The sequence below is a fragment of the Arachis hypogaea genome, chromosome 9 (genome assembly GCF_003086295.3).
Source record: "Arachis hypogaea cultivar Tifrunner chromosome 9, arahy.Tifrunner.gnm2.J5K5, whole genome shotgun sequence".
NCBI classification, from domain to species: Eukaryota; Viridiplantae; Streptophyta; class Magnoliopsida; order Fabales; family Fabaceae; genus Arachis; species Arachis hypogaea.
The window spans coordinates 113,846,986-113,915,479 of record NC_092044.1 but is presented as its reverse complement, the minus strand read 5'-3'; the positions used below and the strand labels follow the sequence as shown (position 1 = coordinate 113,915,479).

At 32.5% G+C, this 68,494-nt stretch overlaps 11 protein-coding genes across 23 annotated transcripts; 3 read left to right on the top strand and 8 right to left on the bottom strand.

Annotated features, from left to right (window-relative positions):
• Positions 1 to 4,841: 4,841 nt before the first annotated feature.
• On the bottom strand, positions 4,842 to 5,639 carry LOC112709552 (uncharacterized). The gene has a single exon (XM_025761439.1). It carries the CDS (start codon positions 5,637 to 5,639, stop codon positions 4,842 to 4,844), a length of 798 nt encoding a protein of 265 aa, XP_025617224.1.
• A 2,296-nt stretch (positions 5,640 to 7,935) lies between these two features.
• LOC112712115 (uncharacterized) lies at positions 7,936 to 11,638 on the top strand. 2 transcript variants are annotated; one of them, XM_025764914.3, is made up of 7 exons: positions 7,936 to 8,432; positions 8,813 to 9,276; positions 9,686 to 9,869; positions 9,985 to 10,209; positions 10,299 to 10,415; positions 10,623 to 10,856; positions 11,171 to 11,638. In XM_025764914.3, the coding sequence occupies exons 1-7, from the start codon at positions 8,364 to 8,366 to the stop codon at positions 11,372 to 11,374; spliced, it is 1,497 nt and encodes a 498-aa protein (XP_025620699.1). In that variant the 5' UTR covers positions 7,936 to 8,363; the 3' UTR covers positions 11,375 to 11,638. The 2 variants fall into 2 exon arrangements, with proteins under 2 accessions (XP_025620699.1, XP_025620700.1); XM_025764915.3 differs by lacking the exon at positions 10,623 to 10,856.
• A 5,574-nt stretch (positions 11,639 to 17,212) lies between these two features.
• LOC112712113 (transcription factor TGA2.3) lies at positions 17,213 to 19,946 on the top strand. Its single transcript, XM_025764911.3, has 11 exons — positions 17,213 to 17,390; positions 17,471 to 17,586; positions 17,674 to 17,750; positions 17,826 to 17,993; positions 18,096 to 18,176; positions 18,278 to 18,337; positions 18,431 to 18,508; positions 18,596 to 18,653; positions 18,908 to 19,179; positions 19,265 to 19,510; positions 19,603 to 19,946. Exons 1-11 carry the CDS (start codon positions 17,323 to 17,325, stop codon positions 19,747 to 19,749), a joined length of 1,371 nt encoding a protein of 456 aa, XP_025620696.1. The 5' UTR covers positions 17,213 to 17,322; the 3' UTR covers positions 19,750 to 19,946.
• Positions 19,947 to 20,018: 72 nt separating this feature from the next.
• Positions 20,019 to 21,073, bottom strand: LOC112712114 (uncharacterized). The gene is made up of 2 exons (XM_025764913.3): positions 20,495 to 21,073; positions 20,019 to 20,359 (listed from the first exon to the last, which is right to left on the bottom strand). The coding sequence occupies exons 1-2, from the start codon at positions 20,856 to 20,858 to the stop codon at positions 20,301 to 20,303; spliced, it is 423 nt and encodes a 140-aa protein (XP_025620698.1). The 5' UTR covers positions 20,859 to 21,073; the 3' UTR covers positions 20,019 to 20,300.
• Positions 21,074 to 33,170: 12,097 nt separating this feature from the next.
• LOC112712112 (probable carboxylesterase 17) lies at positions 33,171 to 34,655 on the top strand. The gene has a single exon (XM_025764910.3). It carries the CDS (start codon positions 33,399 to 33,401, stop codon positions 34,443 to 34,445), a length of 1,047 nt encoding a protein of 348 aa, XP_025620695.1. The 5' UTR covers positions 33,171 to 33,398; the 3' UTR covers positions 34,446 to 34,655.
• A 2,137-nt stretch (positions 34,656 to 36,792) lies between these two features.
• On the bottom strand, positions 36,793 to 41,740 carry LOC112712110 (uncharacterized). Of its 2 annotated transcripts, none has more exons than XM_025764909.3 (13): positions 41,599 to 41,740; positions 40,744 to 41,157; positions 40,408 to 40,654; positions 40,113 to 40,225; positions 39,656 to 39,735; positions 39,283 to 39,424; positions 39,069 to 39,149; positions 38,525 to 38,629; positions 38,116 to 38,298; positions 37,926 to 38,018; positions 37,465 to 37,604; positions 37,307 to 37,373; positions 36,793 to 37,215 (listed from the first exon to the last, which is right to left on the bottom strand). In XM_025764909.3, exons 2-13 carry the CDS (start codon positions 41,128 to 41,130, stop codon positions 37,096 to 37,098), a joined length of 1,758 nt encoding a protein of 585 aa, XP_025620694.1. In that variant the 5' UTR covers positions 41,131 to 41,157; positions 41,599 to 41,740; the 3' UTR covers positions 36,793 to 37,095. The 2 variants fall into 2 exon arrangements, with proteins under 2 accessions (XP_025620694.1, XP_025620693.1); XM_025764908.3 differs by having other exon boundaries at positions 41,385 to 41,653.
• Positions 41,741 to 42,459: 719 nt separating this feature from the next.
• On the bottom strand, positions 42,460 to 44,796 carry LOC112712108 (cytochrome P450 CYP73A100). The gene is made up of 2 exons (XM_025764906.2): positions 43,830 to 44,796; positions 42,460 to 43,391 (listed from the first exon to the last, which is right to left on the bottom strand). The coding sequence occupies exons 1-2, from the start codon at positions 44,702 to 44,704 to the stop codon at positions 42,659 to 42,661; spliced, it is 1,608 nt and encodes a 535-aa protein (XP_025620691.1). The 5' UTR covers positions 44,705 to 44,796; the 3' UTR covers positions 42,460 to 42,658.
• A 901-nt stretch (positions 44,797 to 45,697) lies between these two features.
• LOC112712109 (uncharacterized) lies at positions 45,698 to 51,820 on the bottom strand. Its single transcript, XM_025764907.2, has 7 exons — positions 51,634 to 51,820; positions 51,518 to 51,543; positions 47,467 to 47,677; positions 47,280 to 47,383; positions 47,013 to 47,184; positions 46,733 to 46,855; positions 45,698 to 46,602 (listed from the first exon to the last, which is right to left on the bottom strand). The coding sequence occupies exons 3-7, from the start codon at positions 47,650 to 47,652 to the stop codon at positions 46,030 to 46,032; spliced, it is 1,158 nt and encodes a 385-aa protein (XP_025620692.2). The 5' UTR covers positions 47,653 to 47,677; positions 51,518 to 51,543; positions 51,634 to 51,820; the 3' UTR covers positions 45,698 to 46,029.
• A 38-nt stretch (positions 51,821 to 51,858) lies between these two features.
• LOC112712107 (uncharacterized) lies at positions 51,859 to 59,283 on the bottom strand. Of its 8 annotated transcripts, none has more exons than XR_011866215.1 (14): positions 58,671 to 59,283; positions 56,844 to 58,078; positions 56,548 to 56,720; positions 55,678 to 55,850; positions 55,508 to 55,576; positions 54,944 to 55,016; positions 54,440 to 54,596; positions 54,052 to 54,343; positions 53,823 to 53,937; positions 53,546 to 53,709; positions 53,184 to 53,258; positions 52,668 to 53,081; positions 52,197 to 52,261; positions 51,859 to 52,009 (listed from the first exon to the last, which is right to left on the bottom strand). XR_011866215.1 is itself a non-coding variant. In XM_072203918.1 (13 exons), exons 1-13 carry the CDS (start codon positions 59,022 to 59,024, stop codon positions 52,893 to 52,895), a joined length of 2,979 nt encoding a protein of 992 aa, XP_072060019.1. In that variant the 5' UTR covers positions 59,025 to 59,283; the 3' UTR covers positions 52,504 to 52,892. The 8 variants fall into 8 exon arrangements, 3 of the variants coding, with proteins under 3 accessions (XP_072060019.1, XP_072060020.1, XP_025620690.1); XR_011866216.1 differs by having other exon boundaries at positions 51,859 to 52,261; positions 54,052 to 54,154; positions 54,245 to 54,343; XR_011866217.1 differs by having other exon boundaries at positions 51,859 to 52,261; positions 54,052 to 54,188; positions 54,297 to 54,343.
• A 1,253-nt stretch (positions 59,284 to 60,536) lies between these two features.
• On the bottom strand, positions 60,537 to 62,304 carry LOC112712106 (uncharacterized). Of its 4 annotated transcripts, none has more exons than XR_003157680.3 (4): positions 61,696 to 62,102; positions 61,501 to 61,582; positions 60,820 to 61,043; positions 60,537 to 60,691 (listed from the first exon to the last, which is right to left on the bottom strand). XR_003157680.3 is itself a non-coding variant. In XM_025764904.3 (3 exons), exons 1-3 carry the CDS (start codon positions 61,837 to 61,839, stop codon positions 60,871 to 60,873), a joined length of 399 nt encoding a protein of 132 aa, XP_025620689.1. In that variant the 5' UTR covers positions 61,840 to 62,304; the 3' UTR covers positions 60,537 to 60,870. The 4 variants fall into 4 exon arrangements, 2 of the variants coding, with proteins under 2 accessions (XP_025620689.1, XP_025620688.1); XR_003157679.3 differs by having other exon boundaries at positions 60,820 to 61,046; positions 61,696 to 62,082; XM_025764904.3 differs by having other exon boundaries at positions 60,537 to 61,043; positions 61,696 to 62,304.
• A 907-nt stretch (positions 62,305 to 63,211) lies between these two features.
• Positions 63,212 to 67,042, bottom strand: LOC112712104 (uncharacterized). Its single transcript, XM_025764902.3, has 6 exons — positions 66,240 to 67,042; positions 65,570 to 65,619; positions 65,329 to 65,451; positions 64,439 to 65,206; positions 64,131 to 64,347; positions 63,212 to 64,022 (listed from the first exon to the last, which is right to left on the bottom strand). Exons 1-6 carry the CDS (start codon positions 66,502 to 66,504, stop codon positions 63,523 to 63,525), a joined length of 1,923 nt encoding a protein of 640 aa, XP_025620687.1. The 5' UTR covers positions 66,505 to 67,042; the 3' UTR covers positions 63,212 to 63,522.
• Positions 67,043 to 68,494: the final 1,452 nt, after the last annotated feature.

The following is a 68,494-nucleotide window of genomic DNA, read 5'->3' as shown; positions in this document are numbered from 1 at the left end:
GTTCTTACACTTTTTTTTTTATTTAGATCCCTACACCAATTTTTTTAGTTGGGTCTCTATAAAATTAAGCCAATTACTGTCAAGAGGGAGCTAATTAAAAAAAAATTGATGTAGAGATCCAATTAAAAGAAAAAATATAGAGACCTAATTAAAAATTTCACAAAATTATAAAAACCAATAGAATAATTAAAATTTATTTAAATTTATCTGTTTAGATAAATTTTAAGATAAATCTAAAAATTGATTATAACGTGAAATATATAATTAGATGGCTATATAAATTAAGAAGACTTGCCTCGAATATCCATTTTCATGTTCTGTGCTTCTAATAAGATGAACAAAACAGATTATTATTATAGGGTGAATTACATGGTAAAAATGTAAATTTATAAATCTTTTTTTTATGTAATGAAAGAAAAATTGAAAAAGGTAGGATTCACACTTTGAATAATAATAAAATAATATTCTTAAATGAATTTTACAGACTACACAATAATTTAAATAGGAGGCCACTCAAATAAAGACGTTTAAAATGTTTTTTTTTAAAGATGTTTTTATGTTGTGTTTTAATTGTTTCTGTATAATTTATTCAGTATTCCTCATCACATATTATTAAATTTACCAAAAGATTTTCTTTCCAAAAATAATAAAAAGCATTTAATTTGGACTATAACAAAAAAGATAATAGATTAACTATTAGATTTTTTTAAAAAATTATTTACATAAAAAATATATCACATTTATCAAAATATATATATATATATACATATATATATATATATATATATATATATATATATATATATAACAAGCTCTTAAAATTTTTATAAATAAAAAAATAATTAATTTTTATTCGTATAATATATAAAATAATTACTATATTATTATTATATTATAGATTAAAATTTATTAATTTAAGTTTTATTTTTATTTTTAATATAAGTATTAGAAATAAATAATTTTTTTATAACAAGATGTAATGTAACAAATATATATAATATTAATTAATTTTTAAAAAATTATGAAAAGATGGTTTTTTCTAATAAAATGTTATTAAAAAATTAACATTATAAAAACTAATTTCAATTAATATGATATAATAGGTTATTAAATATATTTAATACAAAATACATTGAATATAAATTTTTATTGAGTTTAAATTTTAAATAATTTTTAATTGAATTTCAAATATTTTTATTTTAAAGAGTTAGAATATTTTAACATCATTTTTTCGTATCTTTTTAATTGAGTCTTTAATTTTTTTAATTATAAACTTTATTTATAATTAAGAGTAATGTTTTAACACCACTAATTAGTCATATGTATAAAAATACAAGAACAATTCTATTGTCATAATTATAATCTAACTTTATAAGCAATACAATACAATGAAACTATATATAATTAATATAACTAAATTTTATCTATATCTATAGTCACATTTCATAAATAATATAATTAAATTATATTTATGTTTATATTAGAATATGAATAAAAATACAAAAAATTATCAGGATGGTCGTTCATAATTTTTTTATTATTTTTGTTGTGAAAAGTTTAATTATTTTAATAATTAATTATTTTTTAAAAAAGATAATTGAATAACACAAAACAAGTCTTATTAAGAGTAATTTATTTATATATGATTAAAAAATAATTGAATAATTATATACGGTAAAAAATTAATATTACTAAAAAATAAAATTAAAAAATCATCGTTTTTTATTTTTTTCCAAACTTTATCTACAAGTAATTCTATAAATATTTTATGATGAATAAAAATATTAAACTCGTACTAAAATTTATTCTAATAAAATTTATTTTTATTCTACTAAACGTTAAATAAACTATTGAAAAGAATTTTGTTTCCTCCATTAGAGAAGAATGATAAACTTCCATACTTCTATTATGTTATGACAATAATTTGGCCTGTTATTTAATAATAATAATAATAATAATAATAATAATAATAATAATAATAAACAAGTATATCACAGTAAAAAAGGAAGCACGTAACCAAATAATTTATCATTCGAATTATATATAAATCAAATTGATAATATGAGGGTTAACACTACAAAAATCGATAACAAGGTTAGGGACTTACAAAACTTTTCTTAAGATTATAGAAAAAAATGTTTATATTTGTGTGATATATAAAACAATTATCATATTATTATTATTATTATTATTATTATTATTATTATTATTATTATTATTATTATTATTATTATTATTATTATTATTATTATTATTATTATTATTATTATTATTATTATTATATATATATATATATGAGCAAAAAAAGTATAATTGTTTTAAAGTAAAATTGTCTTTTAATATTTGATTAAATGTTCGTGTGTTTAGTACTTTTTTTTGCAGTTCCTCTTAGTTAAAAATATAATTATTGTAATTTTTTAGTTATTATTGCTAGGGGTATTTATAGATGGGATATGGCTGAAATTTCGATCAAATCTGCACTAAACTCATTAGATCAAATTCGATATTCGCACTTTTTATGTTTGGATCAGATATCAAATATATCCATAAAATAAAAAATATTAAAAAAATTTATTTTTATAAAAAAAGTCAATAAATTTGTTTACTAACTTTTTTAAACATATTTACTTCTATTTGATTATAATGTGGATCCGATTCGATCCAATCCAATTACAGATCAGATCACATCCTCAAATTACAGATCAGATACGGATAAATACTGTAGATTTATATGGATATGATCTAATCTATGAACACCCCTAACTACTGCTATCCATTAAAACAACTTAATTGTCAACAAAGAGATAATACTTGTTGGTCTCTGAAATTATGTTCATATTTCAATCCATAGTTGTAAAAATAAAACTAGATCAGCTGGTTCGACCGAAAAACTAGTGACTCCTTAGACCATTTAAGGAATAAAACCGGTGTGAACCGGTAAGAACTGGTGCAAACCGGTGTAACCGAACTGGTCTACTTGAAAATTTTTTTAAAATGTCTCCACAAAGTCTCGAACCAAGAACCTTGGAGCAAAAGCAATCTCTACTTGCCACTTAGCCATTGCACTTCTAAATATTATATTTGACAAATACTAATTATATAGTATACATAAATATCTAATTTAATTTAATTTTTATTTTTTCTATTTTTAAAATTAATTATATTTTAATTATATACCATTATTAATATAAATATAAATTTCATTAAAAATTTATTAATTTACTTGATCTATTTTATTGCTAGTATTGTGATTAAGGTTATTTGTTTTGATGTTAGTATTAAAATCTATTGATATTATAGTTAGATGATAAGTTTTGTTAATTAATTATTTTTTATTGTGTCAAAATAAGATACTATTGTAGTATTAAAATTTTATGATTTTTTTATATTAGTTATTTTTAGAAGTTGAGACTTGATTCTTCATAAAATGTTAGTGAAGATATGTATTTCAAATTTTAATTTTAAGTTTTTAACTATTTTATATTTTATATTTACGTGAGATCGGTTTTATCGGTCCAACCAGTGATTTATTGATTGAATCAATAAACCAGTAAACCAGTAACTTGACCGGTTCGATCACTGGTTTAGTTCTAACAACTATGTTTCAATCTAATTTCAAAATTTTCGATTTACTCAATTTAGCCTCCCAACTTAATAGTTATGACTCACATTGGTTCCTAATCTTATTTTTATTACTGTCTCACAAAATCGTTAACGACATGCTGAGATGGACTAACGACTGCTACATTATACATTCTAGCGACTATTTGATATGACAATTGAGATTTTTTTACCTTATTTTTTTAACTAAACACTTAAAACCCTAATATGAGTCACGAATACCTAAGTTAAAAAATCAAACTAAGTAAATTGAAATTTTAAAAATCAGATTAAAGTTCGAATATAACTTCAAAATACAACTTTAACTTATGTAGTGATTAATTTAAATGAGAATCAAATAAATCAAAATTTAACATAATTTTTATCAATGTTTTTAAATTCAAAATTTCTATACGAAAATTAACTAGGATTTTTCTTTAAATAAAAAATTTAATGAAATAGTGACTTTAATTATCTTAACCAATGTCCTAATTAATTATTTTTATGTCTTAAAAAAATTGTATATGAGAAAAAAATAATTAATTTGTCTACTTTAATAAATAGTAATTTTACTAAAAGGAAAGAAACTATTTTTTTAGAATTTTTTAAGAATTAATTAATATTTTATATATTTTGTTACACTACATTTAGTTATAAATATTTTATTTATTTCTAATGCTTATATTAAAAATAAAAAAAAAATTAAATTAGTGAATCTTAATCTATAATATAATAATAATATAGTAATTATTTTATATATTATACGAATATAAATTAATTATTTTTTTATTTATAAAAATTTTAAGAGATTTTTTTTTTGACTAAATTTTAAGAGGTTTGAGCTTGTTTTATATATATATATATATATATATATATATATATATATATATATATATATATATTGATGTTAATCTATTACCTTTTTTGTTTTAATCCAAATTAAATATTTTTTATTATTTTTGGAAAGAAAATCTTTTGAAAAATTTAATAATATGTGATGAAGAATACCAAATAAATTATACAGAAACTAATTAAAACACAATATGAAAACATCTTTAAAAAAAGACGTTTTAGGCGTCTTTATTTGAGTGGCTCCATGATAAAAATCTATATCCAAATCTAAATAAGAATTGAAAGGGTAAAAGTTACTATCATTAACAAGGATAGAATCATGATCATATACTACTCTAAAATCTAATCAAAGTATGCATGCATTACTAATTTTAGAAATCAAAGGCACCTCATGAGTTCTTCTTCTTGTTAACCTTCTTCTTGGACCTACTAGAATCTTGACTCTTCTTACCCGCTTCATGTCCATGGATCATACCATGGAGTTCGAAACCAATGAGGTAGCAAAGATAAGTATCAATGGTGATGAACATTGTCTTCTCATCCGTATACACATTGTAATAACAGCACGAACTTTTTTCATCGTACCAGTCCAGCTTCTCTTCCGGCCTCACCACGTCAAAGTGCTTCCCCAGCACTGTCTTCACCAACGTGTCAAGATTGTACCGCCACAGATCCACCTTCTCCCCTACCTCCTTCATCCCTTCCACTGCCATCGCCCTAAGGTCCAACGCCTTCTTCAGCTCGATCCCGTGGTGCTTCTCCAGCTTTGCCTTCACCTTTTCGATCTCCATTCCCACCGCGATAACCGTAGGATTGGCGAAGAAGTCGCAAAGGGGACTAGGATTTTGCTTCGCTTTGTAAGAGTCGGGTTGTTGGAGAAGAAGGTAGAGGAGGCAGTGAGAGCCAACGCAGAGGGAGATGAAGTCGTAGCCGTGGTCCTTGACGCCGCGCTTGGTGTACTTGGTAAATTGGTGCTGGGCGGTTATGCCCACGATGATCGGGGTGTTTTTGAGAGTGGACTTGAAGAGGTTGGTGAGCCACTTGGAGAGCGTTTGGGAAGAGGTGGTGTTGATGCAGAGGACGCGTTGGTCGTCGGCATAAACGGTGTAAGGATAATGGCGGGAAGTGAGGTCGTAAGTCTCGACTTCGGTGATCATGCTGGGTTCAATGCTGATCTCGAGAACCATTGTTGTTAGTGGTTGTAGGATCAGGAACTTGTTCGGATCGTCTTCTTGGAGTGGTCGGAGTAGTGGAATCTGCAAAGATACTCCGCAGTTTAAAAGGTATAAAGTATGAAGAATGAGTTTGTACCTAAGAGCCTTTGGCTTTCCTTTATATAGCTTATGATAGCTATCTTATTTTATCTTATCTTATCTTATCTAATTTATCTTATCTTATTAATCCAGATAATATTATTGATTAATTAAATATTTTAACCATATATATTGACATCTTCTAAAATCAATCAACAAATTTTATATACTAATCTTAGGATGTAAATAAAATATCTTATTAATACTGCAAATATAAATTCCGATAATACTACTAAAAACTGAGAGAATATTATTCTCACTATCAAAATAACAATTCATTGCGTTTGGGAATTGAGTAATACATTTCAAGATAAGTATCAAAACTTTATCTTATAGATTAGGGATCTTAGTAAAATAGCATCTAACAAAGAGAAAATGACAATTCATTGAAATATTTATATTTTGTCTCTGGGAGAATAAAAAATCCGATACGGTTCTGTTAAGTAAAATACTTGCAGAGTTCAGAGTTCCAATTTTGAATTGGCTCCACAGGCACGATGACAACCTTGATTAATAATATGATATTGATAATAAGGGCAATAACATTCATTATTTTGGACAAATCACACACACTGCCAAACTTTCTCATAAATTATTGGTACCAACCTAACGTATCTACTATCGTTTAACCTATAAATTAGTTCATGAGAAGAGATTTTTTATGAAAGAAATTTAGGTGCAATCAACTTCACATGAAGTTGGTAATTAAAAATATTATTAGATAAAAATTGAGTCAAATTAATTAAATTACTTAATATTTTTTAATTATTAATTTTACGTAAAGTTATCTGTATCTAAATTTTCACTAAGATGTACTAATTTTTTTAATTTTGTTTTCTTTTAATACTTTTTATCTCTTTAATTAGGTGAATGTTTCCATCCTCTTAATAAATTACATCTGCCTATGTGTATCACTATTAATGGTTTATATATTTCATTAACGTATTTAAAAATTGATACCATTTAATGTATTTATTTTCACCTATTTTACTGTTAATTGGTCCTGATTTAACACCATTTACTTGACAACATGTTAACATGTGTCCTAGTGTCCTACTAATCCTCCATGGCTCCATCATTAAAAGCGAAATCAAACTCCTCCACATGAACTATCATTTTGGGTTTAACAATATTAGCAATATACAACATTATTCATCAACTTTTACAAATAAGAGTATCAAATTAAAGGAATGTCCTTCTTTACTACTTTTAGATAGCCCTTTTTCATTTTTTTCCTTTACAGTTTTTTTTTTCCATAAGTCAGTATTATGCAATGTTAAAAAATTGTGTTTTCATAGGAAATTATAGTAAAAAATTATTTGTCATCTAATCATCTTTGACTATTAAATCGGCATGCGAGTTTTCACCGTAAAATACCTAATGAGTTAGGATTTGCGGTTTTAAATTTGAAAGAAAAAAAGAAAAAAGAAAACACAGAAATTACGGGAAAAAGGTAAAACGGTGGGTATGATTCACTTTGTATTTGAACCAGGGGTTAGAAACTTAGAATGAGAAACGGTCAAACAATGGAGTTAACTTAGAAAAAGAATTAGCAAAAAATTAAATCGGAGTCAATTTAGAAATACATAATAAAATATCAACATATATGAACTCTAGGACACAAAAGTACATAAAATTCACCGCTTATTTCATAGAAAAATTATAGCATTTACAATTAATTACACGGTGAATACTATAGTGTCTATATTATTGTGTCTATTTTATTAAAAAAAAATATAATAATATAATAAATTTTAAATATTTTATTTTTGTTTTATATATTTTATTTTTTATTTATAAAAATAAGTTAAACAATTTAAATACCATAATAAAAAGCATCATAAAATTCACATAATTATATATTATATTCCTTAGTTGATTAGCAATATTATTTTTTAAATATATAATCAACATTAATATTTATAGACTCAGTATAAAAGACTCTAAAAAAATAATATTTTTATTAAAATAATAAAAATTTAATTTTAATATATTATTAATATAAAATAATTATATATATATAATATTATATAATAAAAATAATTATTTTTTATATTAATAGTATAAATAATCATCTAAAATAATGAATGCTTGATTATATAAAAATGTTGGAAGTCAATGCATGCATGTAGTTGACAATTACAGTTACAGAGGCAAAAACGTGACACTTGAGAAATAGCAACGTTTTGTAGTGTTATAGCAATCTCTACGCTAATGGCGGGTATCTTCACCGCGCGATTGGTCTTCAAAAGCCAAAAGCCAAAGCCACCGAAAATGACTCTTTCTCTCTTTCTCTCTGCTTCCAAACTCGCTTAACTCTTCTTCTTCTTCTTCTTCTTCTTCCTTTCTCTCTTCCTCTTAGCCGTTAAGTTTCAGTTTTCCATTCCCGCAATTTCAATCTTCTTTCCTTAAACAATTACTATTACTATTTATACTGTTTCAAATATTCAATTCAAAACCCTAGAAACTCAACCAACCCACCCCATTGACCTTAATTCTCCCCAAAACTCTGTCGCCTTGGTCTTCACGTTTTCCCACCCGTTTACCAAATTCCCTCTATTTCTTCTAACACGCTGCAATGTTTCTCCATTGCTCCTTATGATGGATTCTCCCTCTTTCTCTTCCTCCTCCTCCTCTGAATTTGCTTCCATCGCCACCGCTGATCAGGTATCATGATCATCCCATACTAACCACTCTCTTTCTCTTCAATAACTAGCTTTTACTATTTATGTACCGCTATCAATTTACTTTATTTGATGACTTTGTTCTTCTATTTTGGCACCAAATTAGTATTTTTTTTCTATTTTAGGGGGTATAAAAGGAAATGCATTTGATAAGTTTTGACTAATTCTGCTTATCTGGCACCAAATTAGTAATTACTCTCATATGGAGAAGACGAAAAGATAAATAAATTCAGTAATGATTTGATATACTTGGGTACATGTAGTGGCAAAAAGTATTATCTTTATCAACTCAATTGGATTGAAGAGTAATTGTTAAAAAAATGAATTCGAAGTATGTGAATTCAGTTGATCTTGTTTTGACAGAATGCCGCCAGAAGTAGGAGAAGCGGTGATGGCAGTGAAGCTGCCAGTTTAGAACAATCACGGAGGCGGTGGCATGATGTTTTCTGGTTAGGAGTATTTGTGGTTCATTTGGTTGCCCTTGGTTTCCTTCTGGGGGTTCTTGGCCTCAATAGGTTCAAGGAAGAGAATAGACTTAACATTGACAAGTATACCTCCCGGTTTTCCGAGAATGAAGCTGGGTTGACCGAGACTTATTGGCCGCTTTATGCTGCTGCTGGTGGAGTTGGGACAGTTCTTGGATGGAGTTGGTTGTTGTTGTTGGGCTCAAGGGCCACTCAGATGATGAAGGTGTCCGTTCACATCCTCACCACTTATCTTGCTGTGGTTAGTGTTCTGTGTTTCTGGGCTGGCCAGATTTTTTGGGGAATCGCCTTTGCTATTGGGGCTGCCCTGCAGTTCTTGTATGTCTTAGCAGTCATAGACAGGTAAAGCGTTGACCTGGGACATTAGTATAGATAATGGTATTAGGTGAATGTTTTGTATAATCATAGATACTCTTTCATTGTTGCAATATATAGAATCTGAAATTTTGAATGACAAGTAGTTCTGAGTATGCTGGTTTATAAATAATGCCAATGGCTTGTACCTGTTAACACAATTTAAGTTTTCACTGGATCATATGGTGAAGCAGTTTTGTTTATCTTCTGCATCAATGACAAAACAGTATGACATATATTCCAGATTGATGAATTCTTGTGCACATTCGTTCCTCTTCCCTTGTCAATCCAATTTTTGCTAGCTCAGTGTAATCACAATAGTTTTATTTATTACTTTTTTTTAATTAATTTTTTTAAGCATAACTAACTGAATCTGTTATGATTGTTTTACTTCCAGACTTCCATTCACAATGTTGGTTCTGCAAAAAGCTGTGAAGATGGTATGGAATCTTCCTGAGGTTATGAGAGTGGCATACTTATTTATGGTGGTTGTGCTTTTATGGATGGCCTTATGGTCATTTGGAGCAGCTGGTGTTGTGGCTTCAAGTATCGGTGATGGTGGACGCTGGTGGCTTCTTGTGGTGAGCTGGCAAGTTTTGCTCTTCATTCTTCTGTTCTTGTTGAGATTGGTTGTGGGAGCAGATTACTTAAGCTTTCCTCATCTCAGTACTGTGATCATGCTATTGATTCATGCAGGTTTTTTCTGTAAGCTTATTTTGGACGGGCGCAGTACTCTGTAATACTGTACATGTTATAGTGTCTGGGATGGTATTTCTTGTTCTTTTCCATGGTGGTAGAGAGGCGGCATCAATTCCCGATGATTCCTTAATGAAATCTCTACAGTATGCTTTAACAACATCTTTTGGCAGTATCTGCTATGGCTCACTATTTACTGCTGCTATTAGGACCTTGAGGTGGAAGGTAACCACTTTTGTTTTCTGGAACTTTCTTTTATTGGTGGTAGCTTATCTTTCCTCTCTTTCTTTTATCCACCTTTTGAATTGTCTCAGATTCGTGGGTTTCGTTCAAAGATTGGCAACAATGAGTGTCTGCTGTGCTGTGTCGATTTCCTTTTCCATCTTGTGGAGACTCTTGTCCGATTTTTCAACAAGTATGCTTATGTTCAGGTAAATTACTGTGTCCACCAACTCAGTCCATGTCGATAACAATTCTGTATTCGACAGAAAATGGCCCGGAATGGTCACTGCAGTTCTGTGCATGTTGAAAAAAAATTGTTTTTGGCAGAAAAAGTTGTCCATTGTAACATTGGTGATTCATTTGTTTTTGTGGGAAATCTTATGCTTGAATGGTTCATGGTCGTGTGCCGTAAACAGATTGCTGTGCATGGTAAAAGCTTTAACCGTTCGGCTAGAGATGCATGGGAGCTGTTCCAATCAACTGGGGTCGAAGCACTTGTGGCCTATGATTGCTCAGGTGCTGTCCTGCTAATGGGCACCGTTTTCGGCGGGCTCATAACCGGAACTTGCTCTGGTGTTTGGGCTTGGTTCAAATGGCAGGACCGAGTTATGATGATTGGGTCCACGTCCATGCTAATGGGAATGGTATTGGTGAGTTTACAATCTCTTGTTGACTTCCAAGGGATCCTTCTTGGTGAAAGCTTAATCATGACCTGAATTGCTCATAGATAATTAGATATATCCTATCTTTTACTTTGACTATGAAACATTCAAATTGTTCATTATATGTACATATAGGACAAATCTTAACGACGGCATGTCATGCATATGATTATTTTATTTTTGTTATATATTGACCGTTAGAAAAGAATCAGTCAAGGTGTACATTGTTGAATATGTGAATGTTTGGTGTATATAACAAACTATTGCATGAAAGTGTAACCTTTTTTTTTTTTTTATCCCAGGTTGGATTGGCAATGGTTGTGGTGGAAAGTGCTGTTACATCGATATATATATGCTATGCAGAAGACCCCTTATTGATACAAAGATGGGACACTGAATTTTTCAACCAGTTATCAGAGACACTGCATCAGAGGCTTCAACATAGAAGTGCTCGAGCTAGGGAAGTTTTAACCCGCTATCGTCTCGATGGAAATGCTTCCATTTGACCAAACACCACATTCTCTTATATATACATACATATCCATACATGCATATATACTCCCAACAGTTTTCTTATTTTAATTCATATATAGTGATTTCATTTTCTTGGTTTCATACAAGGCAATTTCCATGGTTGCTTCCCTTTTGGTCTTTCTATATACAGGGGAATTCATAGTCAACTCTCCTTTTTTTTTAGAGACTTAAAATATTCGTATGTCTGAACCAGTATATAAATTGGAAAATGTACAGCTTTATATTCTTTCCTTTTATTTTTTATTTTTATTCTAGTGCAAAAGCTTTATTTTTGGCATATACGTTACTGTGAAAATATTTTACATCAAAAGAATTTATTAATGATCAACAGTATTAGACTCACGTTTTCATGGAAATAAGATATATAATCCTTCAAAATTAAATCAACAAATACATAGTTTTTGTAAGATCATCTTGACCCCTAACTTTATTGTTATTGGTAGGAGTAATGAACCAATGAAAGGTAAGTAAATGGGTTCCTTATGCAGTGTGAAGATTTTGTTACTACATGGAAGGTTCTTTGACGTGCTCTTGAGATCAAAATTGATTCCATATTCCGTATATCTGTTTCAATCTTTGTACCTTTTAATATTTTGTTGTTTGGCTTTTACCCCAAGATCTGATATCTCACTGTTGCCCCTCCACTCTGCAAATTCTGTGTTTTATAGCACAGATGATAAGATTGATACGATACCTGTCTTCAACATCAATTCAATCACTCCCAACTCCCAATATATATCAAAATCAATCTATAATAATCCAAATATAACACGGAATATTGAGGATAACAAGTTTTAATACGGGGTGAATTTCATGTATATTGCTTTTTTTTTTTCTATAATTTGGGAATTGTTTACCAATAAAAAAATCGGTCTAATTTTTGTTTACTACAATTTTTAATTTTTTGAAAGAAGAAATGTTCGGTCTGATTTCGTATTTTATTTTATTTTTTTACTTTTTAAAATTAAAAATCAATAGTCCGATTTTATCAAATTTAAAAACCGATGAATCCGAATTATTTTCAGCTTCAAATCAATGCGATCAATTTTTTTCTCTAAATTGCCAATACAAGAGTTTTCACCTCCCTCTTTTTAGGTTAAAATACGTGCATAAATTAAATACATATTAATATTACGCAAAAGTCTCAAAACAAAAGACAATATATGTATATTTTTATTTATATATCTATATAAATCGAATTTATTAAATTCGATTTAGGTCTTTTAGTACTAAATTGAATTAAACAAATTTGAATTAGTAGTATTTTATATATTTACATAAATTGAATTAATTGAATTTGAACTAATTATTACTAGATGCAATTTACTACTAGTAAATATATATAAATCTGATCATTATAAAAATTATTTTTCCAAACAGTAATACAAATATGATTAATTTTAAAAATCATAATGCAGGATAGTAATATAGGATTATTTATAAGACATCATAAAAACATAAAAATTAATTTCATTAGTTAATAAATGATAATGTTTATTAAATATAAGTAAAAAAAGAAATTTATTATATTTAAATTAATTAAATATAATATTTAATGAAATGTGTAATATGTAGATAAATTATAAATTTAAATACACATTACACATTTCGGTATTCTGACCAAAATATTATTAACAATACAAATTGGTTATTCAGTATTCAGGATATGCATATTTTTTCTAAACCAAATAAATCGGGTATTATATGAAATTAATTTAAGAGAAAAGAATAAATTTATCTTTGATTTTTTGGTCTATGACATTTAAATTATTGAGAATTTAAAAATATAATTAAATTCTTAATTTCTTAAAAATTTGGCCACATCGATGTTTGGATTTAATTTGTACCATTTTAAAAATTCTTTCACGTGGACATTTGTATCGGTTAGGTCAGTATAATAAGAGTCATGGTTGATTTTTTCTTTGGGTTTGACAAATTCAAATGAACGGTAAGAATTAATGTGTCTAAATTTTGAGAAGATCAGTAATTTAAGTAATTTAAATGTATTTTCAAATTTTCGAAAACTTAAATTCTGCCGACTAAAAAGTCAACGATCTCTTTGTTTTTTTTTCTATTATTTTAAATATAAAAAATTTAGTATAAAAGTTATTAATATAATAAAAATAATACATATTGAATTACGGTGATGGTGTATATCTTATACATAAAAATATTTAAATTTTTTATTTAGATTTAGAAACAATGAATATAAATTATCCGTATATTCGTGGTAATTATTCGCATTTGATCCGAATTTTGCGAATATTATCTGATTCGCATTGTTATTGAATCAGATCGGATCGGATAGGATTGGATTGCGAAATTGGCAGTGATATCCATGGATCCGATTCACAAATTCGCATATCTGCACATCACATATAAATAGCATAGTTTAAGAAAATAAATTTTAATGTGATATGAATTTTAGTGTGTTGTTTTATAAATTTTATGATATTTTATTTTTTATTTTTTATGTCGTACTTCGACTTAGAATAATTAAATTTAAATCTTGTGTTATTATTTTTTTGTTATTCAAAAAATTTTTTATTGATAATATTTTAGAATTAAATATGTTTAAACATGTGAAAAATAATTTTTCTTTCTGTAAAAATAGCTAAATGAAATTTGAAAACATTTTTTTTGAATTATGAAAATATACTCGATATCCAATTGCGAATTGAATCGGATCGGATCCGATTTAAAAAATTATGAATTTTAGACTATATTGAATTTGATCCTATCTGTATACAACCCTACTCATTATGCATAATCCAATTTCTACGCATACCAAAAGAATAAAAATAAAAAAATTCCAATGACGGCTATTTAGATTTTACTTTTAAAACCAATCTTTTATTTGCTTAAAGTCATAAATGATAGCTGGCCATAGAAGTAGGCTACTTTTCACTTCTCTTGAAAATGTTAGTCTTCAGTTTGCTTTCAAAGTTAAAAAGATAAACGTGTATACAAGGAATTAGGAACAATAAAAAATGACATTGTACACTTAAATTTTGCATATAAAATGTTTTGTATTTATATAAAATCTTAAATAAATAAATGAGAATAACAGTCAAATTTATAGATTACTCATTTTTTAAATTGATCTTCTAATTTTTTTTAATTAAATTCATTTCTTAAAAATTTTAAATTAATTTCTTTTTAATTTAAAATTTTTAATATGATACATTGATATCACAACACATACTTAGAAATCGTAATTTATGATAAATTTATAAAATGAGATCAAATTAAAATCTAATTAAAATTAGAATTTTTTAATTTAAAATTAATTTGATCTGATATCGCTAATTTAAACATTTTTAAAGACAAATTTAATTAAAAAAATTTCGAAGACTAATTTAAAGAATAATTAATCTTTTAAAAATTAATTTGACTATTTACTCAACTAAATTATGTATGAATTATTTTATGAATAAGAGCTTGTTTTGGAATATAAAGATTTTGTTATTTTTTAATTTGTTTGGCAAAATTTTAGAAATAAAAATAAAAACACAAAAAATTTTAGAAGTTACCATTTAAATTTTATTAAATATTTTTTATTAAAAAATATTTTTAACATAAAAAATAAATAAATACTATTTTATATTATTATACTTAAACATAATTATTAAAAAAATATTTTTATATAAAATATTTAAATATAAAATTATTTTTATTTTTTAAAAATTAAAAAATAATTATTCTTTTTATAAACTCATCCAAAAAGTCTAAAAAAAAAAGTAATGATAAGAACTAAGAAGTAAACCAACAGGTGAAATAATGCCAAAAATGATTCAAATTAAGTACACAAAGAATCAGCAGAAAAGAGAAAATCCGTATCTCATAATACTAAGCTTTATTTATATAATTATTATTTATTTTTGTGTGTGTGTCTGACACTGTGTCTGGTCCAGTTTGCAGGCTTATAGGTGACAATAGCGTAAAATAGAAATAGAAATGCGAAGTGAATACACTCTTCTGACACATTCTGCTCCTAATTAAAAGACCTCCCCAAAACAACGCACTACTCTTCTTCTCTGCTTATGAGGTTCCTTTCAAGCAAAGCTTTTTTGCTTTAATGAACTCTACCTAGCTTAGCTACCCTCTTTCTTCAACACTATATAGCTAGAGAATTTTAATTATCATGTTCAAAATGTTAATTAATGTGTAATTTGATCGATCTCAATTAAATTAAGCTAAACTTTCAATCGCATCAACATCCCATCCTAGAACAAGAACAACTGAATCCATATATGATAAATAAAAAGTTTATAGCCAGCTATTTTTGTCATCATCACCGATTTTATGAATAAGCTTTTAAATTTTGTTAGAGAATATATGATTATGGTGGCATATAATATTGAAGTTAACGTATATGTATATCCATGTATTTCACAGACTTTTGCAGGTTGTAGAGCCAGAAACACTGAAAACCTCAGAGCTCACAGTTATATATACAAAGCCTAGAGAGAGAGAAAGAGTATCAATCATATACTCTATAGTACTCCGTATTTTATGCCTTGAGTTGTGTGGCCCCAACTACAATCTACCACCCAATACAAGATTTTTTATTTTAAATTAAGAATGAGGTTCAAACCTAAAAATTTTTAATACGTAATAATTAAAAAATTATGTTATTTGAGTTATAACTCACTAATAATAAAAGAAAATTTGTATACCTTATATTATATATATTTTAGTAACATACATAATATACTAATGAATTATAACTCAAATGACATAATTTTTTTATATTCATTTGAGAAGTCACAGATTCGAATCTCATTATCTTTGATAAAAAAAAACATACATAACATGATATAATTTTAGATTGCATATTAAATAGAATATATCTTTTCATAAGGTTTAAAACTTATAGTATTGTTAATATGAATTTAAATTCTAAACTCAAATAATTATCATAAATTAAAATAAAAATAAGAACAACACATTATGTATAATAATTGAATTCATTAACATGGTAGTAGTAGAAAGTAGAAACTAGAAACTAGAAAGGAAAAGATTGAGCTGGTGGTTATTGAAGTGTGTGAGCTTGTTGGGAAACTCAATTCCCTAGTCAGAAATGCGAGAATAAAATTGTTTTTATATATAAAATACTTGATATAAAAAATTATTGAGTTATTTAAATACAAATATTTATCTTTTTTTATAGTATTTTTTTAAAATAAAAATGTTGATATAATTGTATACAAATTTTATAACATCGTGATTTTCAAAATTTTACACAACATATTATGTTAGACATTATTTAATTTATATTTAATATGTATTTTATATTTTAATATATATTTATATTAATGATTAATTTTAATATATATATAATATAATTATTTTTTTAGATAAATAAAAAAATTTAATTTTAAACATTATATCACAAATTTATACACTCAATCGAATGTACATACAGTTATATAGATTTTTTTTTTTAATTCTAATACATAAGTTAAATCCATGTCTTGAACCCTCAGCTTCATAGAAACCAATAAATCTAAATTTTTGTGAAGCCCCATTTGCATGTCAGGCACTAGTTTAGAATGTAGTCAATGTACATTCTTTTAATAAATTATCATTTCAATCTTATGGCCCATTGCGCAGCGGAACAAAAAAGAAACTGAATTAACTAAAAGGATGATTTTCTTTGTTTCAGTAGATTTTATAGTCAATTTTTTTTAGTAAAATAGATTGTTGCATGTATAAAATAAAATTTAAATTTTTAATACTATAAACTCAAATTTGGTTTTAGAAAGATTTAGTAGGCTTTAAATACATATGAGGTGTAGTCATACACTACCCTATTCGTAAAGGTACATGAAACCTTTTCAATTTTGATGACACAAGAAACGAACTTCACTCTCTCATCTTCATCTTCATGCTTGCTTTCGTAGTAAACTAAACAGAGATGCAAAGATTCAAGTCAACAACTGAATCACCACCATCACTCTATTCTCACTCCCTCTTCCACCTTCGGTACTTGTTTCTTCTTCTTCATTCTATGAAGCAACCAACCAAGCAACAACTACTCATTCTTTTCAGTGTTTTTGAAACAGGGGAGATGACACTACCACAACTCCAAATCCAACAACGCGTTTAACTGATTCTGATCTTGCCGTTGCTCTTGTATTTCAACAACAGCACTATCACCATGCCTTTGATTTAACCTCAAGTTACTCTCTTTCTCACTCTCTTATCTCTCACTCTCTTATTTATCAAGCATACCTTATCCTCTGCATTATTTTACTATTATTTTCAGCTTCTCCTCCCTTCACTGCCAAGTTCAACAATGTTGCTGTTGCCTCAAGTAACTTGCAGTATGGGACATTCAACACCGTATGAACACACACACTCTCTCTCTCTTGTAGTTGGATTTCGAAGAACCTTATCTGAAATGTTGTGTTTCTATAGAACCTTGCTTCTTCAGGTTGTTACGTTGAGACAGGGCAACAGCAGCAGCAGCAGCATATGTTCCAGCAGAAGGGGCATTTTGAGACTCGGTCTGAATCAGCCATGGCTGACAATAGTCAACAGACCGATGATGCTTCCACTGATATTGACACCGATGATAAAACCCATGTATCTCTCAAAATTCCTCTGTTTACACAAACATGTGCATGTTTTGTTTATTCTTTTGAATCTTACATGAGTGTTTCTATTTCTCTTCTCAACTCTGTGTAGTGCAATAATAGGGCTGGGAATGGGGAACTTGTAGTTGTGGACTCCAGTGATCAAACTAAGCTTAAACATGAGGATCAGAAGGTTTGTTTCATTGTTAGTGTGCTACTTCTTCTGCTTACTATTTCAATTTCTGTTTCATTGGTAGTACTGATTCTTACATTTTTGTGTAAACATTGTTCTAGACTCTTCGTAGACTGGCTCAGAATCGTGAGGCTGCTAGGAAGAGTCGATTGAGGAAGAAGGTAAATTAGTTAATTGCTCCCAACCTGATATGTTAGATTGCTCAATTAAGCCCCCAACCATTGAATGATTGATATGTGTTGGTTTTTCAATAGGCATATGTGCAGCAATTGGAGAATAGTAGAGTTAGGCTTGCACAATTAGAGCAAGAACTTCAACGCGCACGTCAGCAGGTCTTAATTTGATTGTAGAGATTGTACAATATGGTTTTGTTGTTATTTCTGCTTACCATTATGTCCATGGGATGCTGTTTCCTTTAGGGTGTATTTGCTGCAACTGGAACTGTGGGGGATCATGCTCGCGCAGTTGTTGGAAATGGTAATGTTTATAAATAAGCCAGAGAATGTTTATCTGAGTTGTGACTGATCTTCTTGATGTCTTGTGGAACAAAATAAAAAATTGTTAGGTTTGTGTGAAACTTTTCTATTCTAGGTTCCCTTGCATAAAACTAAATAATCACTGAATGATAATTAGGCTGATGGTTTAGTTATGAAGAGCTAGATAGAATACTTGTTGCTGAGTTCAATGAGCTTGGAAAATTAATCTCTTGGTTTGAAATGTTCATATTTTAGGTGCCTTAGCATTTGATATGGACTATGCGCGTTGGGTCGATGAGCATCAACGGCTGATTAGTGACCTAAGATCAGCTGTAAATTCTCAAATGGGTGATAATGAACTGAATCTTCTTGTTGATGGTGTCTTGGCACATCATGATGAACTATTTCGGTTAAAAACCATAGGGGCCAAGGCAGATGTATTTCACATACTTTCCGGAACATGGAAGACACCTGCAGAAAGATGCTTCATGTGGCTAGGTGGATTCCGTCCATCAGAGCTTCTTAAGGTGATTGATCATCCATATTATTGCTCACTTGTGCTTTACCTTGTGCCGAAAGCTATCTATGACATTTGTTTGTTTCACTATTCAGATAGTTAGAAACCACCTCGAGCCCTTAACAGATGAGCAATTGATGGGAATTTATAATTTGCAGCAGTCTTCTCAGCAGGCAGAGGATGCTTTATCCCAAGGCATGGAAGCATTGCATCAATCTCTTTCGGAGACACTTTCCTCCACCTCCTTAGGTCCTACCAGTTCTGGAAATGTTGCTCAGTACATGGGCCTAATGGCAATTGCAATGGGCAAACTTGCCACACTTGAGAATTTTCTTCACCAGGTAGATGAATCAAACTTGCTAATTCTTATTCCTCCATTCAAAGAATGTTACCATGCAATGTGTTCTAAGTTCTAACATGATCTTTTTGTTAGGCTGACCTTTTGAGGCAACAAGCACTGCAACAGCTGCAACGAATTTTGGCGACACACCAAGCCGCTCGCGCGCTCTTGGTCATAAACGATTACATCTCTAGGCTTCGAGCACTTAGTTCATTATGGCTAGCCTGTCCTAAAGAGTAGGAACTGACATAGATATGTATAGTTTGCAACCACCTTTATAATGCTGGTTTCCTAAGCTGATTTGGTAGTTCTGTAGTAATAGGTAGTTGGTGATGAGTTGTTTCCACCCTCAAAGCAAAAAGTAAATGGTTTATAGTTTGGCCACAATGTGAACAATCTCAAATTTTAATTGCATTGATCTTACAAGCTTTCTTGAATTTTTGAAATGCTCTGTATATAGTTCACACGTTCAAGCTTACCCAAACAAATAAAAACCAAGAAAACTTGAAAAAAGTTTGCTCTGAATCTAGTTATATCAGTACTAAGATGATATTAACACATTTTACAAATATATATTCTCCACAAATCTGTTCCAATAATGGTATGATCTGAACATAGATACACCATCAAGTTGAACAATAATATTTACAAGATGAATGAAAGAAACTTTTCACATACTTTTCTTCCCTTTTTTTCACCTTCTCTTTTCTAATATTCCTTACTCTAATTAAATCATGTGAGCTGTATCATAAGTAAGCTACAATCTTCACTTTCAAAAGACATGAGATTCTTCAATCCTTATTATTCACCACAGGTCTATAGATTCTTCTTCTGCCGTTGTTCATTCTTCCTGCCAAGATTCAAAAAGTACCAATACCATTAAAGATTAGATTAAAGTATTAAAACTTTCCTTAAAAAAATAACTTTTATCATCTATCTTTCTAAAGTCTAAACCAGTAAAATAGAATAGAAAAGAAAAAGGTACCTGATCTTTTGTTTTTGCTGCATGGCACTTGTGGAATGAACACACCAGTCCCTTTTCCATGCTTCCACAAGTTCACTAGCCAAACCGGCGGTGCCGGTGCCGGTGCCGGCAACCGTCCGGCGGCATCTGATTCCCAGCAACATATACTGCCAAAGCCACTGTTTAAAGGAAGTGATGCTGCAGCTGGACCAACACCATAAACCGACCTATTTGAATCACCACCACCATGGTTTTTCTCTATGACATCCTCATTTTCTTCACTTGTTAACAGCAAAATCTGCCTCCTAATCTCAGCATAGAAACTATCATCATCATTCTCTGCCTCAAAAACAACCCTAGCATTTGAATTCATCTCCATCTCCATAACTTGAAAAGAAAGTGGATGCTGAAGTTTATGTATATATATGGAGGAGTAATTAGAAATAAAAATAAAAAATAATTTAGTTGTCAGTGTATTGGGTCCATGAAGTGTTAATCTAATCTAAAATAGTGTCCAAATTGGAAGAATATGTCCATTTTCGTACGTTAGCAAATGTCACGTACTTTATATATTTGATGATGATATAGTCACTGAATCTATAATCCAAATGAATTGGTTCGCAAGGTATTTGGCGGTTACTTTCTTAGTGACATTTAATGGTTCTGATTCATCCACATCAACATCAACATCAACCATAACCTGTGTTTTGGGGTTACCATTAAAATATCAATTTTATGCGTTGTATTAATGATACTTGTTTTGTGTTTTAAGCAATAACAACACGTCAATTAAGAGTATCTTGTTGGTGTTGGATCACATATAATCTTATAATTATAACTGACAATAAAGGGTCAAACTTGTATATCCTAATGTGTGGATTGATTAATCAACATCTACTTCATTTGGGATGCTCTTTTATGGTAGTAATAATTAATTTCATTTTGGTAACATAATAAAGGAACAGGATTACATCTTATATTCATATCCGTGACTTATGCCAAATATTCAATATTTCATCATTAGCCCATAGAAATTACTATTATATCTATTATAGTAATCAAGTGCAATCTTAAAAACATAATAATAAATATCTCAGATTCCTAACATGATTGTCCATTGCTTCAAGTCACTGGTATCATCAGTCCATCACTTAATAAACATTACAATTTAATTTAGCTTCATTATTCATTATTGATATGGACAGCTCAATGTTTTATTAATTCCAATTATTTTTTTTTATCAAGGACGTTTAATCTAAAGTTAATTAATTATAAAATAAAAGAAAAAGCTTCTTTAGGATGATAAGGATGTGTCATGTGTGCTTTCATTAATATTGCAAATTATGATCTTTCTATATGTATACCTTTCATAGATAGTTTCTTAATCTCTGTGAAAAGTGAAAACATTATCTAGCAAAATTAGGTTTTGGTTTGTATGCATGTGTTATGATGTAGAAGAATTGACACAACTATTATTGTCATATACAAGTTTTTTTGGTGACTATTGTCATATACAAGTTTAATTACTAATTTATTAGCTTCATCTATTTTCTTTGTATCTTTACAACTAAACTTGGAAGGAAATTATCGGAATAATATTTTTTCAATAATTATTTCTATGATGATCCAAAACGTGGGGTCCAGATCGCAACACATCTTTGCTTTGCATGTTTGAAATTCTTTTTTTTTTTTTTTTGGTTAACTCATGTTTGAAATTCTACATGCCAGAGACAAATGTCGGCTGAAGATTCTTTCATTATCTCCAATTTTCTTTTTTTGGTGAACGAGCCCCCTTGTATTTGGACGGAACATCTTTTTTGTTGGAGCTAGTTATCGCCTGTTTTGGGCCAGGCTATCGGTTAGAGATTCTTTGGGCATTTCCCTTTGTTGCCCATCAGCTATCATTCTTCTTGGGCTTTGGATAACAGCATCCAACACAAGAGAGAATAGAAAATTGACCAAAAAAAAAAAGAGAGAACAGAACAAAGTAAGAAAATGGGCATGCAAGGTCTTGGTTTAATGGTCATCATGTATATCTTGTAATAAGTGTATTTGGATTCGAAATTTGATTAGGTCAAATAGTGGATAGAAGTATGAAATCCTTAAGTAGTATTTAAAAAAGAGACTGAGATTAAGATGAATTTTAGTATTGTATTTGGTATAAAAGTGTATAGAATTAAGTTATGTCTCAGTATTTTATTTGGTTTGAAATAAAAGTAAATATTGAAATATTATAAATTACTTAAATATTCTCTAAGATCATAAAACTTAATCCCTTTCTCAACTTATGTCAAATTTCATGAAACTTCACTCTCTTTTTTTCCTGTACTTGAAGAACTGAGCAGCAAGGACACAAGCCGTCTATCAATCCCTTTGCCGGCAACGCTGCTTACGCCGGTATAAATGACTCTCCCGTCGAGCCTAACGCATCACAACATCTCCAAAGCTTCTCAATCGTGCCACCAAGTACTCCGCAAAGTCATCTGTTTGGTGTCTTTCGCTATCTTTGCATCTACCTCATCATTGTCGCCGTTGTTCTTTATCATGTCTGCTTTTTACTTTGGAGCTGTGTTTTTACTTTCCTCTCTTTCTCTTAATCTCTACTTTTCTCTTTGGTTTGTCCAAATCCACTGGATTTGGGGATGCATTTTTGGTCTAGATGATTACATAATTCCTAATTATAATGGATTGATAACTTTGTATGCTAATTTTCAGGATTTGCTCAAGCTCATATTTGCTTGCTAGAGCTACGATGGCAACGATGCAGTAGTAGTCCTAATAAAAAGATGATGAACGAGTGAGAAGCTGTGAAGAAGTAGCCCTAATTGGATTTACACAAAAAATAAATTTAGAATTAATTAATTAGAACGAATATATTTTGGTCATATAATATTATTTAGATTTCAGTTTCTGTTCTAAACAATTTTAATTTTCTGTATTTCTATTTTTTGGGAATATTGAAATACTGAAATTTTAAAAATGAGAACTGAAATTTTAGTATTAATCTCTAGGTCAATAAATATGATACTGAGTTTCACTCTTTTAGTTTTCGTCTTAATATCTCAAAATAAATGCTACCTTAGATATACATGGTGTGACTATGTGAGTGAATTTATAATGCTTAAAATTGAAAGCTATTTGATTCATTTAACAAAAAAATAAAAAAATAAAAAATACTCTCTCAAAAAAAAATGGAAAATGTTTCACCGACTAAAAATAATAGAAAAAGATTTGTTGAGACTTTAGTCTTTAGCTCATACTTTATAAATTGTAACATGAACTGACATTTTTAGGCCATATATTAATATTATTGTTAATAAAATTTGTGATAAATATATAATAAAATATTGAAAATAAATTTTTTATAATTTTTATAATTTATAACTTCAGCATGTATTTAAGGCATATATTAGTTAAATCTTAATATAAGCACTGAATTAATATTTGATGGGTGATATTAAAGCATGGTGGCATGGGTGTAGTTCTGGGAAAAACTGCTAGACATTTTCATATGGATGGGAGAGAAAATGAAAAATAAAAGATTATAGTGTCTACACATTTTTTATTCAAATATAATTTCTCACTTAAATATATTCATCTTGCGCAAAATTATTTGATATTTTAATTGCCGAAACCGGGACCTTATTAGGTGAATTAGTGTTCATAACTTCATATAAATAGCGTAGTAGAGTAGGCTAATTTTTTTGTATTAATTAAATATGTATGTAATACGTAGTTGTTAGAAGCTATGGTGTTTTTGTTTAATATGAAACTATTTTTTTTTAAATTAATATCTGATTTATTTGAAGAGGAAAAATAAGTTATAAATCGAAAGATCCGATTGTGTGAGAGTACAAGAAGATTAAGAACAAACTTAGGGAGTAAAATAAGGTTTGTAAAAAGTTTTAATAGGAGAGAACCTGTAGAGAATTTTTATAGGAAGATTTTATTCTTATTCATTAAAATTATAGTATAGATGATACTATATATATTTCTGTAACATTGTAATTGAATTATAAAAAAAATAAAAGTAAAAAAAATTAATTTACATAATATTTTTTCATATTGGCTTTGTTATAGTTAGTATATTATTGTGAATAGTGTTCAATTTCATATTACTTTTTATCTATTAAAAATTCAAATTCCGTTGGAGACTTAACAATTGGTATCAAGAACCAATATTATATTATTCATTATTTGAGTGGTAAAATTTAAGTTTGAATACAATGGCTTCTACTAGTAAAATTGTTAAAGTAGGCAAATATGAAATCGAGAAGTTTAATGAGAAAAATGATTTTTCTTATTAGAGGATGCAGATAAAAAATTTGCTTATATAACATAAATTGCACAAGGCACTGGAGAAAAAAGAGAAAAATCCAGAGAATATGAAGGATGAGGATCGGGAAGAATTAGATCTTGAAGCGCGAGCTGCGATAATCTTATGCTTTGAGAGGGATGTTGCTTTCTTGGTGAATGAAGAAGTAACTGCAGCAAGCGTCTGGTTAAAGTTAGAGAGTAATTTCATGACAAAGACTCTAACTAACAGGATCTACTTAAAATCCAAATTGTATACATGTAAAATGGAGAAAGGCACCTCAATTCGAGAATATATCAATAAGTTTGATAGAATTATATCAAACTTAAAGGATATAGATGTGAAGATTGATGATGAGGATCAGACACTCATATTATTACTTTTATTACCGAAGTCCTATGAAAATCTAGTGCAGACTTTGATGCTGGTGGGTGACACTCTGACCATAGATGAGACGAGGGCATCACTTTTAGCTGATGATCTACGTAAGGTTGCTACGAGTGTAATGTCATCTTCAAATGGAAGAGAGTATAATGATTAAGCACAAGGATTATTTGCAGCTAGAGGGAGGAGTAATGAAAGAGAAAAAAGGTAAGTATGGAAAGTCTAGGCTAAAATCTAGACCTCACGTAGAGAGAACATGCTTTAAATGTGGTGAGCCTAGACATTTTAAAGCAAATTACCTAAATAAAAAGATAAATTTCAAGAAATAGAACAATGACAACTCAAAAGAAAAATAAAAAGCAAGTTACGTCTCAAATGATGAAGAAGATTGTTATTGTGTAATAGATGATTCTTACGAGATATTTGGTAAGTGGATGCTTGATTTTGGAGCTTCTCGTCATGTGTTCAAATAGAAAGTGGTTTATTACCTATCAAAGTACTAATGACAGCACAGTTTTGATGGACAACAATCATGCTTGTAAAACTGTAGGGGTATTTACTATAAGAATCAAGTTGCATGATAGAGTTGTAAGAACCTTGAAGGATGTGAAATATATTCCTGACTTGTGAAAAAATATGATCTCTATAGGTTTGTTAGAGAAAAATGGTTGCAAAATTGTTGTTGAAAATGGAATTTTAAAAGTTGTTCGTGATTTTTTGGTAATGATGATGTGGGTTCGTCATGGTAATCTTTATCCTCTTTGGGGGCTAACTGTTACAAGTGAGCTAGCAGTTAGAATCGGTGGAAGTAAAGACCAAACAGACTGCACGAGGATTTGCCACATGCGGCTTGGACATATGTCGGAAAAGGGTTTTTCATTACTTAGTGAAACAAGTTTGCTTAAAAATATGAAGAAACCACAAATTGAGTTTTGTGAACACTGTGTATATAGAAAGGCACATAGGATGAAATTTTCTACAAGCAAACACAAAAGCAGAAGGTTGTTAGATTATGTGCATATTGATGTTTGGGGTCCGGCTAAAGTTACTTCCAAGGGTGGTTCTAGGTACTTTGTTACGTTTGTTGATGATTGATTATTCAAGGTATGCTTGGGTTTACTTCCTCAAGCATAAGAATGAGGTATTTGATACTTTTAAGTGGTACAGAGAAATGGTTAAAAACAGAACAAGTGGGAAGCTAAAAAACTCTGTGATCTGATAATGGCACAGAGTATACGGATGGAGATTTCAAGGAGTTCTGTGCTCAGAAAGGGATTGTGAGACACTGGACAGTTAGAGACACACCACAACAGAATGGAGTAGCGGAAAGAATAAATCGTACACTACTTGAGAAGGCAAGGTGTATGCGCTCTAATTCTGGGTTAGGCAGAGAATGGTGGGCTGAGTCAGTTGCTACAGTGTGCTACATAGTGAATCGATCTCCACATTCTTCTTTAGATAGAGACACACCTTATAAGGTGTGGTCAGGAGAACATGGAGATTGCGAAAAATTCAGAGTCTTTGGATGCACGGCTTATTATCATGTCAAAGACAATAAACTTGATGAAAGAGCTAAGAAGACAATCTTTTTAGGGTATCCAAAAGGGGTTCAAGACTATCGTCTTTGGAGCGTAAGTGATTCTAAGTTTGTAATCAGTAGGAATGTGACCTTTAATGAAAGATCCATGGTAGCTTTGTCTAAAATTATGACGCCAGATGATGGTGATATTGGAAAAACGATAAACGCTCAAGTGGTGGAGATAGAGTCTAAAAACCAACCAATAGACTCTAGTCATGTTCAGATGGAGCATCTTAATACTACTCACGAAGATGAGGAGGACGATGAACTTGATCATGAGTATTTAGTGAAAAAATACATATGTATTACAACAGCAACAACAGGATTCTTTGGCATCCACTAGGCCAAAGAGAAATTACAAACTCGTATAGAAACTTGGGTCAAACAAGCCTCTGAGGCATTATGGATAGTTAAAATTGGTAGAGTATGCACTCTCGGTGGAGGATGATGAGTCAGTCACCTTTAAATAAGCTATCAAGGACAATGATAGTGAGAGCTGGTTGGTTGTTATGGAAAAAGAGATGCAATCTCTTCATAAAAATAAGACATGAGAGGTAATCCCATTGTCCGTGAAAAAGACTGCTATTGGTTATAAGTGGGTATATAAAAGAAAAGAAGATCCAACTAAATCGGATGGTACAAGATTCAAGGCTAGGTTAGTGGCCAAGGAATTCGCACAGAAAGAAGGAGTTGATTATAATGAGATATTTTTTCCTGTGATAAAACACACTTCCATTCGGATACTTTAAAGTCTTGTAGCTCATGGCGATCTTGAGCTAGAACAAATAGATGTGAAAATATCGTTCTTACACGGTGATTTAGAGGAAGAAATTTACATATATCAACTTGAGGGTTAAAAGGTTGACGGTAAAGAAGGTCAGGTTTGTCGCTTGAGGAAATCACTTTATGGATTGAAACAATCTCTTCGGCAGTAGTACAAGCGATTTGATTTCTTTATTTTAAAACAATGTTTCTTTAGAAGTAACTATGATTGTTGTGTATGCATTCATAAGCTTTCTAGAAGTGATTATCTATCTTTTATTGTATGTAGATGACATGCTCATTACTTCCAAGGGCAAGGTGGAGATAGATAGGTTAAAGTTTCAACTTGATAAAGAGTTTGAAACAAAAGATTTGGGTGCTGCGAGAAAAATTTTAGGCATGGAGATTATAAGAGAGATCAAGTCAAAAATTGTTCCTAAGCCAAAAAGGATACATTGAACGGGTTATCGAAAAGTTTGGGATGAAAAAGCTAAGCCGATGGTGACTTCATTGGCTCCACATTTCAGGTTCTCAGGGAAACAATCTCCTACAACAACAGAAGATAAGACTTACATGGACAATGTACCTTACGCAAGTACTGTAGGCAACCTAATGTACGCTATGGTATGCACACGCCCAGACATTTCACAAGCAGTCAGTGTTGTTAGCAGGTTTATGGCAAATTCGGAAAAGACATACTCGAAGCAGTCAAGTGGATATTAAGATACTTGAAGGGTATCATTGGCATAGGTTTATACTTTGGTGATAAATCATCATGTCAAGTTAGCGGTTTTGTTGATTCTGATTATGCTTGTGATCTAGACAGACGACGATCTACAACTAGTTATGTATATAAAATATATGGTGCTCGGTTAGTTGGCGATCGATGTTACAAGCTACAGTAACACTATCTACTACAGAGGCTGAGTACATGACAGTAGTAGAAGGGGTGAAGAAAGCATTGTAGTTAAAGGGTCTTCTAGATGATTTGGGTTTTTAGCAAGATTGTGTGAAACTTAGTTGTGATAGTCAAAGTGTGATTCATTTGGCTAAAAATCAAGTTCATCATACTTGTACTAAGCATATTGATGTTAGGTATCACTTTGTGCGTGATGTTACAGAGAAAGGTAACATTTCTCTTGTGAAGGTACACACAAACGAAAATCCAGCAGACATGTTGACTAAAATAGTGTCGGAAAATAAATTCTAGCATTGCTTGGATTTGCTCAACATTATTTCATGTTAAGTATTACATAGCGAATAAAGGAATTACGTTTCGTTTGATCCTGGTAAAGGATACGTAGGCAGTCATTGTTAAGAACTTAAGATGATGCAACCAGATACGACTACTACAATTTGTTCGTTCAAAATTTGAGTCAGTTTTTCAAATTGTGATCGAGGTGGAGAATTGTGAGAAAGATCAAATTTACGGACTGAGAAAGGTTTGCAAGGAGTTTTAATAGGAGATAACTTGTAGGGAGTTTCATAGAAGGATTTTATTCTTATTCATTGAAATTAGGGCAATTTACGTAAATAAATTGTTTGCCCCTCAAATTTACACAATTGTATTGTTTCAAATACAAAGACGCAAATACATGGTTTCATATATCTATAGACAGTAGCGGTTTACCGAAACACATAATTCGCTATAGGCAGCAATGGATTACATGCAAATGGGGGAACACAGAAACTGTTAAAGGCTATCGCGGGTTTTCTGTTTGTTGATGCTTGGCCATAAACCGCTGGGATACGTGTGTAAACCGCTGGAGGCAGTAGCGGTTTACGTTGAGTATGAAAATAAATAGTAAAACTAATCTTTATCTAAAAAAATAATTATAAAATAAATAATTAATGGTATATACTATTTAAATAATATCATAAATAAAAAAATTTAATTTATCATTTCACAATATAATTTAAAAAATATAAATATACATGTAATAAATTTTTTATTTGTATTTATTATTAAAAGTGAGATCAAATTATAAATAAAAAAACACAATACTTAAAGTATTAAATTATATAAACCAAGACTAATTTTTTTATTCTCATCTCTTTTAAAATTTATAAATAATAAAATAATTTATTTTTAGCCAAAAGTTCATAAAAGTATATATTTTTCTCCTTAAAAATCACTTCATTCTCTTTTATTTATATCAACCATAAAAAGGAGATTCGGAGAATTTGGAATATGGGTCGTGTTCTTTGCTGCTGATTTGCATTTGAGGTTCTAGCTAAATGAATTTTTTTATTTGTGTAACTTTGTCGTCTTATGCCAAAAAAATAAAAACTATTTGTATTTTATAGTTGAATGATTGGATAAATAATAGTGATAGCATCATAATTTTGATGAATAAAATAAAAAATATAAATATACATGTAATAATTTTTTATTTGTATTTATTATTAAAATGAGACCAAATAGCAAATTAAAGAGTGAGTACTTACAGAGTACTAACATATATAAACTAAGACTAATTTTTTTTATTTTCATCCCTTCTAAAACTCATGAATGATAAGATAATTTATTTTTAGTAAAAAATTCACTAAAGCATACATTTTTTCTTTAAAAATTACTTATTTTTTATCCATATAAATCATATGATTGCAAAAAATATATACTCCTTTTCTTTCTCTCAATCTTTCTGTAACTTAATTTAGCATAAACAAATATTTTTCATTAACGATTTACGTACGTGTCCCAATACACATAAACCGCTACTGTCAGTAGTGGTTTATGCCCAAACATCAACAAACGCGATAGCCTCTGTAATCCGCTGCTTGCTATAGATATATGAAATAATGTATTTGCATTTTTATATTTGAAACAATGCAAGTTCGTAAATTTGAGGGGCAAACAATTTATTTATGTAAATTGCCCTTGAAATTATAACATAGATGATACTATATATATTTCTATAACATTGTAATTGAATCATAAAAAAAAGAAAAAAAATTAATTCACATCATATTATATAGAGTAATCACATCATATTTTCTGATATTAGTTTTGTTATAGTTAGTGCATTATTTTGGGTAGTGTTCAATTTCATATTACTTTATATCTATTAGAAGTCGAAATTCTACTGTAAACTCAATAGATTGTACTTTTAATTTTAAAAACAAAAATCGAAAAATTTGATTTTATTGTTTACTTTTTAAATTTTTAAAAATGTAAATTAGATTGTTCAATTTGTGATTGTTTTTTAAAAGTTAAACAATGTAAATCGATAAGTTTAATTTTTTTGGGAATACTTTACAACTAAATAAAATATTGGAGACACCAATTTCTTTTATCTCAATTAGGGGTGTCAAAAATCTTCAGGAGGCCGGAATTTTCGCGGGACCGCCCTGAATGGGGCTCTAATGGTGGATAATTTTTTCCGTGGGGATGGGGAGCGAAATTTTCCAAGACAGACGTGGGACCCGAGCGGGGATCTCCGTCCCATCCCGATAATTTTTCGAATTTTTGAACTTACTTAATAACCTTTACTTTATTTCTAATATAGGATTTTTTTAGTAATTTCACTCATTGAAAAACCCTAATTTTATTGTTCAAGATTTTATTTTATGGACTATGATTTGTTATGTTATATTTCTAGACTTATAATCTTGGATAAGATATGTTTGTGTGTTTGTAATAATATTTTGTGATTTATTTTTTGATTTTTTTATATTTTTTATTATAAATTTCATATGAATGTTAAACATACGGAGATGAAGAATGAGCCCGCAGATAACGTGAAAAATACGGAAAATGAAAATGGAGACAATTATTCTCCCATGACAAAAAATAGAGCAAAAACAGAGATTAATTTTGGGGGCGGAGACGGGAAACATGGAGGCATCCCTCGCCCCCGCCCCGCTCCATTGACATCCCTAATCTCAATTGAAAAGCACATTTTTTTATTTTTTCTTCTGTGTTACAAACTACCATGCAGCATAGAAAAAATAACAAGTGTAGTAGAGTATGGCTTAAGAATGCAAATCTTCCTAATTAGTCATTATAGTCCTTCCAATTTGGGTTGCCAAATAAATTTCAAAGGTAACATAATTACATATCAACGAGCTAAGATGGCGCTCCATTATTATGAAGAAGATGCATGAATGAATGAATGTGTGCGACTCAAAAGAAAGGCAAACATCATTGATAGGCTTTGACCCCATTCAGCTCCAATTGTTGTACTTTTTCAAGTCCCAAAGACATGGAGTGTTTAGAGAGTATAGCATGTTCAATGGACATCCTGAAAACCGGAGAGAGATTCCAACTTCCATGCATGTTTGGATGCTTTGTGACCAATAAAATACATGAGGCCCTTCGAAAAGGAACTTATTAGTGACATGCCAATATCCATGGCCATAAGAAAAGTAATCTCCATCCAATTTCCACTTTCTAAGAAATATCTAGAGTGATTTAATTGTGTAATGTCCCAAAACAGTGTTCCTGAAATGATTTTATTGGGAAGCAGCCTAATATTTAATTTGCACTCAACAATATAGTTGACCAACACAAAATGTCAACAATGTTGTCCTTCATATTTTTTTAAATAGGAAAGTATAGGTAGACAATGAGAATAATAAATAATGTGAACAATAGATATGTCGGATGCTCAATTCAATAGGTATGCAAATGATTATGTTCATTATTTTTAATTGGATAGTTATTTTTTTAGATTTAATTTATTTATGTACAGTTAACAATGACTAGATGTTTAATTCACTATAAATGTACATATAATTATCCTAATGTTAAAGTTTAAGAAATAATTTAAAAATAGAGTATTTTTTACTTTATTAAATTAATTTTAAAATTCATTATTCATCTTATTTACAAAAATTATTATTTACCTAACAAAACTTTTTTTAGATTCTGCCTCTATCCCTACATCATTATACGTGCTTAGTGACAGCAAACCATCATCATGAAAATTAGTGTATCTGTTAAATTTTTTATTCTAAATTTAGTAGCTATTTATACGGAGTTATTTTCGTGTAACAATAATAATTAAGATGTTGACAGATATTATATGTTTAATATTTAGTTGTCAAACAATCTAATTATTACCAATTTATTGTGAATTTCATACTTAAATTTATCAATTGTAAAGAGATGTGTTGATTCTTGTACTAGATAAAATAAATATAAATAACGAAAGCTCATATTTAGAACACACAAATAATTTGTATTATTTTATTTGAAATAAAATGAAACGCGTATGCATCTTAAATAAATAATTTAAAGTTTAAACGGCAGAATTTCCATATAAATTTTCGTGATCAACATGAAAGTTTACGGGAAGAAATAGACAACATAGGAGTAGTTTCCAATTCCATGACCATACCTGAAGCCGAGTGAGAGAGGTGTGAATCAGAATAAAAAATGAAAACCTTGATACCATACAAATTAATTAAAAGAAAACAACATGGGTCAATTTTGTGCATGATTAAGGTCAAACATGAACGGCTGGCGTGTAAACAAGCATATCATTGTGATTAATTAATTTAGAGCTAATTTTGGTAGCTTAATAGTATGCGTTTACCTATCTTGTATTTTAAAAGTACATTAAAATTATAAATTATTTTTTTTTAATTAAAACTATATAGTTTAATGAATTATATATATTAAATTTTTATTATTTAAAAATATTAAAAAAAATATTTTAAACGTCTTTATATAAAATAACTTCCAAAAACCGTAATAGTGGAGCAGGCACCCTCCTAGAACATGCCATTATCAATTCCAAAACTACATGTATATAAATGTTTCTATCCAATCACTTCATTATTTGTATATAAATGTAAGCAACCACAAAGCTACAAACCCCAAAATTAAATTGCCCCAAGTAAATCCTTTTTGTTTTTTTTTTTTTTGGTTTCTTCTTTGAATGGCTGCTCTTGCATCAAGCCTAAGCCTTAGTCCACAATACAGAACAAGAAGCAAAGAATATCAACAACATCATCATGGTTCTGTTGTTGAGGAAATCAAAGGGCTTATTAGAGTTCACAAAGATGGATACATAGAACGACCTCAAGTTGTTCCATGTGTCAGTTCTTCAGCTCTGAGTCCGGAACTAAAAGTTACATCAAGAGACATGGTCATTGACAACGTTACAAACACATGGGCACGTTTCTATGTTCCAAATCTCCACCATCACAATAAGATACCTTTGCTGGTGTATTTTCATGGTGGTGGCTTCTGCATTGGATCAGCAGCATGGAGTTGCTACCATGATTTCCTCGCTAAGCTATCTGCTGAAGTAGGGTGCATGATTATGTCAGTGAACTACCGATTGGCACCGGAGAATCCTCTTCCAGCACCATATGATGATGGAATAAAGACACTAATGTGGGTGAAACAACAATTTCTATACCAATACAATGATAGTGAATGGTGGACTAAGAAATGCAACTTTTCAAGTGTGTTCTTAGGAGGTGACAGTGCAGGTGCTAACATAGCTTACAACGTTGCCATAAGGGTATCTGAATCTGAATCTGCTTTGAGGCCTTTAAACTTGAAGGGACTTGTTCTGATACAACCTTTCTTCGGTGGAGAAGCGAGAACAGCATCTGAGAAATCCATGGCTGAATCACCTGGCTCTGCCCTTAACTTGGCAGCGTCCGATGCCTACTGGCGTCTGGCGCTGCCATGTGGGGCGGACCGTGATCATCCGTGGTGCAATCCTATTGCAAAAGGGTCAGTGAAGTTGAAGAATTTATTGGTGCCAACATTGGTGTGCATATCAGAGATGGATATATTGAAGGATAGGAACTTGGAGTTCTGTGATGCTTTGGCCAAAGAGGGTATCACAGTGGAATATTCTGTCTTCAAAGGTGTCGGCCATGCCTTTCAGATTCTCAGCAAATCTCACATCTCAAAATACACAACACATCAAATGATGTCTTGTCTCAAGTCCTTCATCATGTCTCTCTGATTAATATGAACCCATTGGTTATGGTTTGTTGTAATACTACTTTATATAAGCACACTATTAGAGTAGTGTAATTTTACATTGAATCCAACTGTTATAACTCTTAACATTTTAGATATAATACAACTATGTTACGTGTACACAGAAAATCAGCAACAAAATGAGTTATAATTTGATGACTGATTTGTTGTGTACAATTATACATAATTATCAGATTATGAAATTTTACATTATAATGTATAAACAGAACAGAGAGAGGCTACTATTTATAACAGAACCACTGGGTCAACCATTGCAGAACATGCACGATGAAGGTTCGAGGTTGAGGTTTTTAAACTGCTTAAAACCTCACCCCATTGTCTGCATAAACTGCTTGTGTTATCTTGCTCAAATGAGTGTTCCATTGTTTCACAACCTCTGCTCCTTGGATCCCTGCACAGTTGAGGAGACGTTATATTGCTTGAATGCAAAATTGGAATTATCCTTAGAGAAATCCAGGTGGCTAATTAGCTCAGTGATGTGCATTACAAATAAAGAAGAGAGAGAGAGAGAGAGAGAGAGAGGGGGGGGGGGGTAAGGCAATGACAGAATAGTTTGGAGAGTTATTTAAAGGGAATGAAGAGTGGAGAGAAAGGGTGAAGTGGTGGTTGGGAATGCATGCCTCAACCCCCGTTTTGAGTGATAAAAACATGCTATTTATTTATTTGTCGGATCTGGTGGAAGTTGAGACTTGACTCTTGAGATTTCTCACTCTTGCTTACCGTGTGAAGTAATGTACTGAATAGCTACAGATGTTTGATCGCAAGTTGGTGATAGACAGAGTTATAGTGTAGTTTAGAGAAAGGAGTAAAGTATCTTTGTCCCAAATTCTATTTGTCTTCCTAACGTTTAAATCGTCCTATTTGTATCCCTAACGGTTGTAAAAGTGATTCAATGTTATCCTGCCGTGCCGTCAATTACACATCATGAACACTTTAGTTTGAGTTTTAAAAATCTCTTCTTGAAGTTAGAATACAAATGTCTGCGATAGAATTGATGTTCCACACCGAAAAATAGTTCATCAAAAGTTAAAACTAATTTCTACAACATTTACATAATTCACTTTTCTAGGGACATAATTGAATCTAAACACAAATAGTGGGTATAATATTAAAAACGAACACATCCAAGTGAGACCTAATTGAAAATGAATACATTCAAGTGAGAATAATTAAAAAATATAATCTGATTTATTAGTATAATTGATAATAGGATAACATTGAATCACTTTTATAAACGTTAGGGATACAAATAGGACGATTTAAACGTTAGGGACATAAATAGGACTTACCACAAACATTAGGGACAAAAACAATACTTTCCTCTTAGAAAAAGTGATGGAGCTTCTTTGAAATAAGGGTGACAACAGATAAGTTAGTATGGGATTCAAACTCTATTCTAATTTCTAATTTGCCGGTTTAAACTTCTCAATCTGATTTCTATTCACATTCTAAACATTTCTATCCACATTCTAAAAATCTTAATTTGAATATGTCCAGTTCGACTTGCAAAAACAAATTTATATTCACTCAAATATAGTCTTTAGAGTTTAATTTTGATGCACTAACATTCGATCGTATACGCGATCAATGTAAAAAGTATCTATTTTTGTTGATGTAATATTACGTAATTAGATACTCGTTTAAAACTACTTCAAAATTAAAGTATTTAACCCTTTCACATTTTATCATATCAATATTATTTATGTATTATTAACAAATTGAATTACTAATTTGGTGACATTAAATATTTGTTCAAAAGAGAGGGATTTAGATTCAAATCTCCTGTTGTTCATTGTATTTATTTAAGATTTTATGAACATGCACGTTATATATTGATATTGATTTTAGTTAATCTAACAAATATAATGGCACAATTTTTAATTGCTTTTAATTAATCTAACAAATATAGTGTCTTATCTATTATTATTTATAGAATTAGGTGTTTGAAATGTGTTACTTTCAAACTAGCGAGAGAATGAGAGAATAACAAATCCTCGACCCATAAAATAATATAAAGAAAAACACTAGAAGTCCAATACTTTTTATCAATGTTGGATAATATTTTAGACCAATACTTTATTTCATATTTCTAAGATCTAGAAATTAAAATTTAGCATAAAAATATTTTTATTGAATAACAGTAGCCAGAAATAATAAATTTTGTTGATCATGTAGCTAATATAAAAGGACACTACTCTTGTTCAAAATTCGTCCCACGCAAATTGAAATCAAAATGCGAGAGAAGGGTTTAAAAAGCAATCATATGCATAAGCAACTCGTCACGTGGGGGCTAGAGGTACAAGGAACAATTAAGGAACCTATGCAAAATGAAATAAAGAAAAATCTTACATGCGAGCAGTAACATGATTGTACAAGGCGCACGACTAAGGAACCTATGCAAAATGTAATAAAAAGTAAAAACATACAGATATCTGAAAATTAACGTATTATGGGAACTAAATCACATCAATTTTTAAGGGGTATCGTGTCACAATAAACGATATAGCTATTAATACAGTTACGTGAGTATTATCATGGTGATGGGAAATATTAGCACCCTCTTACTCATCTACTGGTGTCCTCGTCTTCAATACCGGGCGAAACATTTCTGTCTAGCTAGACATCATGACATGATCGATTGCCTGAAGAGCTTGGTTGGAAAAAAATCGCACATCAACATCGGGATCCTCGCTGAGCTCAACCAAACATGGACGGATTGTCTTCTCCACCACCTAAATGGCAATGACGTTCCCAAAATTAAAGTGGACGACAAACAAAGAAACAGAACAGAGGATGGAAAGCAAAAGAAAATACGACACTTACAGACTGATCAACGATGGGGAAGATGGACTCTAATACCTTTGCCACATTGAACTTGATGTTGGGCACTCTGTGAGAGTGAAAAGGCATCCCCATTAGAAACTATGGCATTGCATTCACTCAAACGCTATGACATACAACAAACTTCAAATTATAATTACCTATCTTTTGATGCAGCAATAACAACAGGCAACAACCTTGAACAAGTGATTTCAGCACCCATGACAGGAGCAAGCAGAGAGATTGCTCTAAGAACGGTCATTCGATACAAGTAGTGTGGATTGCTAATCATATCCAAAACCTGTTCACACACATCATACGATATTGTGAAGTTGCACTCGTGTGTGGTTGTTATAAAGCAGATATTTAAATAAAAAGCATTTTCGAATCCTACACATATGGAACCTATAACAAGCCCATGGTATATAATGTTAATATTGACACCCCCCAAATGGGTTAACAGAGACCACAGCCAAAAGAACACAGGCTAAACAAATGGGTATACTTGTATAGGGACCGATTTCCAACATATAGTAAAGGCACAGACAAAAGAAAAAACTAATTGGGACGAATACAAACATACTATGCAATGGTATATAATAAATTAAAGTAAAAACTGAACCTGTGGAACTATGTGCTGCATAGCCCATTCAGGACCAAATTCTTCAGCAAGGCGTTTCAAGTTGTTAGCAGCAGCTTCACGAATTGAATGAACCTGCATTAAGCATTCATAGAGTAAGTAGAAATAGTCATCCGTAATAGTGTGGTTCCCAAGATACCCTCACACTAGCAGGGAAGAGGATAGCAGAAACCTTGTCCTGTAACCATTGCATGCAAAGAGCACCAAGCTTGTCATCAAAGAACCCAACCCCCAATTGACTTGCCAATAAGGGTATATATTCAATTATTGCAAGCCGGACCCTCCAATGCCTATCCTCAGCAAGTTCAACAATGGCAGGTAATAAAGATTGAGATAACAGATCAATTCCAATAACCTGTAAGAATAGCTTGATCAGCATAACTTTAAAAAGTCTGCTTTATTTGCTTGATTCATACTTTCTGCAATTATATGGCAGCATGCAGACATAAGGCAAAATGAAAGCATAAACTTCACATGCTAGAATTAATAGCATTATTGGATGAAAAGAAAAAGGGTTATTCAAAGAATATAAAGCATTCTGCAACCTAAAACGACTTAAGAACATGTAACCAGTTAACAACCTGATTTACTTGATCAAGCTTGCTGATGATGTTTAGGCGCACATCAGGAAATTCATCCTTCAAAAGGGAAAGGAAAATAGGAAGAAGCTGCTCGATTGTTGCCTCCTGCAATGAAGATAAGGTAGAACTAGAATCAGATTTACACTAAAAGATACTACCATCATAAGTGGTGAAGGGTATAGAATGAGAAAAAATTAAAAAGAATAAAAATTTTGGATAAATTATAATTAGATGAAAAAAAGAAGGCAGTAATTTATTAGAAATTTAAAAATAAAAAGGCTAAAATCCAATGCCACAAAAATCAGTTAAAGAATTAAACTAGCACAATCCATCAAATTTAACATAAGGTTGCATACCAGCAATAGGCAGAAGTTAGTTACCAGAATAACAAAAAAAGACGCCAACCATAAAAGTATATATAGATGGCACAATAAAAACAATAGAGAATAAATTCATATTATTGCAATATATGAGAACCAAGTACATAATGGTGAGGAGTGATGAAATTCACGGAGTTTATGAACTTCCCAATCTAGAACGTTACCTTTCCTAATACAGGAGCCATTCCCATTATTACTGAAGCCAAAGCAGAACGTACATGCTGTGAAGAATCTGATGACAGTTCCTGCAAAAGTTGTTCCAAAGTATTTAAACCTGTAAATATAGTTTTAGAATACTGAACTACGAAATCAAAACAAAATAGAGCCATGGTAACATTATATATGTATTAAGGGTTTCTATTTCAAAGGTACACACACCTTCACACAAGGAAGAATGTGCTGAATCGCAAGATCTGGACTTAAAATCCTGCAAAATTTGGTCACTTTTCCAGCAGCTGCTATGCGTACTTCAGCTTCATTATCTCGAAGCAACCGCACATAGGCAGGCACCAGTTCCGTCCTTTTCACAAAGAAATAGTTTGATAAGATCTTAAGAAAAGTAGATATATTTGATAGGACTTCAGATTTTAGCCTTGTTAAACATAGGAGGAAATCAATATAATTATAGGAATCACATCTTCGACTATCACCATAATGAGCCCAAGTCCCAACTAAAGAACATAGCTCATAATCATAAATCAATATATTCACATATACGCAGCAGGTGTAATATTCAGCTGAAAAATAATACCTTGTAGGTTCGGGGCCTACAGCTTCACAGAGCTCATATAATTGATTTGCAACCATGTACCGTACGCGCCAGGACTTATCCTATCCAGGATCAGTTAAATAACATCAGGCGATTAAAAGTTTTTTTTTTTTTGGGGGGGGGGGGGGATTGATATGGTAGAAAAAACATTGCACAAGATACCAAGCAATGGCTATGTTTAAGAATTTAAGTGGGAAATTAACACAATCATGAATGAGAGATGAATATTTTATACTAATAAATAGTCTCGAGTTTCATGTGTGAAATCAGGAGAAGTGTATAATCTCTGGACAGCCAAAATCCATAAAATTCAGTTGGAACAAAAGGATAGAAACCTTGGTATATATAGTACATAGTTTGAAAAATGAAATCTGTATATGGTACATACTATTAAGTAAAGATTTTTTTTATTAACATTTTAATCCATGCTCAAGTGTACCTGGGAGAAGTTAGCAATAACCGGGAGTATATGCGCAACACAATCTTGAGGCTCCAACAGCTTGCCAAGAGCTGCACAACCCTCCACAGCTAACAATCTAACAGAATCTTGATCTGTTCAAATTTAAAATAGCAACTACATATTAAAATTGAAGAAGAGGGGGGGGGGGGGGGGAAGGGGAAGCAGTGTCAATGGGAAAAGGATAATAAGCTATTCACCATAATCGAACACACTGGTAATATACAAAAGAAAGACATTTCCCTATCTAGAAAGAACTATATGTATATATAATTACCATCTTGAGTAAGATCATCAAAAATTGACATGATGTCTGCCTTCAAATGAGCATATTCAACTGTTGCAGCAAATTTTCCAAGATTTGATGCAGCAGACCTCCTAACCATTGGCATGTCATCTTGACATAACTGACTGTATGTCGACCTTAGCTCTGCCTTTGACGGTTCTGGTGCACTTGGATATGCAATATGAAATAATCCACATGCAGATACTCGGGCAGTAAACCATTCACCTGCTGCCAACCTCTGACCAAAATTTATAACATGAATTAGGCAGGATACAAACAACACCTCCTGAATCATAAACAAGCACTAAGGAGGAAATAATTACTGACCTTCACCAATGGGATGAAATGTTCAACCAAATCATTTTCTCTCATTTGAGATCCAATTCTACAAAGTGACTCAACTGCTTTATCCCTGACACAAGTTTCCTCAACAGTGCAAAGTGTCTCAAGAGGTGGGAGCAACACACTAGCATGCTCCACTCCACCAACATAAGGAATGAACACTCCCAACTCTTCTGCCATAGCAAGAAGCACCTCATCATCATCATCATTATTTTCACTCAAGAACGGAATTAACTCCCTTCGCGTTCGCTCCTCGCCAAGTGCACGTGCAATCGTGGAAAGCCTGCGAATAGAGTTCAACCGTAGCTGGATGTCATCATTCTTCAGCTCATCTATAAGCACCGCTATCGGATATAACGGTTCATCAGCCATGGAAATTTCCTTTTATTCCAAAAACCTCTGGCATAATCAACAAATTAATCAAATTGCAATAAGATCATATATATCTACAAACTACTAAAATAAAAAATAGATACTTAGCACTGAATTTTGAAATCGCCTAACAAAATCTCTTGAACTAGAAAATACTTTACTTTAATTAAATTAAATTAAGCTACAGGCTACTCAACTGGTGTGCAATTAAAAATGTAAATGAAATAGAAGTAGTGAATCGAAGAGGTAAATACCGTAGCGAAGAGGTTTGTAATTGGGGAGGTAAGTAAGCAGGAATTGGGATCTAGTGTTGAGTGAATTAGGGTGCAGTGGAGTAGAGTTGAGAAAATTAAGAATGCATCAATGAGAGACAGTATGCATGGACACCGGAAACCCTAACAGCGATGAAAAGAAGACGATGGAAGAGAGAGAGAGAGAGAGAGAGAGAGAGAGAGAGAGAAGTGTTACCAATGTTTTTCAACGTGGTCACACGCACACAACCCCACGGAAATGGCGTTTGCTTCGTATCTCTATGCTTCTCTACAATTTTTTACCCAAACGCACCGTTCCACGCATTTTTCATAAGGTAGTTAATTTTCACAATGTAAAAACTGAACATTCATATCTAAAATTATTTAATAATTTTTAAATATTAAATTTAGATAAAGATAATTATATGTAAATTTTTAAAAAGATTTATATAATTACATTATTTAAATTATCCAAAATTTATTAATAAAAGATTTATTTAAACACATAAATGTTTTAAATAAATTTGATAATTGTATAAACTTAAACTCTAAAATAAATATTTTTTATTTGTCATTTAATTACATTAAAGCATATGAATTATTTACGAAATATTGGATATAATAAAGAAACTACTCAGACAAGCATTGTTAGAATAATCTTCATATAAATATGATGATTCAAAATGTTAAATAATATATTTGATTAAATGATTTAATATAAATATTATATTTGAAAAAAAAAATCCTTAAGCTCAAATAAGAGTGAGTGGATCACTCAGCCTAAATCAGGGAGATGGGTTCAGCGGAAGAATGAATCATTTTCAGTGGAAAAAAAATTGAATAATGTCCACTGTCCAGTATTAAATTTAATTTTTTATTGTTTTTTTATATTTATTTTTAGTCTCATATATAAAATTAAAAGTGAAAGATATCCATTTCAGTTAAATGGACAGTTTGGCCTGTATCGTAATTCGTAACAATTTCTAATATGCATCTTGTCTTCAGGATAGGAACTAATTTAAATGAATCGTGCTGTTATAAAATTTGGTGTATAGAAGAGTAAAAATTATAATTAAAATTTTGAGAAAAATATGCATACTACATTATGTCTTTTTTTATTATTATTGTTCTTCATTGAAAAACACCTTCACCGTAAATATAACCTAGTAATTTATAAGACAAGGTGATGTGACACATTACACACAATAATTGAGAAAGAAGCAAAGAAACAAGGAAAAACAATTTGATTTTGAAGTTGACAAGAGGAAAATAATTTGCTAATTAATTGGATGAAAAGAAACAGTGGAATGGTTAGCAATGTGCAAGCTGAATTGGCCTCCTTTTTCAGTGACATCAATCTTGTTTGATCCATTTGGAGGTTTCATGTCAAAGTTTGTTACCAACTTTGCAATGATCAAAGCCAGAATTGGCATTGCAAGAATGATCCCAGGGCAACTCCTCCTTCCAACACCAAATGGCAAGAATCTGAAATCAACCTTCCCTCCAGCCACTGCTTCTGTCTCACTCTCCTCTTCCAAGAACCTCTCTGGCCTAAACTCTTGAGGCTTCTTCCACCATGCAGGGTTATTTGCAAGCCACCATGCATTCACTACCACCTTGGACTCCTTTGGAATCTTGTACCCTCCTAGATTTGCTTCCTCAAGGTTCATGTGTGGCACAAGTAGAGGAATTGGGGTGTGAAGTCTTAGTGTCTCTTTCACTGTGGCTTGTAGATATGGCAGTTCATGCAGGTTACATTCTGTAACTGTTTGGTCTTTAAGCACTTTTGATATCTCATCACGAATCTTTCTTTGGACTTCTGGATGGTTCACCAACTCTGCTATTGCCCACTCCATTGACCACAGTGTTGTCTCTATTGCTGCAACATTTATGTTCTCTACAATGTAAAGCACATTTTCTTCACTTATTTCTCCCTTCATCTCAGCATCTATGATGTGATCAATTGCACAGCTTATCTTGTGCTTTTCTCCATTAGCAGCCATTATATTTCTGTACAGTAAGTCACATAGGTGTTAGAATTTTATTATGGTGGAAACTCAGGTGCAGTCGACTTCACGTAAAGTTGATACCTGAAAGCCGTTAGATGATTTGCCTAATTTGACTAAATTTCCATCTAACCGCTTTCAAGTATCAACTTCACGTGAAGTCGACTCCATCTGAGTTTTCATCTTTTATATTTGGTCCATTATGTTAATATAGAAATTAATCTGCATAGTATTATTAATTGTTAAATAACTCTCCTTTAGTTAGGCAGTTAATGACAGTTAATTATTCATTTGTTCTCTTATGGAATTTAAGGTATATAAAACATAAAATTTAGGTCCCCAATTCTGAATACAAAATTTAAGTTGAATGAATGAATGTTGAATACCTTTTGTTAGAAATGGAAATTAAATGTAAAATCAAAGATTTATTTTACTTTCTTACCTCCTTTTCTCAATGTAATAGTTGTTGAAAAATGCCAACCTCCTAGTTTGCAAGTCCTTGCACTTGTTGAGGTAGCCCCTCAAGAAGGGTCTAAGCAGAGGTATAAAATCTCCATAGTTGTACTCAAAGCTCTGTGCCAAACGGCTTCTTTCAGAGTTAAACTTGGTAGCCTCAATGAACAAAGGGTCCTCTTGAGACTCAAACTTTGCATCAAACATCATTCTATACATGATGTTATACAGCATCAGCTGAAGCCTCCTTCTGATAACTATCCCTTCGCTCCTCACTTTCTCAACATTCCCATTGAGATCATGCACCACCAAATCCATCTCTTCTTCCCACATGTTGCTGTAGTTATGGACAACCTTGTTGGTGAAAAATGGCAGGGTCATTATCCTTCGCATCTTGCGCCAATGATCACCATAAACAGTGAACACCATGTCTTGTCCATTGCCAGTGAAGATATCAAACACAACGTTTCGAGGGCGAGAGCCGAATTCAACACCTTGTGAATGGAGGACTTGGGTGGCAAGTTCTGGATCAGATACCACAACCAAGTTCTTGGAACCAAGTTTGAGAAGGAAAACGGGGCCATAGTTTTGTGAGTATGAAGCTAGAAGACGGTGGTTGAGATCATTGCCAACTTGTAACCAATTTCCAAATATAGGAACAGAGAGAGGCCCTGGAGGGAGTGTGGTAGAAGAGTTCTTGTTCAAGTATAGGAACAACGTAAACACAAGAGTGGCAACAGCAACAACGAAATTCGAGGAAGGGAAAGGAATAGAAAGTTGACAACACAAGAGTTTTGTAATTAAGGTAAGTGCTAGTGTAATAATACTAGTGTAAAAGACTGGTTTCTTGAGTTGAAGTCCCATGTTTAAATTTTGTGTGTGCAAAAGAATAATTAAGGCTAGGAATGAACTACTATATGGTTGAGATGTATATGAGTGGGTTGGTTAGAAGATATTGAGAGTAAGCTTATATATATATAGGAATTCCCCACAGTTTGTGATTGAATCCATGGGCTAGATTCATTGGTATTTCAAACCAAGGTAGGAAGATTAATTTCGAAATGTGATAGGTGAAGTCAAATATGTCGAGTTAGTAAAGCCAACATATGAAGCAGACTTGAGCAAGTGGTATATATATTTCTATAATATATTCTATATATAGAGTCAAGCCAACCGTGGCTGAATATATATATATTGCATGCTACAGTAGCTAATACTTTTTTATTAAAAAAATAAAAATCATTGTAAAAATATAAAAATATTTTTTTAATTTTAATAATATTTTTTTAAGTGTTATCAAAATTATATAATTAACATAGCTAATATAATAATAGTCAATTATTCACCATAATACTTTCTCATATTTTTATAGCTAACTAATACGCTAATTGATACTTTCTCTCTTTTTTTATTTTTATCACTTTAAAGGTTTGGTATGTCTTTATATCAGCGTTTCAGTACACTAGTTTTGGGACATTAAAAAGTTTATTTATGGAGAGGAGAGATCAACAGACAGACACATACATAGCTTATGTAGTATTTCTTAGGAATCTGATATTTGTAACGTTGTGCAACGTACATTATCCTAATAATCAAGGTCACAAAGCGTTATTATATTATAAATCTTACCAAAAAACTTTTAAACTTGAAAGCAGATCTAAATCTACTGATTAGGAACATGTTCCAAGAAGTAAAACTAAATCTAAGCAATTCTAAATCTTTTTAGGTTGTAGAAACCCCATATTTAGCTCATCAAAATAACATTTTACAAAGGAAAAAAATACCTTTAAAGATTATCAGGATTCTTTAATCAACCAAAAATGAATAACTATACAAAAATGATTAAGAAATTTTACATAGGAAAATGAAGTGTGATTGGATACTTCTGCTATTCATAGATTTTTGCAATCATAAATATATTAGTGGCCAAATACAACACACTTTTTTTTTTTTGTTAAATGAATCAACTGGAACTTCTCTGTTTCCTATGTCCGTGCCTTGAGAATGCCTCCTACTATATCAAATCAATAGTTTAAATACACAAAATCCAAACGGACAATTTTTCCTTGCTCAACTTGTGAAATAAAAGTAACTGGTTCAACCAATCAACACACTTATCCCCAACTATCTGCATAACTCAAATCTCATAAGAAAAGTCTCATTATGCATACACCTACACTCATTCTTTCTCAGTAACCATGTCTAGTTCTCACTGAAAACGGCCTCTTCTCCAAATCCAAATGAGGTTTGCTATGCATCTTGGATTCTGGAACATCATTTGATACTCTTGGTGTCTGCTTAGAAGTTTGATTACTCTTGTCTTTATTATCAGCCTCATCATCACTCTCATCAAATTCTAGTTCCTTCACAAGTGAATCAGCCTCGGTTTCTGCAACCAATGACACGGACTCCCCATTTGAAATCTCATCAGCTGAATCTTCCAGCCGAGGGACAACTTCCACAAAATCAGAATCTTGTTCATCCAAGAATTTTCTTGGTCCGGGGCTTGGACTATTATGATCATCATCAGGACCGTGAGGACTGGATTGTGAGAGTTCCAGAGCAGCTCTTGCAGCAGCGGCTGCTTGTGCTGCTGATTCGAAAGCAGCTTTTGCAGCATCAGCTACATCCTTATACTTCTTCATAGCTTTAAAGGAATCAATTGACTCCCCATCTTTTTCTTTACTAGGCAAATTGTGGAGGTTCTCTTCTTCTTTTAGCCTAGTCTCCTGCTGATTTTGTTTTACAACATTGACTTGTTCCTGCATTTGATCACATCAGGCTCTCTCTGTAAGAATTTGATTAACAGAGTGTGAAAAAAAAAAAGAAAAAAAAAGGAAAGAAAAAAGAATGCGTATTTGTTGCTTTAGCTCTTATATGCACTTACTATACCTCAATTGTAACAGAAGAAACTTCTTCAATCAGTAGAATAATGTTGTTCTCAGAAGCAATATCTTTGAGTACCTTCGTTCTGCTTTCCAAGCTTGGCATCCTTGTGGAAAGCTTTTGTATCAACTTGAAGCAAATTAAAAGGATCACAAAAGTTATAATCTTTTGCGCGGGTAAAAAAAAAGGTTGGAATGAAAAAATAATGATTAATAGATACTAATCGAAGTGACAGAACCACGATTAACATATATATATATATATATATATATATATATATATATACCTGAGGATCAACACCACAGTTATTTCTTAACTCAATAGCACGAGCAGCAAACTCCTTCCCAAATCTTGATGTCAACATTGCACGAATCTCTAGAATCTCTGGTAAATCTCCACACCTTGAAGCCATGTAGAGTAATCCTGATGCAGCCTCTTTTAGTTCCTCCGGGCATTCTCTACAACAATAATTCAAAATAAGAATGAAAAAAGGCTTTCAATCAATCATAAGCAGCAGGATGATAAAATAGTAAATAACATAAAGTAAACGAACCTCTCTTGTGCAATGAGGTGGACCCTCTCAAACAAGAGGTTGCAGTATCCTTCAATCTTGTCATATACATCCAGCATATTCTGCTCCTTGATCACATGCTCAGCCTGTGTCAATAGCAACCCATCAGTTTCCCAAAACCAATAACTAAGACAAAACAAATGATATATAGCATTAAACTATATCTTACTCGGAGGAGAGCGCGATCATGGTGACCAAGTTGGAGAAGTTGATGAACGTCAGAACGGGCTAGTTTGAGATGTGCATGGCGCTTGTTTTTTAGGATAGCGAGGCGAGATAAGGCAAGATTAACGGTTGCCGTAAACTTTGAAGCCTTAAAGTTTCTACCTAACAGAGCATCCAGTTTCTTACCCATATGATACGGGAACAATGTGATGGTGCTGAAAATAATGTGAATAATAAGCTTGAGAGAAAGTGTTTATATATGTTTACAATTAATTAATTACAATATATAGTAATGGTAGTGGGTGTTTCGAGATGTAAGAGTTTTCTTAATAGGCAAGGCTCAAAGCGTAATATGACAAGAGACAGCTACTAAGTACTAAACGCGGTTAGTGCGTGAGTGAAGTGTCAAGGTGTGAACATTTCAATTTTCAAGTATCATTCGATCGGTTGTCACATTCTGAGAGAGGTGTGGGCTAAATTGCAGAATTAGATTATATGAACCAATCAAACGCAAAGAAACGGTGAAGACAGAAATGGAGAGGTCATCTACAAAATTCAACTTATTGACTATTATCAATCATGAGAAGCAGATCACGACAATCGGACGGTCCGCTGCTCCTTCACTAAAGAGAAACTAACTTCAATTAAAATAAACATATTTTGATTGGAATTTTAACATTTTAAGAGTATAATAAAGGAAATTGCTATCCTTGACCTTTTACTCTCCCCCGAAAATGTAAGGATATAAATCTTTTCCGTTAAACAAATGAATATGTCGTCAAATATTCTTGCAATCTTTTGAGAGTTCATGCTTTTGGTCAAATTTTGCAACACGCACAACCTTCTATTTCAGGGTACTGCCATCACGTGCTCTTTAGGTAATATATTGAAATTAGAATATAGGGCATCTGGTGACTACTGATATATCCCTATTTGGTCCTCAAAATTTTGGACCAGACACTTTAATCCCTAACTAAAATTAATTACTCGATTGGTCCCTAACAATTAATTCCGTCAGTTACTTAGGTCATTGACTCTGTTAACTCTAACGAAAGACAAAATAGTCCCTAACAAGTCTAATAGAGGACAAAATGATTCCTGACCTCTTCTGTTCGGAAACGATATTGTTCTCTCCCATTTTTCATCATATCTCGCATAACATTAATAGTCTAACACTGTAACTTCAAGCTACACAATGCACACTTTACAACTTCAATGTTCATACGAAAAAAATCCTCAACATGTTCTCAACCAATTTATACTCAGGAAACTAATGACTATGTCTCTCAAGTACTTGTCGTCTTCGATAGATCCCATGAATCTAGACAACAAGTCTGATTAGGAGGGGACCCGTCGTCGTCGTTGCCATCTCCCGCCTTCTTTACCCTATCATCTCCATGACCACATTGTCCACCACCTCGATCACTTCCTTCAGTTTCTTCTCCGAACTAATGTTCAGTTATCGCTTCAATTTCTGTATGAGCGGCAATGGCGACATTGCTCGTTGTACTGATAGCTTAGATGTGAAGTCAAAACTGTCTGCCAACTTGGACTCTGGGAAAGAAAGAACACTCCGTGTGTATTTTAAATGAGAATTTGCATATGTCGAAGAAAATTTGTTTCATAATGTCCTAATATCCAACAATCTATATTACTTGTCGGAGAGTGGAAAAAGGCATGCCTTTGGGATAGTTGTGGAACTTGGTCTTGAGAATGTGATGGACGTTGTCAGGGTTAAAAGTGATGCTGTTATGAAATACGTGAAAGTGGAAGCTTCTGGTAAGTGAAGTGTAGAGGAAGTGGGTGTACCAGTCAAAGATTTAGAAAGTGTGTTAAATGTTACGGTTATACAAGATATGATAAAAATTAGAGAAGAACAGTATATTTTCAAATAAAGAGATTAAAGATCATTTTGTCCCTTATTAAAGTTGTCAAACATCATTTTGTCCCATGTTAAAATTGTCAGGAACTATTTTATCTTCCGTTAGAGTTGTCGGAGCCAAAGACCTAAGTGACCGACAAAATTAATTGTTAAGCATCAATCGAGGAATTAACTTTAGTTGGGGACTAAAGTATCTAGTCCAAAATTCTTTAAAGACCAAAATGGATATATACCCTTTTTTTATTAGGAATTCTGCCCCTTTTCTTCCATTAGATTTAGCGCATTATTTTTACGAAGTAACATTCCCAAACAAGTTTCGATTATTAATAGTTTCAACTTTCAACAATATAATTCAGAAATTTACAATGCGTTACTACTAACTTATATTATTTTTTTTATCGAGGATTTCACTGATACTCGAGAAAGTTGAAAGAAACTAAATTACTAATACATTGTAACAAACTAACAATTCTTAGCTTAGATTAAGCAATGTCCGTTACTTCCATTTTTCCAATAATAATAATAATAAAACAAAGTAGTTAGCCCGTAATTAAAAATTAAAAATAACTTAATAGTCAGGACATATTTCCAAGGATCGGTTAAACTGTCAAGGGTATCCAAGAAATTTATCCTATTTTAGATTATTTCTATGGACTAATAACGTATATGTTCTTTTCTTGTAAAATATTTTATATAAATTATTATAGTGTCCCAATCCCTGTATTGACACAAAAGCCCCTCTATTTTATACCTGCAAAGTTTACGTTTCGTATGAAACTTCCGAACCATTCGCTGACTGCCCAAACCCCACAAATATGCCTAAGCCGTACATTATCCACACTGCAAGATATAGTAACTAGGATAGGAGGCCAGGCATTTAGCATTTGATGAAAATGGAAGTTGGGTCAGCAGCGCAGGTCAACCTTAATAGTTAATACAGAAACACTAAAGTAGAACAAAAGCACCATAAATGAATGTTTAAAGTTAAAACACAGGCATCCAGAATGACCAAAAAAAAAAGTAACCCAGGCAGCCAGAATTAAATATCACAAGAAACATCAAAGTAGCATATCCATTGGTACAAAATTTACTTTTGCCAGCATGAATTATTGATACAACAGACTGTAATCATGCTTATTATTATTCTCCCTCCACTTCCACTACCAGATTCTCGACCTTCCATAACTCATGAAATGATATATCCATCAAAGTACTGAAGTGACTCTCCACCATTAATAATGAAACCTTTCATTATTTACCCGGATCTAATTGTTGTTTTTAACAGCTTAATGTCCTTAAACTTTTAAACCCACCAATACATTCTCGTTTCAATGTTGACTAACCTGACCTTTTACGCCTTGTGGAAGTAAATCACATAATAGGATCATTTCTATGGAATTTCATAGTCAGAAACAAGCCATCATAACAAAAGGATTATAGCAAACCATATTCATAGCCCCCCTTGGCTCCAGTGTTAAGTTAATACACAAACTTTTTTATGCCTAAAATTATTTTCTAACATACAGCATAGCATACTCCACAGGCAAAGATATTAGTGGGAAGTGACTCATTGGTCTGGAAGAGACAACAAAGTCACTTTATGAAAGGAACTAAGATGGCAGCCAAATTATTGGCCTCAAAATAAACATGTATTTTTGTTTTTTAAGGATACACGACATTAGCTTAGTCCCTGCAAAATATTTGAGATGAAATAGGTTCTTGATAGATAACATGTAACATTACAATAATTATAGGACATGACATCACACTACCCCTTAAAAAAACATCATTAAAAAACGAAGATTACAACACACCATATAGAAAAAGGAAATCCCTATTTCCAAATTATACTTAAATAATGACACTGATCTGACGTGAAGTTATTGTTATGGGCTTAGGACAGCATAGAAGAGAAAAGGCAAAAGGCAAGCCCAAAAACACCATACTAAGCAAGAACAAACAACACACCCACAGAAAAACTTTACTGAAAATGCTATTAAATACCACCAACATCCACCTTAACAAACCTAAGAGCAAGCACGTGAAATATTAACTTCCAAAATGAGAATCAAGGATAGAGAGTATTCATCATACAGAACTGGAAACCAGAAGACCCATCAATCTCATCACTGCCGACATAGATCATAAAGGAATTGGACTTAAATATACTTACAAAATTGAAGGACCAAGACACAGCACCTAAAAAGACAAAGGAAATCAAACAATGAATATTTAGCGAAATTAGAAGAAAAATCAAACCCACACAAGAGTCCTGGATCAATTACTCACAGATATATGAATTTGCTTCAAGAACACAGCCAAACATCTCCAGTGAAAATTCCTCCAACAAAATGAGCAGCCATCATGGATAAGATGCAAGACAATTTCATTAGGATATGCATTTAACAAAATCTCAGAAAAGAATACAAGGTAGTAGATTGAAAGAGATGATCGAGTAAAATTCAAGAACTAAAATTGTGTGTAGCTAATGGCTGAAACTTGGAAGATCAAAGAGGCGGAAAATAAAGGAAGTTATTCTGTCACTTAAGAGTCTTACAATTATTTGAAAGGGTGTGGTATTTAGGCATTTGGTTTAATGGAACCTGCATCACTTTAATGGATGAAGATGCAACACTAACCACTCCCCTTCCCCTCATTAACATACCTATATTTTCAAAACGAAATAAAATCACATGTTTCAATGTGCTTATAGGCAACTAAAACCGTTGATTTTCCTCAGAACCAAAACAATCATTCATGCTATTCCATTGAAGCTGATAATAAATTATAATAGAAATAACAATCTATTCTAGAGAGGTGAAATTAATCTCCCAATAAACAAACCAAGGTACCTTCTCCTGGGTTCCCTTTAAGCATCTAGGCACGGGAGGGATGCCTCAGACCACTGATAGGCCTCCTGGATGAGAAATTAAATTAGAATCTCCAGAATCCAAAGAGGTTCTATGAAATTGTAAAGACATTTATACTGGCAATGATAACTAGAAACTATGGAGGATCAGAAGATATTACATGCAAATGATATAAATCATCCAGATTACAACAGTTATGCAAGGTTAGCAGAAGTAATATAAATGAGAAAAAAGAATGTCCAAAGAAAGAAACAGGGCCAACTTCTGCAAAGGATCATAGAAGCACAAGTTTACTATCGCGAAAAATTGAATTCGCTGTAATAAAATTTTCTACGCAATTAATTGCAACAAACGTTTGAAGTACAAATACAACTATACTATGAAAAACTAACAGATTAAATTTCATAATGGCCACACAAGAAGGGGGGAACTGCCATTGGCTAGTTGTCTTACAATAGGAAACAGTACATTCCAGTGAAAGAACCGCCAGTATAGTGTACGCCTGACCAGATATCACTCTTTTCACTTCAAAAAGCCAATATTCGTGATGACACTCCTTGGTCAGTACGGAACAGATAAATAATGCCAAATGATTAGAACCCCAATGTGAATTAAATCAGATCACTATGTACAAATATCAGTGAACATCACTTCGGGGAGTCAAAAGCAGCACACTGTTCACTTGCCAGTGATAAACGGGTGGTTCAGTGCTTGTGATACCGTCAACCTCTTGTCTGGGTCCAAGATAAAAATTTTATCCATGAGATCCTTGAAGTTGGCTAACATCTTTGGATCCTCTCCAGGAGAGCCTGTGATGATTGTTCCAATATCTTTTGGTTTTATGTTGAGAATCATCCGCTTTATCGTCTAACAAATAATATTACCATCAATATTTAAGCTCTTAGGAAAACTTCGAATCATCGTAAAAAAAAAAAAAAAAAAAAGTTCAAAATACAATAAAAGTCTAACCTTTTTTGTCACAGGATCCTCTTCAGTAGCAAGAAAAGTCAGGTCATGATCAAAATGTTGGTCAGTGAATGCTCCCTGCAAGGTCCGGAAAATACCTTAGATCTAATTAGAGAGTAGAGATAGGAGTGCCACTCACTCTCATAGTGGGGACCACAATTCGTCCTATGGTGATAAAATGAATAAAAGAAAAAGAAAAATGAATAACTAATTTCTCAATTGCAAACAATGAAAACATTCACCACAGGATATCTATATATATATAAGAACCCTGAATCAAACAGTAAAGAACAATTTTTACTCAGCGCTCAAATGGTTGCTAAACCCTAGTATTAAACCCTAAAAAAAATTTTAACAGTAAATACCTTGCGCAACATCTTCTTTGGAAAAGGACCCTTTAATTCCATGTGAAGCCTAAGCATGTCATTGTTTGTAAGACCTGGAAAAAGAACTTTCCCTGTATAGAGCTCATACAAACAACAGCCTACTGACCAAATATCCAACGGATGATCATATTGCAAGCCAAGAACTGCAGGAGAAGAAATAAATAAATAAAAATCCAAAAGCCCAAGAGTTGGCAACCATAGGATATTTCCCGAGATTAGTGATTAAGAATCTCATAAGTAAATGAATGGAACTTACTTATTTCAGGGGCCCGATAAAACCGACTGACAAGATATGGTGTGACTTCATTCTTACCAGCAAACATAGCATTACCAAAGTCGCAAAGCTTCAAGACATTTTTAGCCTCGTTCACCTTTTTTTGTACCATAAGAACACAAAAGGTTAGAAGACAACATATTACTTCTTGCAAACAAACACAACTAGCATCCAAAAAAGAAACATTTAAACAAAATTATTTTTGGCATACCAACATATTATCAGGCTTTATATCACAATGAAGAACACCACAGTTCCGAAGATGCTTCAGGGCAATAAATAGTTGCTTTGCATATGCTCTCACAGCTGTTAGCCTAAGGCCAATATTGCGACCAAACTTCTTTAATACTTCACGCAGATTCATATTAAGAGATTCAAAAACTAAACAGAGGTGATTCCTGTACTTAAAACTTGAAAGGAAACGAACACAATGACGCTTATCATCTGGATCTGCACCTACTAATTTCTTCAGTATGACCAACTCATCCATACCAGCCTTGTACCTATACCATATTAGAGATGAGTAACAGTGAGTAAACACAACACTAACAGAAAGCAAAAGGTACAATTCAAATAACCAGTAGAAGAAGATAACGCACATGGTGTCATTATTACGAATGATTTTTATAGCAACTTCATCTGGCTCACCATTACCAGTCTTGAGATTCTTTGCCCGAACCACTGTTGAAAAAACACCCCTCCCATGTGCAGCAGTGACTTCGTATCGGCCATCAAGTATTTCACCAAAACGATAGCCTACACAGCAATATCACAACACTATGAACAGGAGAATAGGTGTATCTGGAGACATTTCATGCAATAACAGGCAACCAAATCCAGCAGAAATTTGGCTGCCCAAAAGATTTTCCACAACATTTTGACAGGTTTAACAACAGAACCAGCACACTTCATTTTGGTGGAAAAGCATCAAACTTGAAGGAACACATTTAACAATAATTCTTCCCAATAAAGGAAGTTGCATCACCATCTAATCATGTTTTTAAGCAAAACAAGGCACAAATTTCAGGTCAAGTACTCAAGCCTTAACACATCAATCAAAAGAGAACAACTGAAATAGATTGAAACAATAATCAATTACTTACTGTAATACCCCTCTGCGTCATCCCAATTGTCATGTAGGCCAACCCTCTCAATCAGTATACCATCCCCTTTTCCCTAAAAGAAAGGTGGAAAATCACTATATCAGTTATAGATGTAGAAGTATGATATATGGAAGAACAATGAACATCAAACAATACCAAAATAAAAAATTATGTATTAGTTAGCAGTTACAATCAGGATTCAGGAATAAATACAAAAGGTGGTTAAGTTATTATAGAGTGGTTACCCACAAGGGAAATTCACCTGTTCTTGCACTAAAAGCAACATAGATTGGGAGATATGTGAGTACATGTGTGTGTGTGTGTGAAAAGACATGCAGGAAGCCAGGAACTAAAACAAAATCTTTAGAGTAGGCAGAGAACAGAGGCAGGTGAGAACTAATATTGCAAGAAAGATGAAAGATAAAAGGTTTATAGAACATTTTAAATAAGTGAAACACCCAGAATCAGAAACCATGTCATATATTTCTGAGGTTAGTAACACATGGAACAAGTCAACACAAAATTCCCTCCAATTAAACATAGAATCGGTTATGCAAAACTTACTGATTTCCGAACTCCAGTTGGTGTCTCACCAAATATATCATCACAAAACATGTCGTCTGATCTTTCACTCTGTAAAGATCAGAAAAAATATTTCAAAACCCAATAAATAGAAGTATGAAAAAAAATCAAATTAATTAATATTAAAAATGTAAACAAATTTAAGGACAAACCTTAGGAGTACCCTCACCCAGGCCACCAGCACCAGATATCTTCTTAGAAGCAACATTCAAATTTTCAGGAGTATATTTCCCAACAGCAAATGATGTTTCTACATCATCAATACCATCATTCTTGCCATCATGTGCTTCAGGAACATCAGTAGGAATGTCCACGGATTCCTTGTCTAAAAATAGTGCATCATGAAATTACTAAAGATAGTCCAAATAATGGTGACAGTGATGGAAAAACAAGAAGACATTACTTTGTAATTAATCCAATTTCCAAGCCTATCATTCCTCCTTTTTAACTTCAGAACTCACTCTCACGGTAAAGAAAACATAGCAATAATGGTTTGCAAGAAGTCTACATTATTACATAGAAATGAAATCAAGCATATGTCTAAACTGAGAACATTTGAATTTCAAGAGATGCAAAAAACAATGATTCAGAAAAAGGGTAATGATAGGGGTTTATCAAAAAGAAAAATGAATGTTTCATGAACAACACATCAAACAACTAACAAAATATAGTAAACACGGATTAACAAATAGATAACAGGTAGCATAGGAAACTTAAATGCATATCCTTACCAAGTCCAGCTCAATTTAAGAAAAAGTGGAGGGCTTTAGAACCAATGACAACCCCTCATACTTTAAGAAGAGAAGATTACATGGCACTAATGGAGCCAAAATAGTGAAAATTAACATATTCATGGAAAAATTTTAGAGGTTATAACTATGTTAGGAAGATAATTGTGTAAAGAACTACAACTTGTAGTAGTGGCCGAAAATCATTGTATGGTAAATAGCTGCTACTTTCTAATTTGTTATCACCTATCACTTTGAAACACAAAGAAGGAAAAGAGGGGAGAAGAACAATACCTTTTCCTTCATTTTCAGCTGCCTGTTCTGCTTGCTGATGCTGCTTCTTGTATTTCTCCATTATTGCTTCCCTTCTCCGTCTACTTTCCTCCTTAATCCTATTCAGATCTTCCTCTTCTTGCTCTGGTAATTGCAGAGTATCCTCATCTAAGTAATCTTGTTCAACCTCACCTCTACAATCAACATAGACAAAATAATTAAAAATAAAAAAATAGATACTGTGCTATTCCAGAGAGAGTATTGTATGAATGGAAGAAAATTATGATAGCAACAAAAAATTATAGGTAGTGAAATACCTTTCTAGCTTGCTTTCATTCTCTTCCATGGCACTTCTTGCAGAATTATAAAATTTTACAGAATCAGAATTCCTGTTTCTCTCCCGATGATATTCAGTTTCTTCGTGTCTTGAATGTTTTCTATATCTGTCTCGAATGTCTTCACCATCCTCATGACGCAAATGCTTATCCTTATTATATGCGGTGTCTTTATCAGTGTGCCTATATCTATCATCTCGCCTCTCCCTCTCCTTAATGTGATCTCTTTCCCGATTCTTATCATCCCTTTCACTATCCCAATCTCTTCCTCTCTCACCACCCCTTGTATTATCCCTACTCCTGTCCCTTTCCTTTCCCCTTCTTCTATCCCTCTCAAAATCTGTTTCCCTGCTCCTGCCTCTCTCCTTTTCTCGTCTCCTATCCCTATCCTCCTCCCTTTCCCTACTTCTGTCTTTTATTGTGTCCCTTCTATCCCTCTCATAGCTCCTTTCACGTTCCTTTTCTGTTTTACGCACCCAATCAACCTCCCTATTCCTGCTTGTTTCGTCTCGTTTCTTTTCCCTGTATAAATCCCTATCCACATGACTGTCCCTACTGCGATCCTGGGACTCTCGACTACGATACCTGGAACTACGTCCCCTCCTATCATCTACCAACAAGTCTGCATTGCCACGACCATGCTCCCTTCCACGTGCTCTCATTCCTTCCTCATCATGCTCATAGTCAGTCTTATCTCTGCCACTATGATGAAGGGGCCCTTGATCCCTAGAGTGCCTTTTCTTGGAATGAGCATATTCATCTGCTATACTACGAGAACGAGATCTGTCCCTAGGATGACCACTTGATCTTGATCGACTTCTACATCTATCATGAGAAGGAGAACTTCTTAACATTCTATATTTTTCACCTTCACTATCAGATGATGAATTTGTATGGTAATTATGTTTTATTCCATTTGCCTGTATCTCTTTCTCTTCATAGTCACCTTTTAGTTTCTCATTTCCTCTCAATTGTCCAGGGCCCTCATTCTGCTTCTTATCTTCTTTGGATGATTTAGGGTTCAAATACCCATTACCCAAACCATCTTTAGTATCTCTAGCATTCTTTCCACCTTTAAGCTCAGGGCTTGACTGGTTAGGAGAACCATAGTCATCATGAAGTCCAGGGTGCTTGTCTGCAGTATCCAATGCAGGACTAACATATTTACCATGACTTCTGTCCTCCTTTCCAGTTTTTGAATTTTTTGTGACAGGTCCCTGCCCATCACAAACAAGAAATTGAATGCAAATGTCTACTTAAAGCGATGCTAAAGAAATTGAACAATCCTTTTAACTTGGTCCATGGGCAAAAAATGAAGTATAACAATAATTATTTAAAAAAAAACGTAACCAGCTCTTACAAATTAACTGTAAGCCACCAGTCTTCACTGAAACGCCTAGAGAGACTTCTTTTCCAATTCACTCATGTTCGTGTAGTGCAAGCAGGTTCTTACATATCTATGAAACACTGACAAGGTACTCTAACAAGCTCTCACGCCACGAATGAAAAAATTGATTATACAATCCAAAAAAGGAAACACAGTGCTCTGTTTGGTCGCCGAGGAGAACAGAGACGCCTAAAACACCTACCTATACTAAGATAAATCTCAGAAGGTTAAAGAAGATATGAACACATCCTGGTTTCGTCAATCAAAACAACACAATTACAATAGTAAGACGTCTTTTAAATCCATTCCTCTGGCCTCTGCTTTCTCGGAAACCAAACAGATTTCACCACAATATTAAAAGAAAATAAAGCCGAATTAAAAAAATAAATAGATAAACGAAGAACAATTCGATTGTATCATACCGGAATTTTGTTATCGGATCGAGAATCTCGATTTCCTGACAGCTCAATTTCACCAGGCTCTGCATCAGATTCTGTCTGCTTTTTTCCAATCTCACCTTCTTCGAGAATCTCTCCCTCCTCGACGTCGTCGTCAGGGAGAGAGCTATACGGAGCAGAGTTAGAAACAGGAGCTGGAGAAGGAATCCTAGCAAGAGTTCCGCGATCGTATTCGGTGTCTTCATCGCGTTTCTTGGTGGAGTGGCGATGGCGGTGGCTATGGTGGCGGTGCTTGTGGCGCTTCGAGGATCTATCGGCGTCTTCGGGAGAGGAGGATCGGCGATGCTTGCGACGAGAGTCGTGGGAATCGGTTACCATGATTGGGATTAGGGTTAGGGTTAGGGTTTTGAGGTGTTATGGTTGAATATGAAGGAAGGTTGAACGGGAGAGAATAGATCGTACGGTTGCAGCACGCGCGGAGCAATGGTATTGGATCAGATTCAGAAGGCCAGCTACAATACATACAACAGAACCAAATTATTGAGGATCATATTCGCCGATCATCGCACGTGCCTCCTCCTTCTTAAGCGTGCCCACACCCAATGATTCAATCAATTGCTAAATAAAATAATTTATTATTTGTTTTGACGTTATTATTCTGTTAAAAAAATATTTTTTTAGTGTGTTTATTAAATTTTTAATAGTAAAAATAAAAATACTAGAAAAAAATAATTTTTTTGAGAAGTTGTAATTTATATTTTTTTTAAAAGATTTTTTTAAAAAAAAAAAATATTTTTTATGTAATAAATAAACAAAAAAAATACTTTTATATTGTTATATCCAAATATAATTGATAGATTAAAAAAATTTTTTATATGAAATATTCAAACATAAAATTACTTTTACTTCTCCATAAGATCTTTTAAAAAAAGATAACTCGAAAAAAGATCATTTATTATTATTTATTATTATTGTTCCAAAAATTGGATACAATATGTTTTAGTTTATAATTTTATTACTTTATATTTTTCCTAATTTTTTTCTAATTTCTAAACCAATAAAGTTATGGATATTTTTTATTCTTTTATATGTTTGAAATAAAAATACATTTTGTGTTATTACTCTTGTTTAAAATTAAAAGGATTATTAGGCACATTATCAAAAAGTCACATAATTACATTTTAAATACTGCAATCCAAAACTGTAAAACAACTTTAAATTACTGTTTAAACGGTATTTGAGATTGATAATGCATTAGAATTAAATTCCATACACCTCAAAAATAATTGTTTATTATATAACTCATCAGTATCCAAAATTTGTGAAAAATCCATTTTTAACTCCTTCAAGTTTAATACGTGCATGCAGTCAATCAATTTAATTTTGAGAATCATCATCATCGTGCAACAGTACTAAAATTTTTCAAAGGGCACAGAAAAAGTAAAGAAACTTCACTACAATCTATAAATAGTGCTGGAGATTGATCTATTTAGAGGAAGAGAATATATGCTTGCAGAAAAGAGTTGGAATTTGAAAGAACCAACGATGATGGAGCTTTATTTTTGGATAAGATGAAAATTATGCACTCTGAGAATAATGAGTGTATGTGGACCAACTGACACGTTTTCTAATAAAGTACTCAAAATTCTAAAACATATAATATTATTTTGCCTCCTTCATTTTCGAATCTGATTCTGTTTGTTGGGGTAAGAAAGCAAGCTAAGAGGACCATGAACTTGTTTATTTATTTATCAAGTCATTCTATCTTCTCAACTTGACGCTTAATTAAGGGGAAGCATCCCTTGATGCCCACGACTTGCAATGCCATTAGGTAAAGCAAAATCGTTTTCTCTTAGTTTTCTTTTATCTAATCATTATCATTTTCTAATATTGTAGTAAAAATCAGTCTTAAAATTAACATTAACACCTTGTACATGAAATTCAGTTCACCATTACAATTTGAGTTGAGCAGACCAAGGTATAATAAAATCGAATAAAGGCAATGAATGACATTGCTTGGCTATGCATTGTGTGGTCCGAATTTCCTGTTTAACACAAAACACAATGAATTCCTTTTAATGTCTCTTCAGAGAAAAAGCAAATTCAATAAAGAACACACTAAAAGCTTATTCTACTACTATACACTGTAAAATCAGTCTAGAGAATCTTATACACATGTGAATCTGGATCCTTTTTTCTCCTTTGTGACTTGTGAGTGGTGTACTTAACCATGGGAAGAGCGGAATATCCGTTTAATAATGGCAACTTTAGGGAGATTGTTCCTGTTAATGGGAGTAATTTGCTGTGCTTCTGTGATTACTTTACCAACAGTTGGTAACAACCTAAATGTGAGTGTCACCTTCTTCTGTAACACATCCACCTCCATGGACTCTGTCTCTGCTGAAACATCATAACATTTTGCATCACACTTGTGTTTCAAAATTCATCAAATAGAAGAATTCACTAATCTATATCCTTAAATAGTAGGGTCATGTTTTTTATGAGTAGGTAAGTGTCTAATGAAACCAAACCCATAAAATTTAACAGCTGGATTGTAATACAATGTGAAATGAATATAAGTTAACTGTTTAAATTCCTGTTTTCACCATATTGAAGTGACAAGAAGAGTGACCACTTCTCTTATTCCTCTCATTGTCTTCTCTATCTAACCTCTTCTTGCAAACCAGAGAGAGGGAAAGTGTTTGTGAATATCATGGCCTTAGTAAGAAGAAAAAGTTATTAGGGCCCTTCAAAACGAATCAACAATTTGACAATCACATGCAACATAGTAACATATAATTCCACAAACATAGATGTCCATTGTGTAAGAGAGTAAGAGGAAAATAACACTTACCATGCATTTTAGCAATGATGTCAGCAACCCTCTTCTGGCACTTTTCACATTGCATATCTGCGGAAAGAACAACTTCCTGGACCTGTTCTCAGATAAGAACAAAAAAATTAGACTCAAGAATATAGAAACTAGATGAAGTTCTATACTTGATACAGAAACTATGAGCAAGAAAGAGTGGTGGTAAATAGTGCATACTAATGGCCGGGACAAAGACTCCATAGAAGCCAAACTAGTCCCAGAAAGAGAGAATCGCTTTGACATTTTTCTACCAACTTTATGCAGCTCCTTTTTAGAACCATCTTCAAAAGCCATACCTGTGATAATTAGGTGTGCTGCCATTACCAAAAATGCCTTTTTATGTGTGTAGTTAACGAGTTTGATGGTTCAATTCCATCTTGGAAAGAGTGGAATGTGCAGGGAAAATGACCTATGAACAACTTCCTCCAAGGTGATAGAGCAATTCCATCTCTTGGGATGCTTGGGGTGGATTCAGAAGTTGGTAGGCACAAGAAAATGGAGAGAGATCATGATAAAACAGCAATAGTAAAGTGTGAAAGAAAGTTATTATGACCAAGTTAACTCAGATTGTTGATTGTTCACTCACTATGTAAAGGAGAAGGCCCCACATTTAATAGTGCTTGTGTTTACCAGAATTAATTATTCCTTTCATGGTTGCTTCCTAAACCAGACACCAGATTAATTGAATGAATCAATAATGCAAAGTGTACTTAAGTGGCGTGCTTAGTTGGCGCAGCTTCAAGAATGAAAATTAAAGCTTTGTTTGACTCTGGCTTGGCTTAAACCAATAGCATGAGTGAAGCTGAAGAATTAAAAGAGAGTGAAATCAAGACTCTGAAGGATTTTAGTATAGATATATTATTTAAGACAATCTAATTATTATTATCCATAGGATTAGTAGCATTGGATCCATTAGCGTAGGTCCTCGTGTACAACTAAAGTCAAGCAACGGGCTCCTGCATACGGCAGCAGGGGCAACGTTCCATTGAGGGCCACCATACTTTGACTTCCGAGTATTCTATTTCTAATTTTCTGTGTTACTCGTACGAGTAGAGATACAGTAGTCAAAAACAAGAAAGAAAACGCTACACGTATCTAGGAACATTGATTAAGCACAAGTGTTTATGTCGTGTTGGTGTATTTATCAAGTAGTCTAAGTTATTTGGATTGGCAAGTGGCAATATAGTTATTTTCGGGAACACATTATTGTCATCTGACTGGCCAAATTATGTACTAACTAGTAACTACTAGTACTAACAACCAGTCAAAACAAAAAAAAAAAGGTACTAACAAAGGTTGCAAAGGAATTCTAGTTTTGCTGTTTTAAGTTGATCAGTTTTGTATATCAGGTTTATTATGACCATAAAGGCTAAAGCATTATGCTTGTCCTAAACACACATATATGATAGGACACTATAATCAACCTCCCCCAATGAAATGAGCCTAGTTAATGTTGTAGTTTAGCTACTGTTTGTAAAGGTAATTAATCATTTTAAATATGATCTTACGTTAGCCTAATATCGCCGAAAGATATAGGGTCATTCGTGCATCAATGAAAAGCTCCTCTTTCACGCCCGCACTACATTATTAATCATTACTCTAGCACTTTCAATCCTTTCAGCTTAATCGAAGAAAACAAGGTAAATCGGTAAATCATAATTTTCAAGTACTTCTCGTGATATTCTCCAGCGAGTACAAAATGGTATATATGTATTTCCATTATTCGATTAAATTACACGATACATTTAGAACATTTTCAGAGAATGAAAGAACCGTTACAAAAAAAACTATCCTACGTCAAAGCTAAAGCGGTTACACCACTGCATCTAGAAATTATCTGCCAAACTTACTTGGCATCATAGCCACGATACCACAGTTCACTCGAATATCAAAAAAGAAAATTATTCATCTAAGAGAGCTAAATATTCGAACTTAGGGAAAGGAAAAAAAATTAAAGAAAGAAAGAACCATGAGCCTAAACCTAGTAAAAGAAACAAAGACACATTACCTACACATAACTAAGTTGGTTAAGGAAGGGACAACCGAAGAGTTGAAAACAGAAGGATCCCCTCCATATGTGAAGTCGTCATGTTCAGCATTCACAAATGCTGGAATCACAAAACTGTCAGAAGCATCAGATTCCACAGAGTTTGGGGACTTTCTCCTATCTTTATCACTTCCCAAAGAGGTGCCATTACTACGTCTCCTCTTCCTAGATGACCACCGTAATTGAGATAGTATATCATCTTTCAAGAGGTCTGGAAACAACTCAGGCTTCTTACTTTTATCCCCTTCAGAATCCAAGAATGCATCAGCCTCCTTTGATTGTATGACATCTTCTGTGGATAATTCACTTGAATTGCAGGGACCTTGTTTTGCCTTTAAGGTTGACAATACAGAATCCACAAGGTCAGGCCTTCCCCTCATCTTCACCCACTCATTCCCTATCCATTCTTGAGACTGTCGTAGGTTATCAAGGTCAAACATTGACACCAACTTCTCCCCTGCAAAGGTCACAAACATAAATGTCAATTACACCACAGCACAAACAGGTGTCAAGTGTTGGCAGCAAATTTCAGAGAAAAAAATAAGGGAAGAGCAAACAGTCATACCTGGGAAATAAACACGATATTTAGCTTCACACACTATTTTAACAACAATGCCTTCCCACCAACCGTCATGCCACCAAACATCAACAATGGAACCAACATCAACCCCCGTGGATTTTTCAAATCTATGAGGTGGTGGGACTGGCCGAATCTTATTCCTTCCATACTTCCGTAGCCTCAGATCATCATGAGCTGAGATTTTGGAAGCCAAAACCCATTCCTAAACCAAAAAGGAAAAAAAGCAATGTTAACATTTGGACAACTTCATAATCGATATAAAGAGAGGTTAAAGATGACGCTTATTAAGATACCTCAAGCTTCTTGGTTTCATCAACGGCATCCTGAATGTCTTGATATTGAACCTTCACTTTATTTTTGTGCATCTTAACAATAGAGGCTCTGAACCAACAGCCTCTCATTCCACTGTCCTGTGAGAGAACCTCAACTTGGGAACCTACAACTAAATAGTCATCAGAAACATTCTTCAACGAAGTTTTCCCAGTTCCAATTTTGGTATTGGATTTAGAATTACTCAAATCTAGTTTAACAGCAGCCAAATCAGCCACTTCTTTGCTACCAACTTTTGTCAGGCGCCGCCTCTTCTTAGGTCTACTCTCAGCAGCTGGATCGGAGTTTCCTTGGCTATTGTCAGACAGACCAGAACTCCCATGAGACCTTGATTCAGAAGGCGCACACATGAATCTGATTATATCTTGTTTCCAGTAACCCTTAAGCTGGGATACATCGAAGGGTTTGACATCATCATTATCAAATTGTTTTCTGCATATGAATGGCTCCCAGCGAGTATATCTCGCAACACTCTGAAGCTTTTCGTAATGTTGTGGAGTAACGACAGAAGCCAATCCATCTATGCATTCAATACTTAGATCTTGAAGATAAAGAGAAAAGAAAACCTCTCTCTCACAAAAATCATGAGGCAAATCGATACCAACCTCATCAATTTTGTGAAACCATCGTACCACAACCATCCTGTTGCCTCTGGAATCCTCATACATGTCTTCCAAGTAGGCAACCAGACGTTTGCCTTCTTCTGCTAAAACATATACAAAATCATAAACCTGGAAAACATTTTGAAATCAGGCAAAACAAGCAGGTTGGAAAAGTCAAATATAGATAAGGTGTGGGAATAGAAGGAGATGCATAAAAAATTAAAAATTATATATATATGACGATGACTTACAGATATCTTAAAACCGTTTCGCTTAAATGACTGATAGTGATTTCTTCTTTTCTTGCAAGTCCAAGGAGACCCTAACCATAAGAATTCTTTTGTACCATGGCCCAGCTTCCCCAATTGATTATCCTGGAAAACATACAGAAGAATTGAATAAAGAAATGGATCATATAACAAACAAGGGCTTACATTCGAAGAAAAAAAATTACCAAAATCCTATTGCTGCTTCATAAATCATAATCAGTACCTTCAAGGTTTCAGCATCAGCTGCACGAGCTGAATTCTCTGCGGAGGAATCTGAAAAGTTAAACAAATCAAAAAATAAAAATTAGCATAATATCAAAGACTAGCACTCTATAAACGAAGAACCAGTGGTGTTAAACACGGATACCTGGGCTTACAGGGGAGAATCAAGCCACAGGCAAACAGAGTTATAACACCTATCACATATCAAATTATGAATATGCCAGGTATTTTTTAGAACTTGTAAGATCGAAAAAGTAGATAAACAAATCCATGAATTTTAGCGGTGTGGCATAATATGTTGGAACACAAAAACAAAAATGGATGTAAGGAGGGAAAAAATGAAACAATCGAAGAATACAGTAAATCAGCGTGACAAAAACATGAAGCACACGAGAATTGAGGAGAAGATAAAACCCCAGGAAGACGAAAATTGGTAAGGCAAGGTATCCAAACCAATAAATTCAATTTTCATCGCAAACCCAAATGAAAATTCGAAGTAGGGAAAAAGCTGAGTGTTGCCGAAACGGCGAAACCTCAATACTCGAGGATAATTTTCACAAAAACGAGCGAATTATCAACCCCGAATTCAAAACCGGTTGAAAAGGACCAGTGAATTATCATAAGGGCTAAAAATGAGAAACAGAAAGATAAGAGAGTTTTAGGGCACGAACCAGAGAATAGGGAATCCAACCAATCAACGACTTCTTTGCGAGATTTGAGCTTGGAGAAAGACACAGAAGACCCCATGGAAGCAAGAAGCTTCTTCTGGGTGGGAAGCGCATAGTGATAAAACATGTGCCTCAAGCTCTTCTCTTTGCCAACAAGTGCCAGATCTGAGCTCCCATCCCTTCTCCTCAGAACGTAATGCACCTCCCTCCTTCCCTTCTCCCTCGACACCCAAACTTCCTCCCACCTCACGTACACACACGACGCCATACCTTGCCCTAATTATAACCTAATCGGAATCAATCAATCAACCCACAACGAACGCAACGAAAAAACGAGAATTGAATTGAATTGCACAATTCGGCTATGAGGCGGTTCTTCTGCTGGCTGGCTGGCTGCAATGGAATAAGAGATTGATTTCAGAAGGCGGAGGATAGGTTTGAATCGCAATTTAAAGAGCGTTGTTTTCTGAAATGGTGATGTAATAATTATTTTCTATTTTCTATATTTGTTCTTTTCGATTTTGATTTTCTTTTTTGTTTTGACTCCTAAATTTTAATCTAAAAGAAATTAATTACTTATTATAAAAATAAAAATTTATTTATTATATTCATTATTCTCACGTTAATTACTATATTACAAATTAATAATAGTATCAATAAAGCAATAAACTAAAGTAAATTGACATCCCGGCTCTAATCATTTTAAGGAAATTCTGTGGAAAGAGTGGGAATTAGGGTTTCGAGATGTGCTGATCTGAGGTGGAGAGAAGATCAACGGTGGAGATTCGTTAGGACAGGATGATGACTCAGGACAATAAGTGAGTGACACGGATTATATATAGAATGCCGAGAATACCCTTGGGGATGGATATGAATTGCGGGTGGACCATTGGCATCGGTCATCACACGTTGCAGATTCAAAGGAGACAAAGGAGATAAAAGGGGGTGTGCCCGGATCTGCCGGCGCAATGTAGTAAAGAGAAAAATATTGAATTGAATACTCCCTCTTTTTCATCTTTGCCAGCTGTTGACAGCAAATAAATTATTTTCTATTTTTTATTATAATTTAAAAAATTATTCATCACTAAATCAATAACTATATATTTATATATTTTTAATGTAAATTATATTACAATGTTTATTTTATATAAAAACTAATTTACAATTGATTTTTAGTATATAATATGGTTGATATAAAAATTAAAATGTATTTTACTTGTATTATTATTTTCTGATTTCAATTTTAGTCATTTTTATTTTTACAATTTTGTATAAAAAATAAAATTTCATTTTTTATTATTTTATTTTTTCATAAAATTATAAAATAAAAAAACAAAAATAAAAAACACACTTAATTTTTTAATAAAAAAGTTTCTATGTTCTCAAAATCAAGCTAAACTATTTGTAAAATATTACATTTTAATATATTTTTTATATTTTCAAATTAGTAATAAAAATAAAAATAAAAACTAGACGCAAAATATCAAATTTTATTACGATGTGTAAACAAATAAAAAAACATAAAATCATTTTGTATTTATTCACAAAACTAACATCATTGGTGTTTTTTTTTTTGTCTTTATAGTTTTTTTTCCGTAATATGAGTCAATGGGATGACTAATCAGTTAGTCAACTTTATTGGGATATTTCGCTTTTAGTTTAATTTAAATACAAGAAAATAGTTGTATTAGAAAGACTTATAAAACAAACTAGGTATATACCTTCTCCGGATCAACCATTAAAGAAAAAACTAATTTTGTCAAATAATCGCTTTTTTTTTTCTATTAGTTTTATTGAAAATAAAATTATCTAATATAATTACAAATGGGTGGTTGTTGCAGGTTTTTTTTATTGAAATAAATACAAAAAAAATTATTATTTTTTAAATAAGCATACATCAAAACTATTTTTAAAATGCGCAATATCAAATTATGAGAAGTATCACGAATTGAAAATAACTTCCATCTCAACGTTGGTCACAAAATAGTGACAGAAATTCATCTTGTGTATGGTGCCCATAAAATGGACTTTTCCGATGTGGCGAACGTGAATTCAGCCATCACAGAGGTGATATCCACGAAATAGAGACAGAGAGAAAATTCAAGGGGTCAGACGCGAATTGGACCCAATTCATTAGTAACAAACACAAAATGCAGCAACTAGGTTGTAATAATTTGGAAGTATTGGTCTTCCACTACCATTTTCATATAATAATTTATTTGTTGAAAATATTGACCATCTACCACCATTTACTGCAT

Bases quoted from the DNA above. Each gene is read 5' to 3' on its own strand.
- LOC112709552 (XM_025761439.1), bottom strand. From the start codon at position 5,639: ATGGTTCTCGAGATCAGCATTGAACCCAGCATGATCACCGAAGTCGAG.
- LOC112712115 (XM_025764914.3), top strand. From the start codon at position 8,364: ATGATGGATTCTCCCTCTTTCTCTTCCTCCTCCTCCTCTGAATTTGCT. The intron at 9,277-9,685 runs GTAAAGCGTTGA...TTTTACTTCCAG, and splicing joins GTCTTAGCAGTCATAGACAG to ACTTCCATTCACAATGTTGG. The intron at 9,870-9,984 runs GTGAGCTGGCAA...TGATTCATGCAG, and splicing joins GACGCTGGTGGCTTCTTGTG to GTTTTTTCTGTAAGCTTATT.
- LOC112712113 (XM_025764911.3), top strand. From the start codon at position 17,323: ATGCAAAGATTCAAGTCAACAACTGAATCACCACCATCACTCTATTCT. The intron at 17,994-18,095 runs GTATCTCTCAAA...AACTCTGTGTAG, and splicing joins ACACCGATGATAAAACCCAT to TGCAATAATAGGGCTGGGAA. The intron at 19,511-19,602 runs GTAGATGAATCA...TCTTTTTGTTAG, and splicing joins TTGAGAATTTTCTTCACCAG to GCTGACCTTTTGAGGCAACA.
- LOC112712114 (XM_025764913.3), bottom strand. From the start codon at position 20,858: ATGGAGATGGAGATGAATTCAAATGCTAGGGTTGTTTTTGAGGCAGAG. The intron at 20,360-20,494 runs GTACCTTTTTCT...GAATCTTGGCAG, and splicing joins CAGCAAAAACAAAAGATCAG to GAAGAATGAACAACGGCAGA.
- LOC112712112 (XM_025764910.3), top strand. From the start codon at position 33,399: ATGGCTGCTCTTGCATCAAGCCTAAGCCTTAGTCCACAATACAGAACA.
- LOC112712110 (XM_025764909.3), bottom strand. From the start codon at position 41,130: ATGGCTGATGAACCGTTATATCCGATAGCGGTGCTTATAGATGAGCTG. The intron at 39,736-40,112 runs GTACACTTGAGC...GATCCTGGATAG, and splicing joins TTATTGCTAACTTCTCCCAG to GATAAGTCCTGGCGCGTACG. The intron at 39,150-39,282 runs GTGTGTGTACCT...CAACTTTTGCAG, and splicing joins ACATTCTTCCTTGTGTGAAG to GAACTGTCATCAGATTCTTC.
- LOC112712108 (XM_025764906.2), bottom strand. From the start codon at position 44,704: ATGGGACTTCAACTCAAGAAACCAGTCTTTTACACTAGTATTATTACA. The intron at 43,392-43,829 runs GTAAGAAAGTAA...CTTACTGTACAG, and splicing joins TATTACATTGAGAAAAGGAG to AAATATAATGGCTGCTAATG.
- LOC112712109 (XM_025764907.2), bottom strand. From the start codon at position 47,652: ATGGGTAAGAAACTGGATGCTCTGTTAGGTAGAAACTTTAAGGCTTCA. The intron at 47,384-47,466 runs GTAAGATATAGT...CTATTGACACAG, and splicing joins ATGATCGCGCTCTCCTCCGA to GCTGAGCATGTGATCAAGGA. The intron at 46,603-46,732 runs GTATAGTAAGTG...GATCAAATGCAG, and splicing joins TTTCTTCTGTTACAATTGAG to GAACAAGTCAATGTTGTAAA.
- LOC112712107 (XM_025764905.3), bottom strand. From the start codon at position 59,024: ATGGTAACCGATTCCCACGACTCTCGTCGCAAGCATCGCCGATCCTCC. The intron at 54,597-54,943 runs GTAAGTAATTGA...ATTGCTGTGTAG, and splicing joins TGACGCAGAGGGGTATTACA to GCTATCGTTTTGGTGAAATA. The intron at 53,082-53,183 runs GTTAGACTTTTA...ATTATTTGTTAG, and splicing joins AGGATCCTGTGACAAAAAAG to ACGATAAAGCGGATGATTCT.
- LOC112712106 (XM_025764903.3), bottom strand. From the start codon at position 61,839: ATGGCAGCACACCTAATTATCACAGGTATGGCTTTTGAAGATGGTTCT. The intron at 61,583-61,695 runs GTATGCACTATT...ATCTGAGAACAG, and splicing joins AGTCTTTGTCCCGGCCATTA to GTCCAGGAAGTTGTTCTTTC. The intron at 61,047-61,500 runs GTAAGTGTTATT...ATGATGTTTCAG, and splicing joins CATCATTGCTAAAATGCATG to CAGAGACAGAGTCCATGGAG.
- LOC112712104 (XM_025764902.3), bottom strand. From the start codon at position 66,504: ATGGCGTCGTGTGTGTACGTGAGGTGGGAGGAAGTTTGGGTGTCGAGG. The intron at 65,620-66,239 runs GTTCGTGCCCTA...TTAACTTTTCAG, and splicing joins GTTGGATTCCCTATTCTCTG to ATTCCTCCGCAGAGAATTCA. The intron at 64,023-64,130 runs GTATGACTGTTT...TGACCTTTGCAG, and splicing joins ATATCGTGTTTATTTCCCAG to GGGAGAAGTTGGTGTCAATG.